At 42.4% G+C, this 72,089-nt stretch overlaps 1 protein-coding gene and 1 long non-coding RNA gene across 10 annotated transcripts; one reads left to right on the top strand and one right to left on the bottom strand.

Moving 5' to 3' along the window:
• Nucleotides 1-38,100: 38,100 nt before the first annotated feature.
• Nucleotides 38,101-62,512, bottom strand: INSIG2 (insulin induced gene 2). 9 transcript variants are annotated; one of them, XM_039495506.1, is made up of 7 exons: nt 62,378-62,452; nt 50,825-51,105; nt 45,280-45,635; nt 42,029-42,153; nt 39,382-39,548; nt 38,799-38,898; nt 38,101-38,195 (listed from the first exon to the last, which is right to left on the bottom strand). In XM_039495506.1, exons 3-7 carry the CDS (start codon nt 45,521-45,523, stop codon nt 38,154-38,156), a joined length of 678 nt encoding a protein of 225 aa, XP_039351440.1. In that variant the 5' UTR covers nt 45,524-45,635; nt 50,825-51,105; nt 62,378-62,452; the 3' UTR covers nt 38,101-38,153. The 9 variants fall into 9 exon arrangements, with proteins under 9 accessions (XP_039351440.1, XP_039351437.1, XP_039351438.1 ...); XM_039495503.1 differs by having other exon boundaries at nt 45,280-45,614; nt 62,378-62,446; XM_039495504.1 differs by lacking the exon at nt 62,378-62,452 and adding an exon at nt 48,023-48,044 and having other exon boundaries at nt 45,280-45,614; nt 50,825-50,845.
• Nucleotides 62,513-62,571: 59 nt separating this feature from the next.
• LOC120374931 lies at nt 62,572-69,830 on the top strand. The gene is made up of 3 exons (XR_005586347.1): nt 62,572-63,006; nt 64,993-65,098; nt 69,364-69,830. It is a non-coding gene; the product is annotated as an uncharacterized LOC120374931 (long non-coding RNA).
• The last annotated feature ends 2,259 nt before the right edge of the window (nt 69,831-72,089 follow it).

Below are 72,089 nucleotides of genomic sequence, written 5' to 3'. Positions count from 1 at the left end.
AGGAAGAATGATATTCCTCAATCCTTGGAGCATGTCAGTAAGAGAGTCTGATTCACTTGCTGCTAAGAGGTGAATTTTACATCATTATTTGAAGAGAACTAGGTGATCTGCTGTTTTAAATAGATAGATATTTTTATGACAGTAGCCCCTAGAGGTCCCAACCAAGGTCAGGGCTCCATTGTGCTAGGTGCTGTACACACATATAGTAACAGAACTCCCACCCAGAATAGCACACAGTCTAAACAGACCAGATAGAGGGGGAACAGAGGCACAGAAATGTGAAGGGACTTGTCTTAGGTCACACAGTAAGTCATCAGCAAAGCTGTAAAATCAAGCTCTCCTGACACCCCCTACACAGGATATTGCACCGCACCGCTGGTTTTGCTTGAGGGCTATGTAGTTTTTGGCAACCGGGCTATACCCAGTAGCAAATTACATCAGCTGCCCCCTCCCCAGTACCAGCTCCGTGACACTGCCCAGCAGATTGGAGTGGGGGACTGGAATCAAAGCTCCCCTGCCCACCAACTCTGCAGGGACTTGAGGATGCAGAGTGCCTGCTTCTTACTTGCCCCAAAGTAAGGCTCAGGTTGCCCACACAGATGTGCAAGAGAGATTGGCACTCTTCCTTACTGCCTGAACAGGCATCTACTCTGCATCAAATCCCTTGTTCATCACTGTCCTCCCCCAGCCCAGCCTGAGCATCCCCTGCTCCTGTGCAAGCAACATGGGACTGGTGGAGCCACCTGTGTTCTTGGCAGAGGGAACCTCTAGCACCAGAGGTGCTGGAACTAGGGGTGCTGCAGCACCCCCTGGCTTGAAGTGGTTTCCATCAGATACAGGTTTTACAGTTTGGGTAAATGACTCTCAGCACACACACACCCATACAAACTATTTCAGTGCCCGTCTAGCATCATGGGATTTCCTCAAGGGCTACATTTGCCCTATGGTCCCTTTGCATCAGCCTCCCTAGTAGGGCAATGATGAATTGGGGCCATTTGTGCCAGTTCGTCCCCCTATCACTCACACTATTATAGCCCTTTTGTTTCTCTGTTGAGATGGCAAATTAAGAGACCTTTAAAATAAAGGTTTTCTGCCATCTACCATGGCTCAATATAATTATCTAGAGCACACAACCATCAGTTATTTCAGTTAGTGTGGCTATAGAGCCACAAAAATTAACTCAAACTCTCTTCAGGTAGCAACAGGTCAGCTTTGTAGGATTGTGTCTCAGCAATGTTACAATAGATTGAGGGACCTGTGTGGAAAGGACTTTGGAAGCAAAGAACGCTGTGGTTGAAGCCTGAAGCCACACCACCTACCTAGTTTGGTGTCAGGCTAGCTACCTACTGCCTCACTTTCCCCTCACTCCAGTTGGATCTTCCCCCATCCAACCTGGTTTGGTTGCTGCAGTGACTTAGCACTACAACTAAATTTTTTTTTTAAAGTCTACTTTCAGGATAACCAAGCTCAATACAAACACAACCCATCCCCAATCTCAAGCAGCTTACATTCCTTTTTACCTAGGCTCTCTCTTCTCAACCCCTCCCAAGCTCCTTTAGAGCACATCCTAGCCTTATCAAGCAGTAGTAGCTTCCTACCTCTAGTCCCCCTCTTGGTCTGTACAAGCTTCTGGCTTCTCTACCCACCCCACAAGGTTTGAGTCAGCCACATGACCTGCCCTTCAGGTGATTTCACTAATTTCCTCCAACTGGAGATGTGAGTTCAGTATGTCACAGGTGGGGCTGGACCCATCTCCCTTTAATGGGCCAATCACCCTGTGATGGCAAGACCATAATGAACAAATAAGGCATGAGGTTAACAGGCATAGACCCTGTTTATTAGCTCAACCTATTGAAGGACTTCAGCTCACTCTGTTATTCCAAACCTGTGGTAGGGGCTGATCCTGCACTATTGAACTTAATAGAAGATTTGCCATTGATTTAGGGCTTGATCAAAATGCCCACTGAAGTTAATAGAAATCCTTCTATCCTTAAATAAGAGCAGGATCATTCTGGGGATGGTCTGAATATGAGTTTCCTACAATGTGAGCATGGTCAGATAGCTACAGCTGTTTTTTTTTAAGGAGGTGGGCTAAGAGTCCCTTAAAATCTGTGAGTCAATGCATTTTTAAAATGTTGACAATATTTTTTCAGACATTGCTTACCATTTTCCAACCAGCTTTAGTTCAGAGATTTGGGTTTGGTTAAATATCTTAGTCCCAAGCCATCAATTTCAGGTCTGGATCTGATCATTCCCATAGTTTGTGCAAGAGAGGGGATTAGATTCTGTAATGTTTTGTATTCTTATTGTTAATGAAAGCCACCTGCTGATGCAAAGCAAAGTATCGAGCCGCAAGGTAAGGTCTCTAGGCAGTTAGGATATGTAAAGCATAGTGGAGGAGATGAGATATAACCACACAGCAAATTCATGAATGAGTTCATGGGGCAAGTATACAAGTCAGAATACTTTGTCTTGGTGGTATGAGAATGTAGACAAGGAACAGGACAGTAAGAAAAATGAGTTCTACTCCTAGAGAGCAGTGACTGTGGGGCTCAGACATTCATGCATATACAGAAGGTTTCAGCTTAGGCACCAGCCTGAGCAAGGAGTGGTGTGTAAGATGCATCACCCCAGCAGGTCCTGTGCACATTTCTTCCCTTCCTCTGGTATGGGCCTGGAGAATAGGAAGTTACTGTGGCTCTTGTAAGGGTGTAGCATACTTCCCCCTTCTCATTTAGCCATTCACTTTAGCCAGTGAAGGGAACAGAGCCAAGGATCTACCCTGCCTTCTTCTCCTACATTTGTTCACAGCACAGTTTTCCTTTGCATTAGACCAATGATCTGGGTAGATTTCACTCAGCTGTGTAGGTTGGTTGTGGGGGGGCCTTACACCCCTGCTCAGGACAAGGGCAGAACATAGCTTCTAGTTATCTAGCCAAATACAGCTGCTTGAGTAAGCAGCAGTTTGAGAGAGAAAATTTACAAGCGTGTGATGTTGCTAAAAATATCTGCCTATCGGTACATGTTTCAAGTGAGGGGTAGTGCGGAAAGAGAGAAAAAGTGTATGTAGGAGACAAGAAGGGTGGTCCACTGGTTAGGAATTCAGGGACCAGGTTCCAATACTTCCTCTGCCACATATGTTCTGTGTGATCTTTAGCAAGTCACTTAGGGCTAAATTTTCAAAAGTAGGTGCCTCACTCCCATGCCAGGCCTCTGTGCCTCAGGTCCCCATCTGTAAAATGGGGGTAGTCAGAATTCCCTACCTCACAGGGGTGTTGTGAGAATAAATACATTAAAGAATGTGAGGCACTCAGCTACTGTGGTAATGGGCCCCATACAAATACCAGACAGATGAAAGTGTGAGACAGCGAGGGGGAAAATGTTGGACGAATAAAACTGTGGTAAAAGAGGACATTTTGTGTATGAGGGAAAGCCAGTGGGAATTCTTCTCCCCTGCCCCATATTCTTAGTACAGACACGTCCTAATGTCCCAATCGTGAAAATGATCATATAGCAGCACTGCAGTTTGCCCCTCTTCATTCCTCTTCACTCAAGACTGAGGCCTAACAGAGATAAAATGAAAGTGTGCGTGTGTATGTGTGTGTGAGAGAGAGGAAAACCAGAGGATAGGCTGAAAGAGAAACTGTGTCTGCCTGTGTATGAGTCTGGTGGTGTATGTAAACATGTGTGCATGTAAGACACACAGAGAGAGCCAGATGATGAAACTGACAAAGGCAAGTGTGAAGATGAACACCCAGTAGCGACAATGATGTTCTAGCCAATCAATGATGCTTGATGCATGGGGGAAAGAATAGATGTCGTTATTCTACAAAACCATATCCAAGCAAAAACAAAGCCATCTTTTTTTAAATAAAAATGAAACAGAAATGACAGGGAAAAGCAAAATATTTGTGAAATGATTTAAACATAGAGAAGTAAATCCAGGGAATTTCCCCCCCTCCCAGTGAATATGATGTACTGTATAGTTTACGAGGGGAGGAAGAAAAAATCAATCCATGGCAATATCTGACATGCCTCTGTGTAATAAAATGCTCCACAATTACATGAACACAGTGGCGGTGGTGACGAGAGCTAGGGGATTTTGTGTCACCAAATACACTAGATTTGTATCATCCTGTCACCAGTTGTTCAATATGGTGATACTGGACAATCTCCCAGTGTTTCTCCCTGTAGAGCAGTAAACTTGTTTTCTTATCGAGCCCTAAGGCAGGTGCAGACATGAAGAAGGCATTTGCCTTTGTTTTTCTCCTTCAGCCCAGCCTAGCATCTCCTTAGTATGCGGGGCCAGTGATTCAGCCACACAAGTTTCCTCCTCGCCGTATTTTCTTCACAAGGATTGCCGCAAACTGCACAATGGGGAGAAGTTTCAACTACCCCCCCCCCCGTTAATGCAAATGAGAGAAAATGTCTACTACCTGTTATAAAAGATGGCATTTTAATTACTGCTCCACACCACAACAGGCACACGTGCACACACACTGTGAATCTCTGGTTCCCTCGCCCCGGCTTCCTATGGAGAAGGTCTCCCTCCTCCAATCCTTTCTTGGCGTTTATGCAACCCAGAGTAACACAGGTTGATTGGAAAGGTCTCTCTCCTTGATAACAACAATTCAATGTGCCTTGACATTTTAATAGCCTGCCATCCTAGTGAACACAATCGAGCTGAGCAGTGAAGCAAAAATCATTAGGTAAGCAAGATAATCTAAACAAAAAATCAGCCTCAACCAGCTCCCCACATCTGGGAGCACTGCAGGCTGCATGACTGGAGCAGGCTGCACATCTGGGCAGACGTTCCCCACCCCCAACAAGAATGTTCCTTGTGGGGTGAGTGACATTGGAGTCAGTTGATTTATTATGGGGGGAAACCCACATCCCCCAGTCCCCCACACACAGTGTATGTCAATTTCTCTCTCCTCCCCATCGTCCCCCTCCCCCTCACATACACATCCGTTTCCATAGGAGTGAGATGCTGACTTTGCAAGCTATTTTCTGTATGAATATGACCCTCCGCAGAAAGAAACCCTCTCAGGAGCCCAGAACTATGTTATCATCGTTATTAAGGAGCTAAAAAAGGAGCTGGGAAGAGGAGACACTGCTGGAATTGCAGCTTGATTGTGATTGATGTGTTCCTATTAGCTCCTCACTGTTATCTCTCAGGATGGCAAGAACAGCCAGTGGCTTGTAACACAACAGATTACCTGAGTTTTCAGCCCTAGACGGATGTTTAAATAAAATATAGTCCCTTTTAGCGAGAAGCTCATTTTCTCGCTGAGGCTCCCAGACTATTTCATGTCAGCTGTGATTCGCTGTGACTCTTCTCAGTAAACATGTCTTATCATTAATAATTCTTTACAAGCACAATTTCACGGAGCCTTTTTGTGTAGGTGCGTGCGTGCACGCCAGCCTCAGCCTCATCTTGATACAATTTGGGACTCCAAGGTGCTTCTCTTCAGAATTTCACCTGCCTTGCCAAAAATGATTGATTACCCCTAGCAGACTGGGTGTCCAGCTATACCCAACAAATGACTTTGGCCCCTAACAGCAGGCCTTGGCCAGATAGAAATCAATATTTCACCATTAAAATCTATCAAAGAAGAGTTAAGGCACCATCTGTCCCTGCCGCCTTTCCATGGTGTGTGAACATTAAATCCGACACTTGTAGTACATGAGTAATCAATATATAGTAGTTCACAGATCATTTGTGGTCCCCTTTTAGCAGTGATGGATGCTTGGAATAGTTGTGATTCATTTTGTCACACCATTAAACAAGATTCTGTCCAGTTCCTTCCTGATTTCATTTAGAGGATCATTCTTCACAGTTCATAAGAGAGAAACGGTTTTACCAATCTGCTTCTATTTCAATAAGTCACTTTATAGAGATTTTGTGTCCTGCAGACTGTAAAAATTCTGGCTAGATAGTACAAACATACCTCTAAAACTATTCACTGCATGACATATGCATGAAGTGTGAAAAACTGAATGTAAATATGTTTACCTCTTTATCTACAAATATTGGTTTTAACCCTCTCCTTGCTAGGGTAGACCAAAGGCAAAGGACTCGTAAGCAGAGCCTAGGACAAGAGGAATATTTTGGAGTTAGAAAATGTGGTGTGATCAAAATGACGATTAAAATAACCACAAACCCAGTTAAAGGATTTATTGATGTATCTCTGTTTTATTTTTAGGAGCAAGAAATATTGTTCTTAATTACTTCTCTTAATAGTCACTTTTTTTTTGCTACATATCACACATATAATTACAATAAATGTATAATTACTAAACAGTTTAAAATGAGTAACCTACAAGGAATAGGTAATATTTTTATTACTTTTGTTATACTTGCCGTTATTATGCACACTTGTAATTTGGGGATAGGAGAAGGAATATTACACATTAATGTTTGAGAGATTTTTGATCTCATAAAATGACCAATTCTTCAATCTCACTCTGAGAAAACGCACAATGGCATCAATCAGTTGGCTCCTTGGAGGTGGGTGTAAATTGGATCAATGGTGTTATGTTGATTTGCACCAGCTGAGGATCTGGCCCAGTATGGGTTTTGACTGACTGCAAGGAGAGACCTGAGTACTTTAAGCAGCATGCATGGATATTGAAATACAATTAAAGATAGCAATATAGCTCTATCACTATATGTCCTTCAAAATCCACATTGTATAGTGGAATATTGCCCAAAGAAATAAATAGCAGAGATTCATGGAACTAGAAGTGCTGACCCTACTATGGGGCATTTTATCATGTACTTTTATCACGCATGTAGATCATTTAAAAATGATACATTTTTAGGACTCTGCTTTGGTTGTTAGCACATTAAAATCATTAAGCACAGTGATACCACAGGCTCAACTGCAATCTGGCTAAAGGTAGCTTTGTCTCGCACAGCTACAAAACCCTCCTTGACGAAAGGGCCTGGTCTTTGCACTTGAGTGCAAAAGTCACATTCGATATGGGAGCACATGTGTGGAGGATTAGGCCCCCTGGCATCCAGTCACATCCCCCCGATATAAGTGCGAAGCATCCCCTCCACATGTAGCTGTTCCCCTTCTCGTGTGGGCTTGGTGGGGACTGAGAGGGCTGGCATAGGAAGTAGCCTCACTTTGTGTGGATGTGAGGCCAGGGACACATATGTTTCCCCCCTCATCAGCCTAGGGTTAATTACTGTGGACTAGCAGCACAGCTTCCTCTGTGGTGATCTCATCCTCCTTTTAACAAGGGTTCCGGGGGAAGCCGCAGCCTAAGAGAAAGCATTGGAAGAGGTATGCTGCCGGTGGCACAGAGCCGGTGCATGGGAGCCCAAAGCCTCTCCACAGCTAGCCTTCTGCCAATCTCCTGAAAACTGCAGGCTTTGGAAGGGGCAGCATCTGTGCCTCATTCCGCAGAGAGATGGAGCCAAACATGTGCCTATTTCCGGTGCCCACAGTTCAAGAAGGATGTTGAAATATTGGACAGGGTTCAGAGAAGTGCCACAATAATAATTATTATTTATTATTTGTAATAGGAGCCCTATTAATGGACCAGGACCCCACTGTGCAAGGTGCTGCACAAACACAGAACAAAAAGACAGTCCCTGCCCCCAGGGGCTTTTAAAGGGTTTGAAAATATGCCTTATAGTGAAAGACTCAAGTGACTTAATCGATTTAGCGAATCAAAGTTAGGGGGTGACTTGATCACACAGTCTATAAATACCTACCTGGGGGACAGAAATGTGATAACTCTTCAGACTAGTGAACAAAGGTATAACAAGATCCAAAAGCAAAAAGTTGAAGCTAGTCAAATGTAGACTAGAAATAGGCGTACATTTTTAACAGTGAGGGTAATTAACCAGTGGAACAATTTACCAAGGTCTGTGGTGGATTCTCCATTACTGGACATTTTTTTAATCAAGATTGGATTTTTAAAAAAGAGACGCTCTAGTTCAAAGAGGAATTAATTTGGGGAAATCCAATGGCCTGTGTTATACAGATCAGACTAGATGGTCACAGTGGTCCCCTCCAGGTTTGTAATCTATGAAACCTCCTCCTTCAGCTGTACTGATTGGGGACAAACTCTCCTGGCATTTGCAACTCCTTTAATTACTGTCCACGGATTTTACGACAGTCGGGAGCAAGGCATGCAAAAGTAAGGGCCAAATCAAGGCTTGACTAAACTGAAGACACGTCTATGCTTACAGTGATGTGTAGAGCCTGTGGAAGCAGAGAAAAGGATAAAGGGGATTTGAACGCAGATATCTTAACTTTTAGGAATAAAGTAAGAGTCAGGCGAACACTAGCTCTAATAATGCGAGATTTCAGGTAGGGCCTGGGCAAGTGGAAAGTGAGTGGAACAAACAAAATACTGGTTTTTGACCCTTGTGTTAGATAAGAATGGAACACAGACTGTAGCAGGAACTGCTCAGAAAATTAAGATATCAGAAGGAATATGTATAAACAAGATGTGGTTGTTGATCATTATTGTCTGTAACAAAAGGTATAAACGCTTGCCCTAACTGTTTATCTAATGGAGACCTGCCTGTCCGGGTGTAACCCCCTCCCCCCGTTGCAAGTGTCAGGAAAATAAACTGTCTCTGACTTGTTGCAACCAACCTGAGAGTGAAGACTCTGTTTTCTTCCACAAGCACAAACACTGCATGCTCAGCTAGCATGGGTATAAATAGCAGTGTAGACGGTGTGGCATGGCTTAAACAAGTAGAGTGCCCACATGCCTGAACCCTATGGTATTGAGCCTACATGGCTCTCTATAGACCCAAGCTGGGCCTCCCACATTGTTACTATTTTTAGCAGAATAGTGCCCCACTGCTGGAGCCTTTCACCACTGCCAGAGCCTTTCACTGCCAGGTGTAGCTGCATACCTCTGTGTCAAGCCTGGATGTAGTGTGCTTTTCACTGTGGCATGTAGCTACACGTGTAATGCCCATATTCTACATGCAGCCATAAGTGCAGACGTAGCCTGAATGTCCAGGAGTGCATAGAATAGCACCACTTACCCCAAATCTTAATTTGTTAACCCCAAAGTCTGTGTATTGCTCCCTGTAACCCTATGGCATGGTAGTTATTCCTTAATCACCAAAAAGGAAGGCATCAGGCCAGCGTATTAATAATATGACAATACAGAGGATTTGTGTTAGGGTGGGAAAGTTGCTAGAGCAGCAAACTGTAATGGAAGAATCCTGGGGTTCAGGCCTAATTATTTAAAAGTGCACACAAATGTTCCAGGCACACAATGCCCAATGCACACATACAAGCTGCAGTTGGACATTTACCCTGAGTGTTTTGCATGTGCAATTCAAGCATGAAAAAAACATGCATGCAAATTTTTACACACACATACACATCTAAAAATGGCTGACATTTTCAAACTTGGGGGCTTAAAGTTAGGTTCCTGAATCCATACTTAGGCAACAAAATAATTTGCCTGATTTCCTGAGCTGCTGACCTCCTGCATCTGTTACTGCCTTCAGGAGCTCAGCACCACTGAAAATCTATAGAAGCCACTTAATTAGATGCCCTGTATTTAGGCACCAAAATTTGAAACAGGGCCGCCCAGAGGATTCAGGGGGCCTGGGGCAAAGCGGAGCAGCTGTGGCGCTTGTACTCACCCGGCAGCGGTCCAGGTCTTCAGCGGCGGGGGGGCCTTCAGTCACTCCGTGTCTTTGGCAGCACTGAAGGGCCCCCTGATGCTGAAATGCCACCAAAGACCCGGACCGCCGCCAGGCCAGGGCTCACGGGCCCCCCGCTCTGGGCGACCCTGATTTGAAAGGGTTGGCCTTAGACATTAGCTTCTATGTGACTTTACCCATCAGTAATTAACATTTGTAAAAAAATATTATTATAAAAACAAAAGAAACCTAGGGCCAAATCCTCAGCTGATGTAAATCAGAATAGTGCCACAGATGTCAATGAAGCTACATTGGCTAGTACCAGAAGAGATTCTGGCCCTTAGTGCCTAGGATTGCAGTAGGTCAAAGAATGGAGATGGCAAAAAAAAAAAAAAATGACTGAATCTTTTCCAGAAAAAAATATCTGGGACCAGCCAATAAAAGAGATTGTTCACTTCAGTCTTGCATCTTACAGCTTGGCACGGGTAAACTCTCAGTGTACGGTGTTGTTACCACTGAGTAATCCTGAGGTTCCTATCCCATGCAGAAGCCAAAGGAAGAAAACAAAGATGTAAAAGGAAATCCAGCAAAAACTGTGAATTGTTCCTTGTGAAAGTTCTATATGAGGGAAGGAGGATGGGGGATAAAGCAATGGAAACATGTCCCATGTCTTTCCTTTTAACACTATGCAGAGTCACTATGTTTTGTAGAACCTTTTATATGGGTAGGAGGAAAGGACACATGTATTGATTTTTTGCTAATAAACTGCATAGCTGTGACTCTCTTCTTGTAAATCTTTCCCTAAGCACAAAAGTAGGCTAAGGGAGGGGGACAGGGACTGTAGGGTAACAAGACTAATCAGGACTTTACCATCAAAGCAAATACATCCAATTAACAGCTATTAAAGAAGAATTTTATGGCACCGTGCACAGTGAGAGCCATTATATCTAGTGGAAATTAATCTTAATTATTTGTACCTGTGTACATACATGCAAAGGGAAGCAACTCACATTAATCTACATTAAACATAATACACAGTTGGTGTATTATCTACTCTGAATCAAAATTGACTGCTAGTCCCTGCATATGTATCTTCGGTGCTAACTCAAGTCATTATAGTAGAGCATGTTTCAAAGACACAATTTGTTCCATACATAATAAATCAACAGTTAGAATCTTTTATATAATAAAATAAAAAAATAGAACTGGATAGGCAAATATCACCTTCTCAGAAATCTGTGAAAAAAAAATAGAAGCAACTATGCAGATCCATTTTAAAGGAAACTGAACAAATATAAATCTGTGGGTTTCAGAGATTTCACTAAAAGCAATTACCAACTCCAAAATGTTGTATTTCATATGCTTTAGACAACAATGTTAAAGCCACCCACGATATTTTGGATTTGGGGATTTTCTGGTTCCAAATATGTTGTTTGTTTGCTTGGTTTGCAGTAGACGCACGGGTAATTTTTAAAGGCCTGCACTGTGCTAAAAATAGTGAATGGTGTATTTGCTTTAAATTCCCATCTAGTGATCAGACACATTCACAAACAGATGTTTAGAATCCTAAAAAGGTGAAAAAATAAGAAGCAACAGGCTCCAGCTGGTTTTCTCTGCTGTTCAATTGTTCAAGGACATTTCTCGTTTCAGGAGGTAGCCTTGGGATCCTGAGAAACAAATGAAGAAATTGATGTTTATCAATTATTTCTTTGTAGCAAAGGTACTTCTGATTTAATGGAGATCATATATACATGATTGCCTAAGGCAGTCCTATATACAGTAGGATCACATTTTATAGTATAGTGTTTTTACTGTGTGATGACACAAACTGCAATCAAACAAAATATCACTGCAGAAGAGGCTTCAGTTGGAGCTCGGGCTCTGAAGCCCACCACCATCCCTAGGCTTTGGAGCATGAGCTCCAGCCCAAGCCGCAACTTCCACGTGTTGTCTATGCAGCTATTTTTAGAGTGCTAGTGCAAGCCCTGCTAATCAAGTTTGTTGACCCAGACTGGGAGGATCACTCCAAAATGCTGTGTAGACATACTCATTGAGACTCCAGTTCAAGAAAGTGCTTAAAATTAAGCATTTCCTTACATGTTTTGTTGAACTGGAGTCAGAGGAGAGAACTCCTTGCTACTATTTTGGAAGCTTTGAGTGGTGGCATAACAGAGGCCTGTCACTGAGGTATATTTAGCTAACGACTTTGTTCTGATTGTCTGTTTGTCTTTCTGTCTAAACCTAAAGCATTTCTGTTGTGTCTATCACCCTAGTATCTACAGACTGGATCTACAAAGGTACTTAGGCTCTTAATCCCCAGATCTAGGCACCATTGAAGTTCATAACCATGGCCAGCAATAATAACTCTCATTAGTGAGATAACCCCCATAAATTGCATAGGTGGATCAAGGAAAAGTCCCCAATTGTATATTTCTATATTTTTGCTCAGGTATTTTAAGAAAAAGGAAAAGAAAGAAAGAGGTTAAATTCTGGCCCCACTGAAGTCAGTGGGGTCAGTTTTTAGACTAGTATCTCAAAGCTTAAACAGAGCAGCTGTTACCCAGTCCCAGGGTACACGACAGGGTTAGGTCAATGTAAGCTGCCTTGTGTCAACCTAGCTGTGGAAGTATCTTCACTTGAATTTGGCTCCCACCAACAGAAGTCCCTCTCTATGCCAATTTAGGCTACTCTAGCACTTTTGTCAGTAAAACTTTTGTCAGTCAGGGGTGAGAAAAAAACACATCCTGACTAACATGTTTCACCGACAAAAGCACCGGTGTGGACAGTTCTCCTGCAGACATGGCTACCGCCATTCATTATGGGTGGATTCATTATGTCAACAGGAGAGCTCTCTCATTGGCACAGAGCTGCTACACATGAGACCTTACTGCAGTGCAGCTGCAGCAGTACAGCCGTGCTACTGTAAGATCTGTAGTGCAGACATAGTAACATCACCTCCCCAGGCAGCGTAAAGTCACAATCGATGTAATTAGGCGACACAGTGTCAGTATAGACACTGTGTTGCTTATGTTGACTGTTACTGGCTTTCAGGAGCTGTCTCACAATGCTCCACACTGACAATACAATCGATACAAGTGCTCCTGGTGAGGATGCGCACTGCTGACACAAGGATCCAAGTGTGCACACACACTAGTGATTTAATAACTGCAGTGGCTGTAAGCCAATGTAAATTAGGTCAACGTAATTTTGTAGTGTAGACATGGACTGCGGGAAGGGCGGCCAATACATCCCTCAGCCTGTGCCGCTTCCAGCAGCCCCCATTGGCCTGGAGCAGCAAACCACAGCCAGTGGGAGCCGCAATCGGTTGAACCTGCGGACATGGCAGGTAAACAAACTGGCCCAGCCTGCCAGGGGCTTTCCCTGAACAAGCGGTGGACCGGCTCTGAGAACCACTGCTATAGAAGAGTGTGAATCTTTGTTCCCCGATAGTGGCTAGTTCACATAAGGTTTGTGATTTTAGCTCTGTGGTTGATGTATGTGGCCTGATATCAGGAAAATATATCTGTTTTATATTTAGGAATGATCATTATTTCAAAAATAACAAGTTCATTTAACGAGGATGATGGCAGCAATGGTAAGAATTTGTTGAAATTTCAATGACATTTTGAATTTCAAAATTCAGAAATAAAATGGCAAGACATTTTCATTAGAGTCTTTCATAATTCATTCTATTGTATGGACAAGGTGTGTGAGTGGAACAATATTTCAGTTTTTAAATGATGTAGAACTGTGAGAGTCACCCAAACCTTGTGAAATCCTGGCAAAACTCCTATTGACCTCAAGCACCATGATTTTCCCCCTAAAAAGTCTTCACCGGAGTAAGCGATGTTAAGATAAGTGAATAATGAACATTGCAAAGACCTATTCTATTTGTATAGGCTCCTATACTGCCTTCCTCACTGTGGTATATAAACACCTTCCAGGAATGAATTAAGCCACATGACTAATATCTGTCTTGTGTGGTTCATTCTTTCTCTCACTCTCTCCCCAGGGAAAGAATTGTGGATTTGAAATTTGGATTCTTTTAAAAAATGTACATGCTGCTCTGTGTTTATGCTAGAAAATGCAGGATGAAGTCATTTGCCTTGCACTTGGTATAGAAGATAGTGAGATTTGTGGTGGTTCTTTGTTCCTATGGCAGTTCATGCCACAGACCGGACCCTGAAAAGCTTTTTCTCCTCCTGCATAGACAAGCTTTAGTCTTATGGTATAAAGTTCCATTGTGCCTGAGGAGTGGAGCTGTTGACCACAGCCCTCACCCCAGAGCTTTAGATGGTCTTTTAATTACCCTGCGACCAGGGCATTAAGTACCTTGAAATCAAGGACCTGTATATAAAAACATCAGTGAATTGAGTGAAATCTTTTTTGCAATCCTGTAGAAAAATTGAACTCCCATTTTTCTTGCTGGCCTTACCAATATGACAATAATAGATTTTGTGTGTGCAGGGGTGCGGGTGAGTGTGCACACACACACACACACACACTACAGTTTCCACTAACAGCCAAATGTAATTTGAACTCCTCAGTTCATTCCAACTATTTACAAGTATTATACATCATAAACAGACCACCTCTTCAGTAACATTTTTTAGGAAAGCTGTATAATATATTGGCATAATGGTCTTTTTCAGGGAAAGCATTTCATTTTAATAAAATGTGTGCCACCATATTTAATCAATCATATTGATTGACAACAGCAATAGTTGGTATTCCAGCAGATGCTGCTACTACCTCATTCTTATTCCAGTTTCATTTCTCAATCAAATCCATGTGTAAAAAAATATAATGTGCTGCCAAGATAATGTAATAAAACTTCAACTGAAATGCATACCACCAAGACCAAAACTGATAAGTCAAAGTATGGGAAAAGTTAACTTTAGAAAAATCATTTATGACATGCAAATATTAAAGTTTTATAGACTAGATATGCAAAGAGTAGCCCTAATAAAAATGGGGAAGTTTCAGATATCAGTGCTGAATAATCATTGGGAGATTAGCTCTGAGCATATTTAAAATATTTTGCAATAAACCTTAAATTTTGTTAGCAGTATCTGAGTTGGATTCAACTGTTCATTACACAAGTGAGATGAATTATAACTTTTATCTGAACAGCTGTGTTGTTTCTGTTGTGGCGAACACCAGTTAGCAGTGATGCATTGCTCTATGCCAGAGGCTGAACTAGCAGCTTTTGAAGTTAATGATTCATATAAGCATACAGTGAGCCCTAATTGTTAGTATGTCAAGTACAGTATAAAATTACTGTATTCCAACTCCCAACTCCATTAAAGTTCTTTCTAAGCAACCTGCGTACCTCACTTTACCAAAATAAGTTTTGATGACCAACCGAGACCACCCTCATAGTGGATTTGCTTTATCATATATTTAGGCCCAGATCCTCAGAGGTATATGGGCACCTAAGTCCCATTAATTGGGGTTTCAATATGTTGGCTTTTCATGCCTATAGTATTATAAATCCATTAACTGTTAGATCACTATGATCATGGGCCAGGTCCTCAGCTAGTGTAATTTGGAGTGTAAGCTGGAGCACCACTAACGCAGCAATGCTGTGGTGCTCCAGCTGAGGATCTGACCCAACAAGTCTGTCTCTCTCTAGGAATAGATCTTTTCTGAAGTTTCTATGTTTTATGCCATTCAAGTACAATAGCACATTATGTTTTTAAAACAGTCAGTATATTTAAAAAAAAAACAGAAAAGATAAGTCTCCAAATAAGTCTCCTTTTATGCCTCAGAATAACTGAGTAGGTTTCTGGGTATCTTGAAATAAACTAGAAGATGCAGCCAATGACTATTGTGACGGACGCAGGCCAGTGGGGTAGAGGAGTCTGGTCGAGGGCAAATATACTGGTCACTGGATGAGTAGTTTTCTGTTCCCTGAATGACCAGAGCAGGGGCTGCACTAGAGTAATCAGGAACCTGCTAGAACCAATTAAGGCAGACAGGCTGATTAGAACACCTGCAGCCAATCAAGGCAGGCTAATCAGGGCACCTGGGTTTAAAAAGGAGCTTACTCCAGTCAGGTGAGGAGGAGCCAGAGGAGAGGAAGTGTGTGTGAGGAGTTGGGAGCAAGAGGCATAAGGAGCTGAGAGTGAGAGCGTGTGCTGCTGGAGGACTAAGGAGTACAAGTGTTATCAGACACCAGGAGGAAGGTCCTGTGGTGAGGATAAAGAAAGTATTTGGAGGAGGCCATGGGGAAGTAGCCCAGGGAGTTGTAGCTGTCATGCAGCTGTTACAAGAGGCACTATAGACAGCTGCAATCCACAGGTCCCTGGGCTGGAACCCGGAGTAGAGGGTGGGCCTGGGTTCCCCCCAAACCTCCCAACTCCTGATCAGACACAGGAGGAGTTGATCCAGACTGTGGGGAAGATCACTGAGGTGAGCAGATCTGCCAATAAGCGCAGGACCCACCAAGGTAGAGGAGGAACTTTGTCACACTATATAATTAGGCTATGGATGCCAGTATTGTCTGGCATCCTTCAAGCTAACCTCACACCCAGAACTGAGTTTAGCAGGAATGATGTTGACAGCAAGTAGAAGAACACACAGTTCCTCAGAGTAGCAATCACCCTGATGGAATTTCTTATTCTAAAACAATGGAAAGTGAACTGGGAAACAGGCCAAACAGACCTCAGGAAATTTTTCCCAGAATCATTTTCTCACTGAGATGCCATCTTTTCTTGTCTTTTTAAATGACTGTATTGTTCATGACATGAAAGGTGCCAGATTCACAGTTCTCCAGACTAAAATCCAAATTGGAAAGGGTTCAGAAAAGAAATACAAGAATGTTTCGACTGGAAAACATGAGAGATTAAAGCAGCTCAGTCTATTTAGTTTAACAAAAAGAAGGATAAGAGGTGATTTAATCACGGTCTACGAGTACCTATATGAGGAGATGGTTTTTGGTGGTAGAGGGCTCTTTAATCTGTCAGACAAAGGCTAGAAGCTGAAGCTAGACAAGGCTTAAATTTTTGACAGTGAGGGTAAATAACTATTGGAACAACTTTCTTAGGCATGTGGTGGATTCTCCATCACTTGAAGTCTTTAGATCAAAGTTGAATGTCTTTTAAAAATATGCTTTAGCTCCACCATAGGCTTGATACAGGAACCATGTGCTGGAATTCTATGGCCTATGTTATACAGAAGATCAGACAAGAGGATTGTAATGGTCTCTTTTGGCCTTAAAAATCTATGAAAATCCTGTAGTTACACATGAGGTATAACTGTGAAATTTTGGGGGGACATGGGGCTTAAACCTGTGAGGTGATGAGTATCCTCAACTCCCAACTAAATCAAAATAAAATGCTCTATAATATAGTTCACCTGGCAGTCAAAGAGTCTTGACTTGACTGGGAGTCTAAAGTATTCAGGACTTCACTGGAGGTACTCACAGACTGAAAACCATGGACCCCTTTCCTCTAGAAAATGTAGTGAGCGGAAAACAGGTTGAAACTTTTGGGTGAATAGTAAATTTGCTGAAAAATGTATTTTTGGTGGTACAAAATTTTTGGTGGTATTAAATTCATTTAATAGCTTTGGCCAACCCTCACCCTACCCTCATTCCCCCAAAAACCCCTGAAAACAAAAATTTTGAAAGTGTCAACATTGTTTTGCAAATATCAATTCAAATCACCATTTTGTTTCAAAATGTCATTTTCAATCCATATCCAAAATGTTTCATTTTTGACCCAAACAATTTTTTCTGTCCTTCATTTTGTTGAGAAAAACTGGAAAAAATGCAAGTTTCAATTTGAAAGTAACCAAATATTTTTTTTTAGATTTTTTGGTTTGGCCACTAAATGGAAAAGACAATTACTCACTTGGCTCTAAACGAAACTAACAACTCATTTCACATAGACCGCTAACCAATCATATTGTTATATGAAAGGTTTTGCAGCCCCATACCAGCCTGCTTAGCCATCCATTCCCATTATTTCTGGCTATTTTTAATATACCATAGCAGTGACTAATGTTCAGTTTGTGAACAAACACAATGGACCAACTTTCCCTTTAGTGTTTTAGTCAGGAATACAAAAGCTCTTGGAACATACATGAATAAAATTTTATTGGCCTATGCATCATGTCTGTCTTTCTAGATTTGTATAATGGCACTCATCATTGTAGTAACTGAGTGTCTTCCATGCTAAGCAAACACAGTTATTATAATGCAATGTATTGGGCTGGGATGGTGCACAATGTGCAAGGAGACTTTTGGGTCTGCTTTGATGATGATGATGAATTTATTGAGCTTCAGTTTCTCTCACAAGTTCATAGCGTACCCATCTACGCATGTGGAATTTTTAAATGTTCTCAGCTTTGCCTGTATGTAACTCTTTGAAAGGAACCTTTATATTTTTACCACATTAAATGTATTTTTCTTCCCCCATATTTTAAAAAAGGATTATAAATATTTGTGAAAGTAACTGGGGTGAATGGTTGGAGACCACTGAAGCCATCCATTTACCCACTGAAGAGATACAACTTTGGCTATGGCCCTGCCCTGCCAATGGGCCTCAGCACCCTGGCTAGATGTGCAAGAGCAGTTCTTTCTCCATGTCTTCACTTCTGAGATGCCAACACAAATGCTGATTGGTGCCAGTTAATGAATTGGTGCAGTGGGTTTTCCAATGGGAGGGCCCAGGGGGCAGGGCAGGTGGTGCTGTTATACCAGGTCAAGGTTTGGAAGCGGCCTGCATTGGCAGCATCATGAGCAGTGCTTGTGCATAGAGATGCAACATCATGGCCATGTTTTGGTGGAGCAGCAGGCTGCCTGCTGCCACCAACACACAGGGGATCCACCCACGGATAATGTAGCTTGGGTCTCACCAGGCCCAGTGGAGACACAGAGATTCCAGCTGGAGGTGACAGCACATAGCAGAGACCAGACACTGCAGCACTGGAGGTTTCCTCCTTTCAGAAACATAAATTCCCAGCAGCTCCCCCTTCCCTTAGGGCTGGGAAAGGGAGAGTGAGTATCCCCTGGCTGCTGTACCTCAACATCCTCCCATAACCTATTCTAAGGCCCCAAGCCATGCCATTCCTCACCCTGTATCTGATCTAAATCATAAATAACCAAAACATCCCAATATCCCAGTAAGTCATTCTTCTCTTAACTGAAAGGGTACACGCTTCTTCCTGCTCTTTCCTACATGGAAACTTTATACTAGGGAACCAAACTTAGACTCTCTCTTCATGTCCTCACCTATGGCCACTTTACCACATGCTTCCCTCAAGAGCTTATGCATTTAAGCCTGTTACGTCAGGACATGCTTGGCTCTGGATGCATAATTGCTAATTGGCAGATCCAGGTGGACATTCCAGCCAGGAAAAGTAAATTAAAAAAACAACCCCCTTGAACAAGACACCCTGACAGTGTGTGATGTATCGTACACGAGAAGAAAGGAACAGCACTAGAGCAGAGCTTTTGGAGGTGATGCTGTGAAAAACCTGCCCACAGTTAGAATGGAGAAACATTGTGTGAAGTTTTTAGTCTCTGCTTGCCTAAAGAAGCCTTGTTACTATTATATTACAACTACTGGAGTAGTGTTGATCCTGACACTTCAAATGTGCTGTAAGCATGCCTTGGCTCTCAAAGTGGCTCCAAAGAAAGAACGCGATGAAACAGTAAGTGCTATATAAAAAGGTAGATAAGATAGATAGATCTGCTGGAAATTTGTTGTGATTTGTCCCCTTGCAATCGCCCACACTATGCCCAGTATTCAGAAGTACTAGAGACAGTGGTTCTCAACTGACTTACCATTGTGGGACACACATGCAGCTCTATGTTTTTATGTGGGCTGCAGCCACACAATTGATATATTACCTGTATGGCCCTGAGGATGTCACATGGGCCACAGCTGTGTGCTGATTGGTCCGCAGTCCACAGGTGGAGAACCCCTGTATAGAGGAACATGACTTACTTCAAAACTCATCACTGCTGCCATGCCTTAATCAGCCAGAGGGGTCACTGTTGAGGCATTCATTCCCTGCCTCCAAGAGATGAACCAGCCTGCTGCCTTCTTCCTGCTGCCAGCCCCCTGGGAGTAAGAAGCTGACAGTCAAGTCTGTGTTTCCATCGTGGCCATTCAGAGCAGAGTTTCATTTCCAAAGAAAGCCATTTAGACGTGAGAATAACAATATTTTGAATTAAGAATATTAAAGCCCCTCCCCAATACTACTTAATTAAACCTCCCAACAGTCTTCTGAGGTGGATAAGTGTTGTTATCCCCATTGTGTAGCTGGACAAACTGAGGCATGGAGAGGTTAAGAATTGCCCAAGATCACACATTGAGGTTTCTGGGACAGGAGCTGGTTATCTGGCCTTAATGTGTCTCTGTGTTCTACAAAACATACCTGCTCCTGACTGATTCACTGTTCCAGGCGATGCATTATAATTTGGTTGAAGACCTTCAGAATGGAGGACAAGGATCAGCCTCTTCTCCATTAAAGACATAGATGAGCACACTATATCAGTCTGGTCCTGACAAGAGGGAGTCTGGGTTACCTCTTTAGAAGGGATATTGGCCTGACCACTGTGTTTCTCTTGGGCTGCTTAACCCCCACTTTTCTTTATTGTGGTTCCAATGCTTCAAAGAAACCTGCAGATCTCTGCATACATGCTTACTCTTCACAGCATCACGGCCTCTACATATGTATTACATACAAAAAACCAACATTAAAAGAATGCTGAGGATGCGGTTGGGACACAAGGGAAGGCTAGTCTGGCCCCTCTCTCTCTCTTCTCTCCCAGGAGTTAGGGCAGTTCCTGCCCCATGTGGTGCTGCCAGAGGAGACAATGAGCCTCCGGGGCCATGTGCTGGCCTCTTGGGGGAAGCCCAATCTGGCTCTCTCTCTCACCACACCTTCGGTTGGTGGACCTCTGGTCCCATGTGTTGTCCCCCCAGGGAGTGTGGAGAAGAATGAGGCACAGGGGCCTGATACTAAGAGGCGGGAGGGAGGGAGGGAGGGAAAGGGAAGCCTGTCCTGGTTCTCTTCTCCCTCCAACCTCTGTTACACCTGGTCTGGCTCTTAGGTATTCTCACTGCAAAGTGGTTGTAAATATGTTGCACCCCAAAAGTTTGGCTTCAGGATTATTTGCCCTCCTCCACTCCTTCTCATCTAAGGCAGGGTGACAGGTGACAGCTGTGGTGGTGGCGGCTTTGTGATGAGGAGAATGGAATGCTACATACTTGGCCCAAACCACCTAGTTCATTTGACATAAGAAACTGAACAACATCAGATATGATGTTTCTTTTTCAATACTCCGCAGTGTGGAACAAATGTCTTCCTCCTCAGCGTGAAGAACTCACTTCACACCCTGAGTTTTTGGATTTTATCTATGTTGCAGCTGTCATTCTGGAAGGTTGCTAGTTTGGAGGCTAATTTTAAAAAGACATGTAGCCTATGGGTTGGGGTGGGAGCCAGGAAACCTTGTATGAGTCAGTCTTGACTGTGTGTCGTCCAATATCCCATTGCAAAAATGCATCTAAAGCCATGCCAAATCTTCATGAAATGATGTATCAATATTTAACTAATTTTACCCTATGCAGGTTTAAACTGCCCAGTATAATCCAGAATATTCCAGTGGTATGAATAAAGGACTGAGAGGCAGGAATTAGGCAGGCAGGCAAATTGTGAATACTGTGATTACTGATGCTGATTGGCTGTGAATTGTGCAGTCAGTTACGCTAAAACATCGAATTTTCCTTCCTCACCTCAAACTCTCTCCCTCTAGTCTCTTATTTGTTTCCTTTAGCTGCTCTGGTTTGTTGTTCACACTGCAAATTCTCTGGGGTAGGAACTACAGCGGATAGCACAACGGGACTCTGACTTGAATGAAGCTTGTAGGCATTGCCACAATATACAGGGTAGGAAATACTTCATTCTAGGTCTGGTTCAGACATTGACTTAGTGGGTAACTTCAGTAGCAAATGTTTCAAGCAAAAATAAATAGTTATTGTCCTAATTTATAATCTACACAATATCCTGATTGACTTGACTTCTTCCCTCAAGTAAAGGTTTGATAAGCTGGAGTTTGATTGGAGCTGCTAAAAGGGACAAGTGCAACTACATTAGCTTGACTTTTGAATAACACTTCCAAGAGAACTTAAGGCAGAAGCACCAACCTTTAATTGAATCTAAGATTCCATTTGCCTTGAACTAATAGCTGAGGAATTCAGTATAATTTCTTCCCCGAGAAAAGTGAGATAAATGATGTGTACACGTCTATCAGGTACGATATTTGATCACTTACCTTCTTGGTCATCATTGATCTTTAATCATTTATTATGTAATGTTACACCCAATACAGATTGCAATGGAGGAAAAAACATAACAGTCATGCAGCCTGCAGAAGCAAGAAGGTAATTTGTCTCCAGCAAGAAGGTTGCTCTTTTCTGCACACTTCGTTTACAGCATCATCTATCATCTGTGAAAATCGCCAAGAGGCAGCGAGAACAAAGCTTAGCTGAAGTCACATGAGGCAAACTATCTTATTAGAGTCTCATGCTGATAGTAGCCAAATCCTAAAAATTTCCCAGGGCAAAGACACATGTAAAGCAATGCCAAGTCAGTCAGTCTAAAAGGGTTTTTAAACTCTCACCCACTGCTATAGAGCAGAATGATATTGCTCATGCTACCTCTTTGAACACTACGGTGCTGGGATACCAGTTACATTTGCAGATTATAAATGGGTAACAACATGGTCCTTGTAAGGAAAAGCTAAGCAATTTTTATTCGAGAATCAGTATGTTCCCTTATTCCTGTCAGTGTATCCTGAACTGCTGATGACTTTTTCTAGGCTGTGAACCGTCCATTTATTGGGGGGGGGGGGAGAAGAAAGAAGTAGAAGAAGAAAAATTATTTCTTCACTAGGAAACTTTCAGATCCCATGAAACCCGACTACAGCTTGGCATGTTCTTCCAAGCACAGCATGCAAAAGTAATAAGATTTCATGATGTGATTATTGGACATTGTGGGCCACAGCCATCTGCTAAGAGGGGGACGTTCTGCTCTCGGAACATCCTGGTTGTAATTTGCACGGTCCTTGAATTCTTGAAAGTTACCAGGAGTTCTAACTTAGTGTGGATATCAACTGGCAATTACAGCATGGAAAAACAACATGACTCAGCAATTTGGTCTTCTTAGGCAAACTGATTCCAGAGCAGGGATAGTCATGGTTTGCATTTAGCTTTCTCACCATCTGTAACAGGGATACTGAATTTTCCAATCTGCTGAAGACCTAAAACATAATTATTCCTCCCCAAAGTGAATGCTGCCTATCTGTCAAAACACAAAGCCCAGTGATAGCAGACAGGATATAATCTTCTTGAGTCACAGTTACGGTTGTGTTCAGCTTTCCATTAATAAAAATCTCTAAGGGCTACACTATTAATGTGTGACGTCAGGGCTGGCTCTAGGCACCAGCGTCCCAAGCATGTGCTTGGGGTGGCACTTTTCAAGGGGCGGCACTTCGTCCCCCCCCTTTTTTTTTTTTTGCTTGGGGCGGCAGAACACCTGGAACCGGCCCTGTGTGCCGTAGGCAGAGTTCAGTCCCCTACCAAAGCCCATGGAGGTTCCCCGTGCAATGACAATCTAGTCAGATTTCATGCAGGGATTGTGAATGACTAAATACGAGGAATGGGATTTTCAAAAGCGTGCAGCACTGGCCTACCTCTTCTCTCATTGAAATCAATGGGGTGGGCGTGGTTTATCACTGACTTTACTATAGCTCTTGGGCTGTGATAGCTTCTGAGGAATTTTCATCCATGTAGTCAGCTTCATTTGATTGGCTTCAGTTGGAACATTATATGCAGAGGGCTGGTAGGACTGGCCCTATGGTATCTATTTGGATTATAAAATTTTAGGTCCTATGAGCAATTAAGCACAACCAACATTTTCAAACTTTGGGGCTGTGGAAATGCTGCACCTCTGCAAACCAGGCTAATTATTTTGGTGCTCACAATATTGATATAGGTGCTGGACTTTAGTTCCCAAATTTGGAAACTTTGGCCTAATTTAACATTTTTCAAATATTAGTAACATTTCATTAGCAACAAAGTATGTTGCGGAGGGCCCATTAGAATGACAACAAGGACTCATTGTGGGTCTGAAGTGGCTGTCACAACAGCAAATGTATTGTAATATACATGAAGGACGTCTATAAATTGCAGATGAGAAGTCATGGCAGGGGTAAAATGGACAGCACTTTGCTGTACCAGCCAGGTCCCCTCATTTCTTGAATGGATACCTCTGGTGATCTATCTGATCTCACTCCACCATCAAGCAGTGTATGGATACAAAGACCTACTGCACCTATGCCCACCATGAAATCCTACACTAAACTAAGGATTGGGCTCTGGGATGAACTATGCATCTGCAAAATGGGGGAGTAAGAAATCCTCTTCTGCCTCTATCTTGCCTACCAGGCCCTGGGACAGGGAATGGACAGGTAGAGATGGGGGGGCTGAACAGGGCTTTGACTCCTCCAGCCAGCGAAGCTGAGCCAGTAATGGGTAAGGGAATCATAATTTGTCACTGATATAAGCCAGCAGAAAATTACTAACGCCCCCACCTCCACACTAAGGGGAGAGAAGGGAGGGAGTTGTGACTCCCTGAGCCACAGTTCCTTCCCTGGGAAGCTCCTGGGGCAACTCTGCCCTTCGTATGGGCTGAGTCCTTGTGGCACAATCTCACTGTAAAGGAGAAGCTTACTGTGGAAAAAAACGGACTTGATCCACAGCTGGTGTAAATGGACCATGTTGATTTACAACAGCTGAGAATCTGATTCATTATCTTTAGGAGCAGGGAAGTTGGGCAATTTTTTTCTTAATGACTAGGGCTATGTCTTCATTACACAGCTTACAGAAGTGCAGCTGTACCGAGGCAGCTGCGCCATTGCATGGTCCCTAGTGTAGCTGCTCTATGCCAACGAGAGAGAGAGCTGTCCTGTCGACATAATTAATCCACCCCCAAAGAGCAGTAGTTGGTACGTAGGCAGGAGAAGCAAGTTCTCCCAATGACATAAAGCACTGTCCACACTGGTGCTTACGTCGGTGTAATTTATGTTGCTGACGGGAGTGGTTCATTCACACACATTCAACGTAAGTTATACCTGACATAAGTGGTAGTGTAGACATAGACATGACTAAGGTGCAGAGTGCTTTCTGCAGGCAGCTCTGTATGTGTTGCATTCATCTAAGAAGTAAGAAAAGAGATCACCACCACTGGATGTGTCTGCTCTGGTAGCAATCAATGCACAGTGGCACAGTGTATGCCACTGATGAGGACAAACAACAAGCATCACATGGGGAGAAGAGCACCATGCAGCAATACCCTTCTGAGTATATGTCAAGCAACAAAATGAGAGCTACAAAAGTCAGCCGTATCAGGTCACTCTAGGACATCTCATGCGTTTGGAGTTTATCTATGCAATATGAGCCTAAAATCTCTAATCTGAAACCAAAAAAACACATGCTGTTCTGAGGCATTGGTACTAAAATATATATTTTTCCATGGAAGTATTTCTGATATCAAAAAGTAGTAATTCTTTCATGTTACAGTAATATATATAACCCACCTACAATTTCATTATTACCATTGACAGAAGGACACGTGTTAACAGCTGGGGGGGGAGAAACAGGTGTGGGGAACTGTGGCAAAATTTGAAGGGGAAACATGTGAGTGACTTAGCCTTTGTTCTTTATTGTAATAGTAACGTAATTATCAACTGCATCCTACACCATTGCATCAAATTATTTCACTCCCCCATGTCTTCTCCTCACTGCCGCCTCTTACTATCATCAGACGTATCGGTTAATCCCCAGGGCAATAGCATTTCCCCTAATATAAAATGGATTTAGGTTTTTAGCAATCGGTGTTCTAGACTATTGACATCAAAGGGTATGTTAATTCAGGAGACAAGACAACAGGACATGGATGAGAGAAATACAGATTCGTCAGCAAAGAAAAGGAAGATCTCTGCTATTCAATTAACCTACACTGGACCCAACACTGTGAGAAAGTATTGTGCATAAAGGGACAAAATTCTCTATGACAGATGGCACTCGGCCTCGTGCTATTACTGGGTTACTGCTCACAAGCTTGTTTACCTCCCATACAGAAACAATAAAATTGCTTATTTATTTTAAAGAGAGAAGTGGAAATGCTTATTTACCAAATCAATCAAGGCTTACTAAGGCAGAACAGCCACAATCCTCACTCCCCTAGAACATTAGATACTTCATTGATTTCAAGTGGCAATTATCCAGTGCATTTTTTGCAGCCCACTCTGACTAAAGGCATTTAATTTGCAGATTTTGATGAAAATTGTCGTATTTTTTTAATTGCCTATTTCACCAAACTGAATTTTGAAGCAAGTGATTAACTGGAAGCTGCTTTTTTTTTCTCAGAGTTGCCTTGGGCAAGCAAGAAAAATATTTGTCAAGACCCATGTCTGGCTATTTCACGTTTGAGCTGAGAAATGCACAACTGCCTTCAAGTCAACATTAGGTATAACAGAAACATGACTATTATTTAACCATAGCTGAAAATGTCAAAAACAAGCGGTGCCTGGCATTTTGACAAGACAGTGTTGAAAAGGAACCACTTTTCAACACTTGGGAAACTGTAGAGCAAAACTGTGCAGTTATGACTTGGCTCTGGGTAGGACTGTAGAGGTTTAAGTTTAAATTCTCAGGATTGTGTTATTAGGGAGTATTAAATTATCATTTGTATTCCAGTAGCACCTAGGAGTCCGAGCCACGGACCAGGACTCATTGTGTTAGGCACTATACATACTGAGAACAAAACCCTGCCCCAAAGCTAGATAAAACAAAGCCTGAAGTCCCAATCCTACAAATGCTTACAGGTATGCTTGGCTTTATGCACATGAGGTCAATGTAACTGTCACATGCCTGACAGTAAGAATGTGTGTGACTTTTTCTGGATTGGGACCTTAATTATGACTCAGTGAGTGTTTGTTAGAAATAAACCAAAAATATTTTAAAGTAGACATCCTCGCTGGAAGTTTATCAAGTATAATCAAAATTTGATTTGGCACATTTTTATTAAAAATAGCATTGTGAAGGGGAAAAAACCTTTGATACTGGAAAAGCGTAGAAAAATTAAAATCAAATATATGTTCTTCCAAACAGAAGAGCAACTTGAGGGAGATCGTTTTAACCATAGGGTTAAGAAGTGGCAGTTCTTGTGATCCAGAATATTGGGTGGGCCAGTACTAGAAGCAGATAGTACTCTCTCTATATGTTGATGATAGTTTTAAATAATTCTAATTAGCAGTATGGACAAGGTGTTATGCAATTAAAACACTCAAAAGCGTCAAATATATGTTCTGCACTGTACAAGCAACTGTTGACCAGCTTCATGTAGGTTAACTGGCTGCATCTCTCTGTGCTTCACCAAGCTTCAGGTAAACAATTTCTAACATGTTCATTTCACCCCACTAGGCACCTTTGGTATCAACCAGTTTTAGATCATGTATCCTATCTCACATAGATTTGTCTGTACAAACATATTTGAACTGAATTTCAGAGTTGTCAGTTGTTGGCTTCCTGAGCAAAAGCTATAGTCCAACAATTCACATCCATTGATCCTCAGGTGAAGGATTATGATTTCTTCTCTCTCCAAACTCCTGCCTATAAACCTTTAACTTTGTACCAAATAAAAGGACAGTTGCACAACAGATCTCTGCTTGTTCTACTAGCTATTTTCTACTTTAGAGTTTAAGTCAAACCCTACTGAGAGTTATGAAGGCTGAACTAAATGAACCACTACTCCAATCCAGTGTGAAAATTCTTATGTACTAGGAGTCCTGAAGACTTCCACACTACTTCTGGAGCTTCAGGGAATCATCCATACAAAGAGAATAGGCATCCTCAGAGCAGAGAGATTCCACATACAAAGAAGCATTTGTTTATTTTTCTGTTGATTTCAGGAAATATATTTCAGTTTCTAATGCCCAGGAGAAATTTCCCTTCACTGACCCACAGTTTAGCTCACTGGATCAGTGCAATGATCACACTCTGTAGACATAACGAAGAAAAAACTTTACCGTGAGCAGATACCCACCTCAGAGAGTTCATTTATAGATTTCACCAACGCTCACTCAGGCCACCTCTAACCGTCTGTGCTTGTTACACTGCTTTTGGGAAGCCAGTGGCTAAATGTGGGTCTGAAATCACATGGAACATTATTATTGTTTAACCAGAAGAGACACCGACCCAAATCAATCTTGAGCTGAATTTCCTACCAGTGAAATATCAAACAAAAATGCATTAATATGGCAATCTATTATGACAACAAGCTCATCAATAGCCAACACTTTGCACTCACATCATCATTACGCCGATCTGCCACATCTGATGCTAACAACTTCGTCCCTCTGAACAGCTGACATACCCTATAAAAAGTGCACCTTATAAATCACAGAAAAAGATGATAGCTTCCATCTATGATGAAAGAGAAGGAGGGAAAGGCAAATTTCACAGTTTGTTCTTGTCTATCTAGGTACATTTCTGACTCCTTATTACCTTAGGAAAAGGACTGAACAATTATCGTCATATTCTTGAGCATTCTCAACCATGGTGGGCTAAATTCTTTGCGGTGAAACTGCTGCAAATCCACTGAGGTCAATGGAGCTGTGCCAGGTTAGCGGAGGACTTGGCCTGTCTCAGTTCATTCAACAATGATTGTACTCAACATGCAGTACAGAACACGCATTTGTTTTTAAAAGGAAAACAGTGGGTTCTTTCAATGCTAACCCACCCTATAAATAGTCCCAGTTTTCCAAGAACTAAAGTGTCTTTAAATCAAACTCATATGTGTAAACTAGTTTGAAGGGGGGGCAGAGGAAGAGAAAGGAGAGGAGGATATCACTTTTACTTCTTTGGTATTTTTGAGTGATAGGGGATCTCAGCAGTGGAGGATGAGCAAGTGACTGCTTGAAAAGCAAGGCAACCTGTGTTTCAATTGTACATCATTAAAACATACACCCATTACAATCAAAGTTATTTTTGCCCCACATAAACCTGATGTACTCTCACATTACCAACAAAATTACTGGGGATCAGATCCTCCCAAGACTGCTTTTCACTGCTTCAGCGGGTACTTAAGTTGCCTAAAACTGCAGCTAAAGAATGGCCTATGCTAAGGGACTGCTGACCTCTGTTATAAGGTGGTATTCCAGGTTGGATTGGGAATGGGGGTGGGGTGGGGATGGGATGGGGCTGATGCACAACATACTCTGCCAATTCTAGGCAGCAAAGCTACTCCTTAGGAGCAGTTACCCACTGTCATAATTTGAAGCAGGCCCAAGGATCAGAGAGCGTGTCTGTATGAACACTGGATCTGTGGATCTGGCTTCCAATCTTGAAATTCAGGCTGTGAAAAAAAGCCATTTATCATTTCAAGCTTTTTGTCTCTTACTGTTCGTTGTGTAGTCCTGTGCAAAGTTTTGTGGTTTCCCTTCCCCAGAGATGGATAAATAATTTGTAACAATTCCTTTGCTAAATTTTGTCTCCATTTCTGTTCACGAATTTTCACTGAATAATTCTTGCTTCAGAACCTAGTCACAGCAAATATTCAAAAATCTGAAATTCAAGCTGTTTTTACCACAAGGCATATTCCCGTTCCCTGAGTTGCTGAGCGTAACTTCAAGTGAAGTGTACAGACACTCACATTTACAAACTCAATATTCCCTTTCTGAATATATTTTGCAACCTTCGCTTAAATTGCACTATTTCAGCAAACATCCCCCTCAGTAAACTTATTTACTAGCATATTCATAGAAAGCGAACGCAACAGGGGCATGGGCATAGCCAGCGAGAATCTCTTTTAACGTTTGGATGAATTCTATTTATCTGGGATTTGGAATGTCGTGAGTTCTGTCTGGGAGCCTAAAACGTAGGATTTTCTGAACTCTCAGCTAGTAGACCTGTAATGTGCTTACTAGTCTCTCTCTCTCCCATCTTCTCTTTCTTACTATTGTATTTGATTCCTTGAAATTATGGTACACTGGGTGCATTAGAAAATACCTAGAGCAAAAGTATTAACAGGACAGTTAATCTTTTGTACCTCACACCTCAGACAGCAGAGTTCTAGTGACTGCTAGGAAAGAAAAGAAATCCCTTTCTAAAAAAAATGCAATGCTGCCCTTTGGCCTGGATTTAAGCCTGCTGAGGGAGGTCAGGAGAGGACTACTGCTTCTCCCTCGGAACTAACTGCCTTTCAGGAGTCAACACACTAACTGCCAGGATGCTGCCTGCAAATCTGTGCATAAAGTTTATACTTTCATTTGAGGCTGCTACTTGCCTGCTGAAGAAAATTCAGGACAAAGCAGTAGGTCCTTTTGCTCAAAACATGATCATGTACATAGTGAAAATGCAGTGTGACTGCATGAAACAATTAAACTAAGTAATGTTTACTATTCCACTGTCATTAAGTAGTTGGATTTACCTTTCATTTAAGATTTAGAGTTGGACATTAAATTCCAGCATGCCTCCTGCTTTGCATTTAGTGCTGGCATCAGAACTAACAGCACTAGATGATTACTCCCACTGTGAGGCACACACTCCCTCCTTCCCAGCCATGGTTGTACTTTTACAAGCACTATATCTCACATTTAACACCACTTAAGTGTGTGATGTTTATCCATTAATGTTATAAATGGGCATTACTAGCAACAATGATTCCAAATGTAAAAAACACGCAAGACGGGCAGGGTGATGCATCTGTTATGACAACACTTTTTCCTTAGGAGCTGGGGGAGGGAAGGGGCTGCTGCAGAATCCAGCCAAACGCAGAGATGGAAAGACTAGATGTGACAGAGTGCTAGGAGCCTACAGCTGACCCAGCACTCTGGTCACTAAGATTATGTCTACACTGGGATAAAAAACCCATGGCTAGCCCGGGTCAGCTGACTTGGGCTCACAGGGCTTGGGATGCAAGGATGAAAATTGCTGTGTAGACATTTGAGCTCAGGCTGGAGCCCGAGCTCTGGAACACTGCAAGTGGGGAGGGTCCCAGAGCTTGGGTTCCAGTCTAAGCCCAAATGTCTCCACGGCGATTTTTAGCCCTGTGACTCTGAGCCAGGTGACCCATGCCAGCTGCGGCCATGTTGCAGGTCTTTTATCCCTGAGTAGATGGACCCTGAGGTACTAGCTATTTCTCCCATGGAGTAGAGTTAATTGGGAGATGGGTGCTCGATGGCTTAATTAGGGGGGAGGCTGACAAGCTAATGAGAGCAATCAGGTTGTCAGCTGGGAAGTTACAGGACAGGAAGGAAGTGCTGGGAAGGCTGCCAGGGGATACAGGATCTCAGGATGGTGAGATCTTGCCTGCTCCCTTGCCCAGTGAGCGGGGAAGGAGGTTGTTTACTTCCAATGGTATGGTGCTGCACAAGACTGTACTGGTAAGCTGGTGCCGTGGACCTAATAAATAACACACGGGTGTTCATGAACTTGAGAGCATCTAGTCTGTTTGTGGTGGCCCAAGGTGTGGAGAAGGTGGCCCTGTCACGCTGGCTTAGATGGGGGACATAGAGAGAGGAAAGTTGGAAAAGGGTGGCGAGGACACAGAGTAGCTTAGGATGAACACTTGGATGGACACTCCATGGTAAAACCCCTGCACCTAACTTTTGGCCCATACGGGACAGGCCTGCCTCCGGGACCTGTCAGGAGGAGGATCACCAGCTTCCTCATTGCTGCATTCCTGCAGGGCAGGGTGGGAACAGGTGACCCCATCAATTACTCAGAGCCATTAATGGCTCAGATCCCACAGACTGCATTTCCACAGACAAACCACTGGCAACTGCAATCCCCAGGACATCATAGATCACAAAGCTCAGAACAAAGCCTGTGAGGACAAGGCATTCTTGAGGTGAGGTGGAGGGAGCGGATCCAGTGGTCCAGGACAGATTAGATGAGGCCAGAGTCCTCTAGGTTTCTCAACCTTTTTGATACCAGGCACCAGTGTGCTGCCTTCCTAAACTGTCAGAGAAATCTCAGGGACCAGAGCCGATACAGACTAGTCATTGAGCAACTCTGCTCTAAGAGATGCTGCCAAGCTTCCTATTTGATAAAGCTTTTCCACAGCAACAGAAAGACATTCCCAGCCAGCTGTTTCGCTTTACTCTTCCTCCCTCCTCAAGAAAAGAAAAAAGACTCTACCCCAGGCAGAGCTGTCTATAATCTAAGGAGGAAAACTAGAAACTCCATGAAGCCTGGGACTTCTCTATTGCCAATCTCAATCTATTGTGTATGGAAGATGCTATGGCAATGGGCAGCACAGAATGGAGACGTCATTTATGTCTATACAGTGTTTAGAACAATGGGGTCCTGGTCTCAGATACATATACAACCTACCCACTAAAGCACCCAATGCACCAGCTAAGAAAAAGCTGCAGGTCAAAACAGCGACAAAATGGGGACTGCAGCCTACAAAAGCCTTTCTCCAAAAGGTCTTCACTTTTTGATGGGCTAAAAAAAAAAAAAGAAAAGAAAAAAGACAGATCTAAGCCACGAAGCATACGGCAGAAGTTCCATCCAACTTCCAGACACAGAACTCTGGGTCACCACCAAACCGGTAAATTGATAAGTGACATCATTGAAAGCTCTGTGTTTTCCTTGTCCATGGGAGAGGACATCAGCATCGGGTTTGGGCTGGCAAGACCAGACCTAAAACCAATCCCTGTTAGATCCCAATAGACAATCTCCAGCTCCTACTATTGTGGTTTATCATTCCTATTTGTTTACAGTTCCTTCAACCAGTTTTCATGTGTGTATGACAGTGCCTGTATTTAAGACCATTTGAAATTAAACTTTCACACTCAACTGTGAGCCACTGCATTAAAATGCTTTCATAAAATCCATTTATTACACCTACTCCCTTTATGCAAACAACATCAAAAGAACAATCACATTCATGTGGCTTGCTTTGTTCTTTGTAAACTCATGCTGTCTGTTGTCACCCTCTATTAAGAAAATGAGTTCTCTCTTTCTATATTTGTTTCATTATTTTATTAGGGACTCAAGTGAGATTTCTACATACTTAATGAAGCACCAATCATCGCAGAGTCATAGTACGGTACTCTTTATCCGACTGAACCTGCCAGGGTTTCTTTTATATTAATATTTAAAGGACTGGCATCGGGTTTGCTTTCTTCACAGTTGCCAATCCCTGCCTCCCCAAATCAGAGGGTAGCTTGCAGCTTTCCATGGCTTTTTTTTTTTAATTGCAAAGGTCACTAAATTCATTAGCTAAAGACTTTGAGAACCTGCAGGAGTGCACATAAGATCTGTCACACTGCATTGGACCAATGATTTGTCTAGTGCAATATCCAATCTCAAACAATGGACAGTACTAGATATTTCTAGGAAATGTGTAAATCTCCCTGTTAAGGACAATTATGCAATAACTTTCCTATGGGAGTGGGGTGGAGTTTTTTCCTAACCCCATGCAACTGTTTGGCATGACCTAGCATGAGGTAGAGTTGCCAAGTTTAGTTGGATGTATTCCTGGAGGTTTCATCACATAACAATCTTCAATTATAGATTAACCTTTAAGTCCTGGAGACTCCAGAACACTCCTGGAGGGTTAGCATGAGGGCTCTATTCATTGTACATTTCTACCCTGTGCAGCATAACTATGGATATTCATATTATTCATCTAATCTTTAATTTAATTTTACATGCTCTTTTCCTCAAGACTACCTTCTGCCAATGAGTTACAAAGCAGTAACTCAAAGCAGAGTTACAGTAGCAGCCAGAAGCTTCAATTTGGGATTTGGGACCCATTTAGCTAGACACTATAATACAAAGGCTCCCTTTCTCCAAAGAGTATACAATCTATACACCTGTTGAGACAATACGTGTATAAAACAAATAAATGGGCCTGGAAAAAGACAAGATAGACAATGAAACAATCCAGTTTATATTAATAAATAAAAGTGTCAGTATGCCAACAGCCTAGCCATTGTGCAGTGATTTATAGGCATCAAGGCAGAGGTGAGTTTTAAGGAGGAAACTGAAAGAGGAAATGTATTGCCTGCCTATTTCATTGGTTTAAATTCCTTCCTATAGCACAGAGAAGAGGTAAAGAAATGCCCAATTTATGTTCTTTATAATGTTCATTATTGTAAAAATAGTTCCATCGTACATCTTACCTGTGTCCTCTCTAATCTAAATAATCCTAACCCTTTTAGTATCCCTCACTTTAGATGTTTATACGGATAACATCATCCAGAGGTGTGTGAGATCTCATTAGACACAATGGGGGATGTAAACCCTCAATCTTCAGTCCATAAATTAACCACTAACTCACAGGTGTTAGGAAAAAAGCTTTGAGCTATTCCATAACAGTCCATGGAAACATAGGAATTGTCATACTGGATCAGACCCAAGGTCCATCTAGTCCTGTACTCTGTCTCTGACAGTGGCCAACACCAGGTGCTTCAGAGGAAGCTGTAAGAAGGCTGGAGCAAGCAGATATGAGAAAATCTCCCCCCACATCATCTCTCAGCCTAATATCTAATACTTAAAAGATTGATTTAAACCATGCAGCATGAGGCTTCATATCCATTCCAAAAATTTTTTAGCATTAACTATTATGACAACAGGGAAATGTGTGTAGTAATTCCTATGTTCAGATGTGAAGTCATTTAATACTGCTATTGGTTTTCATTGGTTGCAATGCTCTTGACCTCTTCTATTTCTGTTATATTACTTTTGAGATGTCGTGTCCAAACAGAACACAGACACTATTATGTTTCAGCCTGAATATTTATCTGCCTTAATACACCTATGACTGATTGCTTTTTTCCCCTCAGGGTTGTTGGGTTTTTTTTAGACTAGTACACCATATAAACCAGAAATTTTTATCTGGGCTGCCCACAATGACACCTAGCTCTCTTTCCTCCCTTTTCCGCTAATGTATGATCCATCAATGTATATGAATAATTTACATTGAACCTTCCAATGTGAATTAGATAAATATAGAAATATAGGGCTAACAAGGACCTCAAGAAGTCATCAAGTCCAGGCCCCTCCACATCTGTTTACAATGAAAGTTATATATGTACTATAGAATTGCTAAGGGGGTAGCTTTGAAGCAACTCAAAATTTTAGACTTGATTAACCTAACTAATGCTGCATTACCTAACGTTGCCACCTCACTGTTAACCCCACCCAGTTCAGACCACTGATAAATAAAGTTATACAACACAGGTCCTGTTATGGATTCTTGGGACACCCCACAATTAACCTCTTTTCCATGTTTAAATGACCATTTATTCCAAAATCTTTATTTTCTGTCTCTTAAGCAGTTCAAGATAAAATTGGTCTTTTGTATATATTCTCCCAGCCAGCTTTCAGATTAAAAATGTCAGAATTTTAAAGGCAGTTCAGTACCAAAGTTTTGTTGGAATCACTGTTGATTTAAGTCTCACTTCTTATTTAGTAATCCTGTTTTTAATTTTGTAGTTTTAAACAGGGGGTTTGTGAAACCATCATGCCAGCTCTGCAGCTAAAATTAGCATGTGAAACAGTTGTGGAGATGTTCAGTATAACTATGAATGATTACTACTTAAAAAAATAAGCCTGTCACAAAATATTGTAACTATATTTAATACATATTTTGCTTTTAACAGCAGAAGTAAACAGCATAGACCTTACAACTCATAGTTAGTGAAGAGTTTATAGTGCTTATAAAGTTGTATCTAAAATATACCTTATTCATTCTATACTGAACATTTTGAAGACAGTCTAATATTATAATTACACACTATACAATAGCAGCATGTTCACACCACTATAGTTAAGGCTGTGTCAGCATTCCCATTATGTACCTCTTTTTTCAGGTTCTGAGTATTCTAGCCATAAAATTATAATGCAGTTTGAAAATTTGGCATACAAGATTTTAGTCCGGCAGCAATTTATTTTAGTCAAATAAGAATTAAAAAAATAACATCTCTATAATAAAGGAGACGACTCAAGTGCATTTTGCACAATCAGCTTAAAGTTTCAAAACTGAAATTTGGAAAGAAGTTAGCTGACAGTATAGTCCAATCATTTTTAAATGAATGTGATTTTAAAATGTTGCAAAGTGGGTGCCACAAATGAACAATAACCACTTTTCACAAGGATTTTTACTGTACATTTGAATACACATGTCCTGTTTTCTATAGGTATGTAAACCAATAGACAGAAGAACTTATTACTAAGCAAATAAGAAATTACTTACCTCCAGTTTTAAACACACACAGTGGTCAACATTAAAGCCGTGGAATGAGGTATCACATTATTTCCCTACAGCTATTGTAAAAAATTATGATCAATATCTCAGCTTTTATGCCAATCATTGGCTTTTTATGAAGACAACCATGCTGAGGATCTGATCAGGCAGTCCAACTGAAATCACTTGCCTGAGTATGGAATGCAGATCAGGCCAAATGTTATGGAAAAAAAAATAAATTTAAAATATAGCAGCAGGTTCCTTGTGAAATGCCAGAACCTGAAGATGGAATTACAACCTTCATTTATGTAACATCCAAGGTTGCATTATTTATTATGGCCCTGATGGAGGAGAAACATCCCTAAACAGAAGTGCACTTAAGCATATGCTTAAGGTTAACTTAAAGGAAAGAGCCTGCTTAAGTGCTTTCCTGAATTGTGACCAATATTCAGGGGCGGCTCTATGTATTTTACCACCTCAGGCACTGCAGTCAGGCGGCTTTTGGTGGCATGCCTGCGGGAGGTCTGCCGGTAACGCGGATTCAGCATACCCGTCGCCGAATTGCCGCCAAAGCCGGGGGACTGGCAGACCTCCCACAGGCATGCCGCTGAAGGCAGCCTGACTGCCGCTCTCACGGCAACTGGAAGGCCGCCCCAGGCACACGCTTGGTGCCCTGGTGCCTGGAGCCACCCCTGCCAATATGTGAAAATGTGCATGAGGCACTGAAATGTCATGGAGCTGTAATAAGCCAATGAAAAACCGTGGAGCTGCTGAACTGAGATCTCCAAATATCATTTGCTTATTTAAAAAATTTAAAAGCTTTGTCCATGCAAAAGTTTTTCCTTCTGGTGACTCTTATTGTTGTTACATGCTATTGGAGGCATTTCACTGCATATGTTATAGACTTCAGATATAAGCACACAAGTCTGGAAAAAAAATTGCCTATATCAGGCTTCATGTACAATACATACATAGACATTATTATTTATTAAAACTTATCTAAACATGTATTTGTTCTTTGGACCAACTTCAGTCTCCTTATGTGACTGTAACGTGTTTTAAAAATCTTTCATGGAAGATTAAAAATAATAATAATTAAAATGCAATAAAAGAGCTTGCTTAAACAACATCAAGACAGTGAAGTCAAGAAACAAGAGGTGGGGACGTTCCAGGCCTAATTCATTGCTGGCATAATCAGGCAGACGTCAATTTAAATCAATCGGGGGGGGGGGGGGTGTCTATTTGAAGCAAAGGTGAGTTTGTCCTATAATCTCAAGGGGGAATTGCAAAGCAAAAAAAGGGAAACTGGGGGTAAGCCCCAAAATATAAGCCAGATTCCAACACACACACACACTGACAGAAAGAGAAGTGGTTAGTGTAATAACCTCCATCTTGGAAGACCTGGGATCAAGTCCCTGCTCTGCCACAGATTTCCTGTGTGACCTTGGGCAAGAAATTTGGCCTCTCTGTGTCTCAGTTCCCCATCTATAAAATGAGGATTACAGTACTTCCCTATCTCACAGTGGGGGTAGTGAGGATAAATACATTATAGAGTTTGAGACACTTAGATATTACAAAATGGGGCCATACACGTACCTAAGATAGAACCTTCCCCCACCCACTAGTCCCACAGACTTCAGCTAGACTACTTGTCGAGTAAAGTATTACTCAGCATGACTAGTAGTGTCAGAATCTGGCCCTAGGTGATGCGTGTCTTCGTTAATCAGTAGCAAGGCTGTGATTCTGTTCAGGGGAAAAGACATGTTTCTGACTAGCTACCAGCACGAGTTGCAATATCTTCAGCCTTAATTCTGAGTTCTCTGGCTTTTGCTAAACTAAACTATCAAAAACTTAAATTCCTCAAATTTCCTAGAAAAAATGAAGCAGAATTTTCACTACAGTACAGTAACTCAAAGGTCTGTTTGGCACTGTAACATTGTGGAAAAAGATGGTAAACCTAGTTTAGACTGGCAAAAAACCAATCTTGTCTATGAACAAATATTGTCAAATGTATTGCATACGAGTGTTACTTCACAGTAATCAGACACCAAGGTTTCTAACTGACTTGCAGAAGCAGCAATCACAGATTGCAATAACATGTACCATTCAAGGGGGGCGGGGGGGGTGGGTGAGGGACTGCATTTTGGCAATTTTATAGTCAAAATGTTCCTTATAGCATGTTCTTCTGACAGTTGTTTGTCATATATTTTCCTGTATAAAAGATGTATTTTGCCTTTCCTCAGTCCTGGTGAGATTTTTCTGCAATGACTTTGCATTCATACTGCAAAACAACCAAAGAAAGTGAAAATTATTTGAGAACAAGGATTTATACAATGAAGTTCTGAGTTAGACAGCTGTGAAAGGGAGGGATCTACCTAGCAACTGACACAACAGCTCTAGTCACACTTTCCCCAGATCAGTTCAGGCCCCCAAACTCCCAGGCTTTTCAGGATACCCTCACCAACTACAGTTCATTTTGTACACAATCTATGCACAGAGTGCTGGCATTCTATGCTTCCTTGCATAGCAAAAGAGAACCTAAGTACATTAGCTATTAACTTAGGGCTTATGCAGCTTTTTCCCCCCCAAACATGGTGTTCTTATTTTGGCCTTAATCCTGCAAAGGCTTGTGCACGTACAGAATGGAATGAACACAATGAAATGGGGAACCCTTTAGGATATGTGGGGCACTCAGCAGCGGACAGAACTTCTGCTGGTGGCAGGGACATGTTGACCAAACTGAAAAGCACTGTCTCTGGATTCCCATCTTAGTCCACATTTGCAATTTGAATAACTGGTTGGTGTTTATTAGGAAAGAATTTTTTAAAACCAGACAATACTAGCTCAGTACCCTCCCGCGCAAATAAAATAAACCCTCACTTACCATTGCCAGCTGCCTACCAATGTTCCCCACAGTAATGCCACCAGCAAAAAATATACATGGTAACCAGGAACGAACATAAAGGAAATCTGGAGATGTGTACCTAGAAAGGAATACAAGTTTGCATTGTTATCTGTTTACTGCCAACATTGAACTTAACCCTGTGCACAATCCTTTCGTAAAAAAAACCGTATCCTTTTAAAGTTAGGCACAGAGATAGACATACTGAGAAATCTGGATATGGGAATAGATTAGCCTAAAGATACACACACTTGTAGTAGAAAGTTTGATTTCTTACTGCAAATATCAAATTTACTACCCATCCATTCATTCATTCATTCTAATATCCTTTCTCTGTTTGATCCAGGTTGTTTTGCTGTTGGTAATGTAGCAGTTTTACAACTCCAAACCAAAATCTCGGTCTTACACACACATAAGCACTCATATGAATAGTCCAATTACAGTAAAGTAAAGTGTTTAAGTCTTAGCAAGTTTGGGGCTCAAGTTAAGTTGGATCTACCTTCAATGTTCTTGTTTACTAATCTAACATGAACACCACTTAACCAGAAGAAAAATAAAGACTCACTGGTAAACCCCATTGTAGACCAGAAGCTGTGATACCAAGGTGGCCAGAAAAGCAATTCCTATTCCAAGACCAAAGCCACTTCGTGATCTATCAAAGGTCCACCATAGTCCAATTGAAAGCGCCGCTAGCGTAAGAGACAACTGTATGTTGTTGGCAAAATCCACTTTCTGTGGTCATTTGTTAAGGATCACTTTTAAAGTGCCAACTTCAGGTGAAGATCAATATTTACTTTGTTAACTAACTTTTGACCTGAAAAATAACACAGTTCTACATAATAACAACACCTAGCTCTTGCATAAACACGGCTCTCTTCACTTAATACAACTAAATGGTATACGAATACTATAATAATAATTTTAAAGTATTTTATCTGAGTTAAGAAAAATATTTACTTAAAATGTTATTTTATGTTTACAATATTTTTTAAACCCATAATGTTGAATCAGGACTTTGCTACAAACTGTACAAGTGTTTTAAAGTATAAGGAGACTAGCCAGAAATTAAGTGGAATACCAGATTTTTTGACAGATTTACTGTAAAAATATTACTGTTCAGATGAAGAAGTACCAATGACAGTCCAGCCTCACCTGTTGCTCCTTTAATATCCTAAGGTTAAAGCCTTAATTCTACCATTAAATTGCCAAAATGCCATATATCTTATGTCGTTGCCTACCGAAATACGGTCATTTGGAAAAACAAAATCTATTTAATTTCAATAACTATTACATGTTTTTAATTAGAATAGTATTTTTATCTAGTAAAACATTTATTCAGAATCTTGTTTGCTTTTAAATAAGCTACAGCTATGCAAATATGATAAATTAATAATCCTAGACACTTTTGTAGCACTTTGTCCTCTTCAAAACACTTTGCAAATATCAACTAATTCATTTTCTCAAAATCTCTATAAGAAAGTACCGTTAAAGAGAGATTGTTAACATTTATAAGCCTAAACTTAGATTTAGGAGGTGACAAATGTACAGGTAAATAGGTTGTCCTGGTCTCAACCACGGGAATCCACCGGCCTGGAGAAAGATCTAGTGCAGTAGTCTACAAGAAATGGGGTAAACTGGATGGTAACAGAGAGAGAATGGCAGACACAAGGACACAATGACCAAAAGTCAGATCAAATGCTGTTATTTTAAAGTGAGATGAACTGAAGCTCAGGCTTTTCAGGAAGCCACTTAGAAGAAAGTAGAGTTGCTACACTAATAATTGTTATGGAAGAGGCACTGCTTCCTTAAAAATGTGGAATGGCTGAAAACAAACTGCAGAGGTGTTTGCTGAAAGTAATCTGACTCATGAGGAGTTCACCACTCAATTTTCAAGAAACATGTCAGAATTTCTTAGGGTACTGTATCTGAATGTGCCCACAGTCAAGTGATGGTCAGAAGTTGGTGGCATCCATGAGATCATATGGACACGTCTTCAAATATGGGAGAACTGAGGCCCGCAAGAGGATATTAGCAGACCCTAGCTTTGATAGCTCCAACTTTTCTGGCCACACTAGATAGGATGGGGTATTGTGGGAAAAGAACAACATCCATCCAAAGGTAAGGCCACTTGAATGGGAACGCAGCCCATTTTCCATGCCTTCCTTTGGCATCTCATTTCATCCATTCTCTCTCTTCTGGTTCTCTTTCATCTGGAAAGAAGAAAGAGAGCCAGCACCACATGGCCAGGGAGTTTTCACCACACCAGCAATTCTCTGCAGACCATAGTCTGGGACCTGATGCTAAAGATGAAAGAATGAGCCTTCTAGAGAGTCTTAATTGTCTTTTTAATTACTTATCTTTGAGTCTGGGTTTGGTAGACTAGTTAATTGCCTTAACTTGGAGAGGGAGACCCTATACATGCTGACACAAAGCACAACTGCTCATGGGTTGCCAGTGAGGCATCACAGTCCATTCTGAGGATGTTTTTGTCCAATGGGCTTCTGGGAATCATGACTCCTTCATCCAGGGCTAGTATTAATCTAATGTAAAGGTGTACATGGATTTTTGAGAATTCAGCAGAAAAACGATGGATTTCACATCATGCCACATTGACTCACTTGTAACTTCTCTCCTTTCCGCATATTCTAAGGCAAGTCACTTAGCCTATCTGCATCTCAGTCCCCCGTCTGTAAAACAGGGATAATAACGCTTATTCGCTTTTGTAAAATGCTTTGAGATCCATGAATAACCAATGTCAAGTATTTTTTTCCTACCAATTTTTTTCCCATGCTTAGCAAAGTGCACACTCTTCACTGATGCTGCTACACATGTGAAGTTTGGTCTTTAAAACTGTAACTGTACTGAGTTTACAATAAGTGCAAGAAGAGCATCCTTAAAAATTTCTCAGAGCATAAACTCCTTTCCCATATGTATTTTAATAACTCTAAAAAAGACAAATATATATTTAAAAAAAACAGGGTGAGAGATTTCAGTTTAAATGGTATTTCCAGAAACTTATATGCATGACCTTCATTAACTAGTGCAGCTACTGACATTCTATAACAGTTTTAACTCTAAGCTACACTCTGTATGTTCTTTTAAAACTTTATACATCATATTTTAGAAACAGTTACATTGTGAGCAGCTATTTAACCTTTGGTTCACCAGAAACTATTTGTTACTGCAAACTTCATTACCACATAGAAGGATACAGCACTAGCATGATTGATACCCACGAAGACTGCTACACATCGCATTACACTGGACCATTCTCTCTTAAATTTATGTGGCTCTCCCAGATGTCTGTCCATGCAGGGATACAATAACCCAATCACAGCTGTGGAAATATGAAAGAAAAAATTAACAATTAAAACATCTGCAATATTTAGCTGCACTAGAGACAATCTAGACCAAGATGGTTCTGCAACCATAAAAAAAATATTTTTCAAACACTGTCAAGATTTAAAAATAAAAATAAAGGCATTTCAGATAGTTTAGGCCCAAAACATAAGTTATTATTAAAAGGCTGCCTTAAAATGCAATGAAAACAGCTATATGTTTGTAATTTAAAATTCTCCTGCTGCATCTTCAGCCACAGCAGCTTTGCACTGGTGCATAATACCAGGAAGGGGTGAAAATAAACTAAAAGTGGGATTTTCTAAACATTGTCAATACTTTTTCTTAAACACTCACTATACGTAGTTCCACCTATAAAGACAGTTGCCACCCCAGCTGGGAGGCACACTTGGAAGTGCTGTTTAATGTTACACTGTTTTAGTATGTAAGAAGCAGGGGCTCAGGAGGTAGCTTTGAATTCTAACACCTATTATGGTGGTAGGTTGGATGCATCTCACAGGAGATGTTTTCCATGTGCCAGAGAGGAACCTGATCTACAGGGTTTAAGAAATAAATGAAAAATCATCAGTGAAGCAGCATCAGAAATTGCCACGTAACCAGCATTCTAGCCGAGGACCTGGGGCCGAACTGATAGGTTACAGTGGCAGATGAAAAAAGTCTCTGCAAATAGCACTGATGGATGGCTATGAAAAATCTCTCTTCATTTGTGTCTTTGGGATGAATAAATTAGGCCTAATACCTAGGGGGTTGTTCAAAGAATTACATATTTTGTGGTTTTGCATATCTGCTTACTGGGGGTGATGGAGAGGGAGAAGTCATACCCCAGAGACATATTAATATAAATCAGGTTGTGTAGGTAGGGGTAGCAGAACAATACACGAGTTATCCCGCAGATTGCCTTGAGTAGGTTGCAAACACTAATCCCTCAGGTAGCACTTGTGTGCTAGACAGACAAGAGCAGGCGAGGAAGAATTGTGAAACATTCCTACAAAGAGATATTGTAGTATTTAAAACTGGAAGAAATCGACTAAAGAACATGCAACCTTGTAAGTCAATTTCAGCATAGAAGCTCAGCTTGTCACCTCAAGACGGTGACAAAGCCTGAACCTTAGAGTTTCCTGGTAAAGAGTTTGTAGGTATGTAATGGTCTCAATTGCTTGCCAAGAGAGTGACACTATTGCAAATGGGACACTGTCATTTCAACCCCCAGAACAAATCCTTTAGGTAGAAACAACTAGAGTAGACTGTGCACTGAAAATAGTGTGAGAGCATGGTGTGTAACTAAATGAGCACAGTAGGCATACCGCTGACCCTTTAAATCTTTTCAGAGCCTGTCTCCCCTCTCTCTTGTAAGCCCCATGGACACAAAAGGCGCATCTTACTAACAGATAATTTTACAGAGCTACATCCATGTATTCTCTTTTACAAAACAAACCTGAGATCATTCTTACTGTAAAAAGACATAATAGATATGTTGTTGGATAGCTGAGCCCTGGTACAAATAGGAAAGAAAAAATCCTTCGAGATGGCCAAATCAAACTGCTCTATCAGTAAATCAAACCTCTCATGAGCTTTATGTCAAGACAACCAATTTAAGCATAAAAAAAATATGCAGCAAATACAGGGCACCATAGCAGCAAGATTAGAGAATAAGAGCTATGTTAGACAGGCAACTTACAGATACAAGTATATAACTATGACCAAAATATTCCAAATACAGAGAGAACAAAACTGACATATTGAGACAGCTATTTGGATAGTTTCCTCTCAGATCAGGCTCTTCTATGAAATCTGTGGTGAAATGATTCAACACCATACCATAAGAAAAGTAAATAGATAAAATATTTGACTTAAAAATTGCCTTTAGCAAAACCCTGCTGCCAGATGTGCCCAGTAGACCAAAGGTAAGTTTACTGATTTGTATTACCACCCACAGAGGCAAATGGACTCCTCACTCTTATTAAAATCAAGTTCAAGGAAGACACTGTCTTTAAAATAAAGGTCTACTTATAATCGAATTCCCCCATCCAGCTGCTCAGAATAATCCACTGGTGAAGTGTTATATTGACCCATGGGAAAAGTCTTACACCGTGTTCTGAAGCCCAAACTCTGTCAGACTTTTAAAGGGAGCAGATTTCAGAGAACATCCATTGTTAACAGTGTGCCACTGACAAGAGCAAAGCAGCACCTTGTGCCTATATCTCCAGAGGCTATGGCTACACTGGCACTTTACAGAGCTGCAACTTTCTCGCTCAGGAGTGTGAAAAAACACCCTCCTGAGCACAGCAAGTTACAGCGCTGTAAAGCGCCAGTGTAAACAGTGCCCCAGCTAATCCCCTCGTGAAGTTGGAGTACCTGCAGTGCTGGGAGAGCTCTCTCCCAGCGCTGGCGCCACGACCACACTCGCACTTCAAAGCGCTGCTGCGGGAGCAGTCCCATGGCAGTGTTTTGAAGTTTTGAATGTAGCCACGGCCTTACGATATAGGGGGACAGCTGCGTTCCAGACTATGTGGATCTTTACAGATCTAAACCTGCACCTTGACCCGCACTCAGAAGCAAACAGGAAGCTGGGGCAAAAATAGCATACTCTCATTACGGCTTACAGCAGACAAGGCAAACTACTGCATGCTGCAAAATCTGGGATCTCCAGGTTCCTTTCCAGAGTTGCTCACAAAGAGCATGGCAGTAATCTAGCCTCAAGGTTACAATCGTATGGATTTCAGTGGATTGCCAAATTCTGTTTTCCTAATCCTGAAAACGGAGCATAATCTTCTGACTCAAGAATTCAGCACAGCAGGGCTCAAACTAGCTAATATTTAGTCCTGCCTCAGTACAGGGGACTGGACTAGATAACCTATCAAGGTCCTTTCCAGTCCTACATTTCTACGATTTTATGATTCACCCTACAACTTCTGTAAAATGTACACCAATCTTTTGGAGAGGAAACAGATAGATGGGAAAGGGGGCAGGACTAGATCCAAAATTTTAAATCTTCCATATTTAAATCTTCCATAATGAAGGATTTTTAATTTCCTCACTACCACGCCCCCCCTTTATACACACACACACACAAAACATACAGACAGTTGGCACCTTCTGACATTACCTGAGGCTGTGCCACAGCAAGGTGGTACCCACCAAGCTGAAGAGAAGATGCTTGTGATCACATCTGGTGGAAAGAGCGTGACATTTCTCTGAATCTGTAGCAAGTTTAATACTAATGCAAGAAACACGCCAATAAAAAACAGCACTAATCCACGTATCACCAAGTTTATGCCATGACTGGTTACAGACGAAATATATGGACCACACTTTTTTGATATGGTTGGTGCTGCATCGCTTTCTGCCATGACGCACTAGGCGATATCCACCAGTGTGACTGGGGAGGATCCACTTGCAGTCAGTATTTTAACTTTCTCAATTTAGGACGTACCCCAAACCCTGTGAAAACAACAGACAAGGCTGAAAAAAAGAAGACATTTTTACAAAAATGTATTTTAATCTGTTAAAAATATATTTAAAAATAAGTCAAGCTTTTCTGAATTTGCAGAAAATATAATTTACCTTCGGAAGAAGGCAAACCTCAACAGAACTAGCTCTTTGTGCAACAATGCTATTGCAGTTCTGTCTGCAATCATGCGTTAAGCTGATGAATATGCTGCTAAAAATAAAGTTTTAGCAACAGCTTTACATACTTTGGAGGGGGGAGAAAAACAAACCCGTGAATGAGTGGGACAGCATGGCTGATGATGTGGGACCATATGGCGCCAGAACAGGAAATAAAAACTACTCAGGAGGAGGTGCTTGCTTCAGAAAAAACTGAGTTTGTGATGACTCTGATGTGGAAGAAGACAATGAAGTGGTACAAGGTGGCTCAGAGGAGAATGAGGCATCTAGTTTCAAGGCAGCTGTGGAGTTACACACTTCTTTGATCTTCAAAAGAACCCAGTAAAAAGATCACAGTGTAGAGTGGGGACATGAAATTTGAGAAAAAATTTGCAGGGTGGAGCCAACAACCTTTGTAATAATTGAGAAGGTGAGTCTTTGGAAGCTAGAAGGGCACACAATCCCATTACACAGAAATTGTCATGAAGGCAGCACAGATTTCATTAGAATATTAACAGCGTGTTAAGAAAAATGATTCTCAGCTACAAAACAAACAGTGCAAAGAGGTAAAGAAACTCCACCTTCCCATCAGCATCAGAGCACTCCATACCTACATGCCCAACTCTGTACACACTAGATATGAATGGCAGAATTTCCTTCCCAACCATCTTTTTTAAAACCATCAATTAAAACTATTGTTTTACGTGGATTCAACATCACATTCATGTAGGACATGGACAGCTTAGCCACCTGGAACGTTAAAGAAAAACGTTTTTAAATTTGAAACTGCCAACTGGTGGCAGCTTTCGGTAACACTTACTCATGGCCACATGGATAGAGACAGAAGCAGAAGACTCCTTGTTTCCCCAGTCCATTCCTAGTGCACACCATACAGTCTTCAATACTGTCTTATGATCCACAGCTAGGCAGAAATCCATACTTTTTGAGAGGGTTACCAAAGAGGCCACATAAAGCGTTGCCTATCCATACGGAACTTCGTTCTTGTGGATTTGGGCATCAATCCACTCATGTGGACAGTCGTAATGACTCCAGTAGGACTATGCTTGTGAGTAGTTAAGTGTGCGACCCAGGTTTGTGAACCTGAAATGCTGCCATTATTGTGGATACAGAGGGCTTACTTTTCTGTCCTCCTGCATCTTGTGTAGTCATTTACACCAGTGCTAAATTTACAGCGCTACCAGATCTGATGCAGCTCTGGCATGATGGCGCAGATGATAAATCTCCATTACATTTTTAGTTATCTAGAATGGAGCAGCAACATCTTAAGCGACTAAGACTTTTAAAAAAAAAATATGAATGTGGCAGCTTATCTCACTGCTGCCACTGCAATGTCATGTACTCTTGCCCCTAAAGAGGGGGAAAGAGGAGAGCAGGGCAAGGTTAATAAGCATCATATAAAATGAGAAGACAGCAAAAGCAGCAGCTAAACATTATAAAATCTGATTAGTGGGATAAGCCATGGACCTCTAGCGCAATCCCTGAAGTTCCAAGTAAGAATATGGCATTGCTTAAAGAAGTAAAATAAAAAGCATGGGATTGAAGGGTCAACACGGGGGAGCAGTGTGGCCTTCTATGTAGAACTCTGGACTGGGCCTCTGGAGACCTGGCTTCTATTCTTGGCTCTGCCATTAGCAGGTGAGGTGATTTTGGGCAAGTCACTTCACCTACCTGTGCCTCGGTTTCCTCATCTGTACAATGGGGATAATGATACTTTGTAAGTGCTTTGAGACCTACTGCTGAAAAATGTTATATACAGCTTGGTATTATTATTATTATTATTAGTTACTAGAGAAAACATATTGGCAGTAGTATGGATGGAGTTTAATGATGTCAGCATACACAATATTAAAAGAATTCAGCAGACAATGATTTATGAAACAACTGGCAACATTCATCAACCAATCTCAGGCCTTGCCCATGGCAGGAAATTACTTGTTTTATAGCAACAGTGCAGCTGCAGTGATGCTATTAACCGGGCAAACTCTGCTGTGGCCCAAACATTTTTACCAGTGTCACTTTGACCGCTCAGAGCAAGGAAAGGAATTCCCTAGTGCAGAGGCACTTATACAGAGTATGAACATGTTTACAGCAGCGAGTGCTTTCCCTTGAATTAGCAGCATGGTGTATTGGTTAAGAGCAGGCAACGAGGACACAGGACTCCTAGGTTTTACTCCGGGTTCTGCCATTGATTTGCTGTGTGATTTTAAGGGAAATCAACTTACCTCTGTTCCTCAGTTTCCCCACCTATAAATAAGGGACAACAACAGACCAATCTTTAAAAAGCACCAAGATCCGATGTTTTTGCAATGTATTATTAATGTGCCTCCTGTATTAATTGCAGAAATTAAGATTTCTGAGGGAAGTTACAGCTGTGTGTGTGGTAAGGGTGTGCGCCTATATATACACATTAATCGAAATCAGTTACATTTTATCCAAAGCTTCCATCCAGGTCTGAATAATGCCACCACAGTTTACAATTTGACTCTACAACTTTGCTGTGCCATCACCTCTTGAAAAGCTGTAACAACGCCGGAAAGCTACGGAGCTGGCATCTTTACAAGACAGGCTCGGCTCCAGTTTATCCCTTCTGTGGCACACCACTTCTTAGTGAAGGGAAACTGTGCCACGTGAAGGCTTTGGGAGTCATGTACAATAATGAAATTATCACCTGAGATTTTTTTTTTCCAGTCACTGCAATGTCTCTAATAAGAAAAGCATCCTGAAACTGCTCCAAAGTTTACCAGTTGAGCTAATCAATAAGGCTCATTTGTGTGAATCCCACAAATAAACTATTCTTATGCAATATATAGATGTTATGCAAAACATGGTGGAGTGGAAAAGAAGACTGAGTTTCTTAAACTAAAAATCTAGCACTAGGTGATGAGAACTGGGAAATGAAAAGCTACCATTATGACACCGAGGGAGTTTTCTAATGTAGACAAGGACTAAGTTTCCCTCTTGACATTAAAATCCAGGAACTTCACCTCAAAGCCAAGTCAAAGTTCCCCCAAACCAATAGCTTCTCAGGCTGAGGTGGTTAAGGCATGTCAGTTTCCTGGCCAACAGTACATAAGGGAGTGATGTGACCAGCATCACGTCGGACTGACTTTGACTGCGTAACCCAATGGATCAGGTACCCAGTTTGCAACTGAGTGAACTGCAAGTGGCCTTTCAGTGTGAGATCAAGTTAGACTTGAACCCAAGACAAGCTTCGGGATTGCAGTCAAGCACCTTAACCACTCAGGTACTACACCAATAATTATGCAGCTTTCCCTGTCCTGCCCTGCCCCTGACTGATTCTTGGCCTTGCAAGTCCCATTCATTTGGAAGGAGACTCTGTGAATCATTTTGGATTAATTTGAAGGCTTTTTTTTTTTTTTATTTTAAAGTCAATGTAGTGCTTATGAGAACTACCAGCCTGACAGCCCTGGAAAGCAAAAGCATAGAACAGAACAGGTTCAGGACAGACAATAGCAGTGCACGTTTCTCCACTACAGCCTGCCACTGTGGCTCTGGCTCACGTTCAGAGATAAGAGAGTAGCTAGATGGCAAGGTGAATTCAGACCTTCATTAGTCTGCCAACTAGAGCATCTGCTGCGGGTGGTGGATTTTTCAGAGAGATGCCTGTTGTCCAGGATCACATACGCCCAGGGCCAGATTAACGCAGGGACTTTAGGGACTGCAGCCCAAGGCCCCAGGCTAAGGGGGGCCCTGGTGCAGTAGGGCTCAGGCAGGTTGCCTGCATGCTGTGGCCTCACACTGCTCCCGGAAGCGGCCGGCTGGCGGCATGTCCTTGCGGCCCCACGTTGCGGGGGAAGAGTAGATGGCTCTGCGTGCTGCCCATGCCCCCAGCACCATCCCTGCAGCTCCCATTGGCCGGTTCCAGTCAATGGGGGCTGCGGGGTGGCATGGGCACCGCACAGAGACATGCAGGCCCCCTCCCCCCAGGGTACGCAGAGACATGCCATCAGCCGGCCGCTTCTGGGAGCGGCGTGGGGCCATGGCATCCAGCCTGCCTTAGCCCTGCTGCGCCAACAGCTGGGAGCCCCCTGTGGTAAGTGCCTCCCGGCAGTAGCTTGCACCTCACACCACTTGCCCCAAGTCAGAATCCCGTCCTGCACCCAAATTCCCTCCCAGACCCTGCATCCCCCACCCCAGGTCAGAATCTTCGCCTGCAGCAAAGTCCCTCCCGGAGCTCACACCCCTCACCCTCTCCTGCACCCAAGCCCCCTGCCCCAGCCTGGAGCCCCCTCCCGCACCCAAACTCCCTCCCAGAAAGAAACTCATATAACAGCTCTTCTAAGGTAAGAAGTCGGCTATTTTGAATTAACTTAACTATATTCTACGTGTTTTAAGACTGAAATGTAACCACAGAAGGGCTTTATGTTAATTAAAAGGCGAGTTTAGTGTAGCGTTAATAACCTCGGTGCCATAACTGTGATCATTTGTTTTAAATTAGGAAAAAGACTTGCATACAGGAGCCCCGCAAAATGTAATAGCCCCGGGCCCACAGGAGAGTTAATCCGGCCCTGCATATGCCAACAGTCGGCTGGCAACAACTCTCCGTGACTGGGCCCGGGCCCGATGTGAAGCAGCACATTGTTATTAATCATTTAGGGCCAAATTCGGCCCTTGGACCGACGTATAAAATTCCTGCTGCAGTCAAGACGGGGCTTGTGCGCCCAGAGGGCAGCATCCCTTACCCAGGGCCGGATGTGGACGTGGCACCTTCTGACACATAATCCAGGGCTGACTCCCGCCTGGGGGGAGGTCACTACCTAGGCTCCCAAAGAGGGAACCCCGGAGCACCCCACTGAACACGGCATCTGAAGTCCCTCCCTCCAGGGGGGAAAGGTTTTAGCAGCGGGACATCCCCAGCCTAGTCAGGGGTGCAGCGGCTCTGCCCCATGCCAGCTGCATCCCCCAGAAGGCACAGCCCGTATCTCCCCCACCCCGACCTACCGCCCCCGCTGCAAGCCAGTGCCCAGCCCCAGCGGGAGTGTCTCCACAGCCCGCTTACTTACTCTGCCTCCGCCATCTTCTCCCTCCCCTGCCTCAGGCTCCGCCTTGCGCAGGCTCCGCGGCGCTCAGCTGGACCGGGGCGAACAGCTGACTCGGGGCACGAGGGATTCCGCGGGGCCCGGCCGCTGCAGGCGAGCTCGGGGCAGTCGGGCTTCCGCGGGGCCGGTCAGGGCGCTTGCAAAGCACGGACCGGAGCGGAGGTTCCCCTTTGCTCCTGTAGTGATGAAGCAGGAGGCGAGCAGCCTTCGCTTCCAGAGGTGCTGGGAAAAGGGGAGGTGGGGACCTGCCAGAAACGAGGGAGAGACGTCAACAGAGAGAAATTCCCGGAAAAAGTGCAAGAAGAATGTAGTATAGTCCGTAATATACAGAGAGGTAGGAAATGCACCCATCAAGCAACGGCTAAAATAAAGAGGTAGTGAAGAAGGCGGTAAAAGTGCAAAAAGAGACAGTAATTCAAAGAAATAACCAGTGCTAAGAAATGGGAGGGATGCAAGCTAAAAAAGGCACAGTGGTGAAAAAACGGAAGTCAGATAGTGCTAAAACAGGGGAAGGGACAGGAATTGTTCAAAGAAAAAGAACTGCAACGTCAAAAAAGTCTTTTTAAAAGACTGACAAAACGAGAGAGAGAGAGAGAGAATGAGAAACTGCAATAAGAAATAATCTGTAACAATTAAAAAATACTATAGCTCCGATCCTGCAAACAGCTATCCAAATGCTTAACTGTACTCCCATTAGGGTGACCAGATGTCCCGATTTTATAGGGACAGTCCCGATTTTTGGGTCTTTTTCTTATAGGCTCCTATTACACCCCGCCCCCCCCTTCTGATTTTTCACACTTGCTGTCTGGTCACCCTAACTCCCATTGATTTATTTTAAACCTAGCCGTAGTGACTTCGGTGCAACTGGTTTTAAAAGAATTCAGTGTTTTATGCTTGAAAAAGAAACTTCAGTTGCAGTCTCTGAATTCTTTTTTCTCCATTATATTTCCTTTTATAAAATTATTCTTTACATGTCACCTTCAACTGCATTTTTTTAGATTTTTTTTTCTGTTAACGCATTAGCTCATCGATTTCAGTGAGATTACTCCGGAATAACATTAAGGATGTGTGTAAAGCGTAAGATTGGGGCCTATGAAATGAAAAAAATGGGGGCTGGGAAGAAATACTAGAAAATAAAAAAAGAGAATCCGTGCATTAATACTTAAAATGCAGAAAGAATGTGTAAAAGAGAAGCGTATTAAAAATGCATTTTTAGAAGTCTATTTTTTATATTTTGTATTTTTGCAATTTAAAAGTATAACAAATGAATAAAAGAGCAATTAATATATAAAAAAGTAAAATTCAATGAATGCAACTGCAGTTCTTTTTAAAATGCAAAACATTGGCCTTTGTTATGAATCCAGTTCATTACTAAAACAGGAAGCACAAAGCTGAGTCACTGTGTAAAATCCTTTTGCTTTCAACTTTGTTATTTTGGCACAGTATAGTTGTGCTTAATAAATATCACTAACAGGGATAAAGATTTAATCATCTGAGATTAATTTCAAAGAGGGTTTAAAAATTGTTGGCCTGAATTGGGCCCTTTCTGATATGAAGATTTGCGCACATACTTAATGTTGTTTAACAGTGTTGGTTCGCTGACGAGGGCCTGGGAGAGGGACCTCTCACCCGGCCCTGAGCTGCTGCGGCAAGAGAGGGCTGAAAGGAGTTGTCTCGCACTCCCAGAGCAGCCTGCACCCCAAACCCTTCATCCAAGGCCCAACCCCAGAGCCCGCACCCCCCACAATCCACCCCATAGGCATGCTTACCACAGGGAACCTTAGCAGTAGGGCGGGGAGCCCTCCCCAAAGCAACACTAATCCTAGCTCCAAATACCCTATTTATAGGATCCCTAACCCTGACTCCAAGTACCCTACCCATAAGAACCCTAATCCTAAGGTGCGGAGCCTTACCCGTACGACTCTAACCCTAGTGAGGTTGTCAATTGTTCACCTTAGCGGGTGATATTGACAATAGGCTGGCTACCAGAACATGTGCCTTGAAAGCAGTATAAATGAAGAAGAGGAGGACAATGAATTGATGGATGAGAAAGAATCAGACAGGAAGAGACTCAATAATCTACATTGGTCTGTAGGTCACAATGTGGCCATGTGTGACATAAATGGCCAAGTTGCTCCTGGATCTGTGTGTGTGTGTGTGTGTGTGTGTATTGGGTAGGAAGACAACGCTCCTTTGCTTCTGCTCAGCACAGTGCTGTTGGGGAGAGCAGGAATTGGTTCCTACTAATGCTCCCATGTGTTAACTGAATGGAGGGGGGCATAATGAAACTAGGGCTATATTACTGCCTCCTTTCTACACCAGTTAGTGTGTGTGTTGGTGGGGAGGAGTGCACAGTGCACCAAGTGTAAGAGTGCAGAGATGCCAGGCAGCAGAATGTACTGCTCTGAGACACAATTCTCCCTAGGGTCTCCCTCTCCATTGCAGCTCTGATGTATCCCCTCCAGCCTGCCTCTGGCTGTCAAATCCAGAAACAAGTTCAAAGGGTTTGGTAATCAAACTCTTGGTGGGGCAGAAACAGCTCCCGAGGTACCAGATGGAGAATTCAGGAGGTTGAGCCTGAATGGCAAAGAAAGACATTGGGAAAGAAATTAAATGAGCTGAATTTAAACAAGATTATAGCAAACAACTAAATCAAAATTCAGAGGCAGCCATTTAAAAGAGTCAGAGGAACTGCTGAGGGAGAAGCTTACAAAAATCCAAAGGCAAAGCAAATTTAAAGAAACAGACATCAGGTGTGATACATATGTGTGGTTGTCATCATGGCCCACACTGGGGATTGGAGCATGGACAAATAGGAGTAAGAGTGTAGGTTGCTATAGCTTGGGGCTGTGATAGGCTCACATTCTTTGTGGATTAGGCAAAGACGGGAAACACTCCCTGTGACTAGTGGAGACTATACTCAGAAGAAAACCCCTCCTACTGTTGCCTGTATTTTTCAGAGGGCTACAGATATCCAGACAGAGGCCTCTGTAAACTGCTTCTTCTCATGTATGAGGCCAAATTTGCTTTCACTTACATGCATGCAGCTCCATGGAAATCAATAGGGTTCTACAAGTGTAATGGAGAATAGAGTTTGACCCAAGGGGTCTGTAGTGTGTGAATGTGAGTGTGTCACACACACACAGTCCTGCAAGGAGCCTCTCACATAGATTATGTTGGAGTCTGACTAAGAGCGAGTAGTCAGCAGTGTCTGCCTCTTCTTTATTGCAAAATCCAGACAACTACATCAGGTACAACTGTGCATCTGAGACATCATCTATAACAGTAAAAAAGGTCTTTATTTTATAAACAGTATATAGCAAATATATCTGTACAAAATACCCTACAAATCTCCTGGAAAGCCTTCTTGAAAGTTCTCCATCCATACAGAAGGCTTCTGGAAGGTCTTCAGACATGTGGAAAAGTAAGCACATTTTCCACAGATTTCCTTTATTCTGGCAGCTAAGGCTGCTATGTTGTTTCTTCTTCAAAAAAGGAGGCAGACTAGGCATTCTGGTTAGCATGCAGCTGGGACACGTGCAAAAATCAGAACTGCTGATGTGTTTTGCAACATACGGGACGCTTGTTATGCACAAAGGGGCAGCACACTGTGAATGTTTCCAATATCTTGGCAAGAGTACAACCTGCTATAGATAAGTTGTATAAAATTGGCTTTTCAACAAGGTTGGCATTTCCGAGACTGAAGCATAACAAAGCAGTAGCGATGTTAAACTATCAGCTCACATCTGTTCTTACGTCTGAAAAGGGTTATTACTTATCTCACATTATGGATGGAATATAAAATCCTAGGGACGATATCAGTGGCAGGTTTTGTTTGCTTTATTTGTTTATTTTACTGCTTGCAGAAGGTGCTGGATCACCAGCTCCAGAGACTCAAGCCCTTTATTTATCTACCGAACAGGTGCAGCGTGGACAGTCACAGCACAAGTTTCCCCACACCGGCCTGCCAACATGTCTCAGCAGTGATCTAGTCTCCATACACATTCAGTCCCTGGCATCCCTGCTGAGGCTGCTACCTAGGGAGTGGTGTTGTGCCAACGACGCTGGTGGTTTCTGTGATATGGAGACCTGCCCACTAGGATCATGACCAAGACAACCACATTACATCATACACCAAGCAGCCACAGACAGCCATCATATTGTAGGATTTAGGTTTTAAATAATGCCACTGACATTATAGGTTTGATCACTACCAAATTAGGCCAGATTCAGAAGACCTAGACGTGAAGGGCCTCCTACTGCATTATTAATTCCATTGGCCATCCAGATTCTAACAGGAGTTAAACGAAACTAAAATACAGGAAAATCAATGCAGGAACGTAGAACTTCAGCCGCATACATTTTTTTTTAAAGAAAAGGAAGGTTTGTGTGAATTTAAATGTGCGAAAACAATGAAGAGAAAGGTCACAGAAAGGAAATGGAAAATGTATCGACATAAAGTCATGCATTTCCCAAGCATTGTGTGTGTGTCATTTGGCAATAAATACAATAGAAATCAAAACAAGGTCAAGACAAATGTATAAGCCAGTGGAAAGAAAGAAGCACATGTCAGCCTAAGCAAATGACTGGAAGGATTGGAGAATTAAATAAGAAAAATGAGGAGGGAAAAAAGGTAGTGGGGGCAAATATGCTTGCCCACCCTGGGCACTAAAATGCCTCTTTACTGCACTGCCCTCATCCCCAAGGGGAAGCCAGCAACCTCACAGGCCTTGGCCCTCTCTGACCTGCCCCGCTCCTCGCTTTTTAAACTCTTTCGTCACCATGGTCGTTTTTTGGAAGGGTGGGAGGACCTCAGTTTCATTATTTGTCCTAGGACCCCAAAACAGGGTTGCCACCCGTCTGGTTTTACCTGGACAGCCCAGTTTTTGGCTTCTGTGTCCAGGTGCCATTTAGAGTTCCCAGGTGCCTGGTTTATTACCAGAAAGTCAAGTCAAAAGGGGGACCTGGCAGCATGCCAAAAGTCCGGCTACTGCCGGGCGGGGGAGGTGCTAGGTCATTAACCTGTGCCAGCCCCTGCTCAACCACGGCTGCCTCTTACTTGCTGGCAGGCTGCTTGTCAGGCTGCAGCAGCTCCTGTCCCAGCCCCGGAACAGAGGGAGCCCAGCGGGAGTGGGGTGGAGGTGGAGACAATCCAGCGAGCAACAGGGGGAGGGTGCAGTGGGTGGGACCTTAGGGAGGAAGAGGCAGGGGCGGGGCCTTGGCGAAGAGATGAGGCCTCAAGGGACCAGTTACCAGCAATTAGAAAGGTGGCAACCCTACCTCAAAAACCTCTGTGCAGCCATGCTTTAGGAGTCTTAGCCAATAGCCTCGGTTTTAAGCCTCCTGTCATTATATCATGTTTAACAAACATGCATAAGTGTGATGGGATCCCTGGGGTACAGCCTGGGATTGTGGGACCACTGTGCCCCCTTAACTCTCTCCAGCCTGGGCTGTGTCTCACATTGCCTTGCTAGTGACAAGCAGCAAACCACTCCAGGTGCTGTTAGCACTCAGCACAACTGCATGTGGAGGCCCACACCCAGCTAGGCTGCAGGAATGCTCCCAGAGCCACACATAAATCACACAGCGAAAGGCACCAGCCAAATCCCCCCAGCTCACTGCTCAAGACGAGCAGTGCAAATTTATTAATTGGTTCACCACTTCATCGATGGAAAGTGGATATACACCAGCCTTTGTAAACCTGAGCAAACACCCTTGCCAAACACTTCAGGCAAACTCACTGGTGAAGATAAACAGTTAAACAAATTTATTAACTACAAATTTATTAACTACAAAAATATAGATTTTAAGTGATTATAAGTGATAGGCAAAAAGTCAGAGTTAGGGCTAGGCTACACTGGCTTGTGTAGTTGTGGCAGAGTGCTGGGAGAGCTCTCTCCCAGCGCTCTAGAAAAACCACCTCCATGAGGGGCGTAGCTCCCAGTGCTGGTGCACTGTCTACGCTGGCACTTTAAAGCGCTGAAACTTGCTGCACTCAGGGGGGTGTTTTTTCACACCCGAGTGAGAAAGTTGCACTGCTGTAAAGTGCCAGTGTAGACAAGCCCTATGTTACCAAAAGAAAATAAAATATAAGCACGCAGTCTAAACTCTCAACCCTATTAGACTGGGTAACATCTAGATTAAGTAGTTTTTCCTCTTCTCACTGAATATTGCAGTTCATAGTACACGGTTTTCACCCTTGAAACCTGGGCCAGTCCCCTCTGTTGGGGACTTCAGTCCTCTGAGGGTACGTCTACGCTACGGGACTATTCCGAATTTGCATAAACCGCTTTTGTAAAACAGATTGTATAAAATCGAGTGCTCGCGGCCACACTAAACACATTAAATCGGTGGTGTGCGTCCACGGTCCGAGGCTAGCATCGACTTCTGGAGCGTTGCACTGTGGGTAGCTATTCCGTAGCTATCCCATAGTTCCCGCAGCCTCCCCCGCCCCTTGGAATTTCCGGGTTGAGATCCCAGTGCCTGATGGGGCAAAAATCATTGTCGTGGGTGGTTCTGGGTAAATGTCGTCAGTCACTCCTTCCTCTGGGAAAGCAACGGCAGACAAATATTTCGCGCCTTTTTTCCCTGGATTGCCCTGGCAGATGCCATAGCATGGCAATCATGGAGCCTGTTTTGCCTTTTGTGACTGTCACCGTATGTGTACTAGATGCCGCTCACAGAGGCGATTCAGCAGCGCTACACATCAGCATGCCTTTGCTTTTGCATGACAGCAGAGATGGTTACCAGCCATACTGCACCATCTACCAATCCATAAATTGGTAAAAGATGAGCATGGCTACCAGTCCTTTGCACTGCACCATTTGCTGCTGTCATAAGTGCCCTGGCTGCTCTTAGCCAGGGCGCAAAGCTAAAATTGGGAATGACTCCCAGAGTCAATCCCTCCTTTTTGGTATCTAAAAATAGAATCAGTCCTGCCTAGAATATGGGCAAGTGTACTAGAGAACCACTGTATCAGAGAGCACAGCTGCTCTGTGTCAGATCCTGCAGAAATTATGAGCTGTATGCTATTCACAGGGGGTGCTCCTGCAACAACCCCACCTGTTGATTCCATTCTTCCCCCAGCCTTCCTGGGCTACTGTAGCATTGTCCCCCCACTTGTGTGATGAAGTAATAAAGAATGCAGGAATAAGACACACTGACTTGTTAGTGAGAAATGAGTGGAAGGCAGCCTCCAGCTGCTATGATAGTCTAGACAGGACAGTAAGGAGTGTGGAGGAGAGGAGCCCAGCATCCCTCTGCTAGTCCAGGGGCAATTGAATCTTTTTTTTACACATGAAGGGTGGGGGCTGACAGAGCTCAGCCCCCTGTTGCTATGACGACGATGGTTATCAGCCATACTGCACCATCTACCAGGAAAAATTAGGGCCAGGCACCCTTGATAGACCTCACCGATGCTAGTCTGCATGGTTACCAGTCCTTTTGCACTGCCCCATGTGCCAATAGGCTGATGACGAGGACGGATACCAGTCATATTGCACCATCAGCCACCCATGGCAGGGGGGAGCAAGGATGTTGGTGTTGAGTGCTGCAGCATCGGGTCTATCTGCAGCATTCAGTAAAGATAGGGTGACATGTAAAAGAGTCAAGAGAGGATTGTTTTCCCTTTCACTTCGGGGGGGGGGGGGGGCCCCCCGCGTAAATTGCCGAGCTATGCCCTGACCCACCGCGGACACTGTGTTTGACCCTAGAAGCATTTGGAGCTCAGCCAAGAATGCAAATACTTTTCGGAGACTGCAGGAACTGTGGGATAGCTTGAGTCCTCCAGTCCATGAGCGTCCATTTGATTCTTTGGCTTTCCGTTATGTTTGTCATGCAGTAGTGCGCTGAGCCCCTGCTATGGCGTCTGTCTGGAGATTTTTTAAAAATGATTTTGAATTTCGTCTTCTGTAACGGAGCGCTGATAGAACAGATTTGCCTGCCTTTACAGCGATCACATCCGCATGGTCCATGCGGGAGCTCTTTCTTTATTTTGATTTTTAACTGCATCGCCACATGTGTTGATCTGAGCTCCACGCTAGGCAAACAGGAAATATTCAAAAGTTCGCGGGGCTTTTCCTGTCTACCTGGCCACTGCATCCGAGTTCAGATTGCTGTCCAGAGCGGTCAGAGGTGCACTGTGGGATACCGCCCGGAGGTCAATACCGTCGATCTGCGGCCACACTAACCCTAATCCGATATGGTAATTCCGATACTAGCGCTACTCCTCTCGTTAGGGAGGAGTACAGAAACCGGTTTAAAGAGCCCTTTATACCGATATAAAGGGCCTCTCAGTGTGGATGGGTGTGGCGTTAAATCGGTTTTACGCTCCTAAAACCGGTTTAAACGCCTAGTGTAGACCAGGCCTGAGTGTCCTTGTTGCTTGCAGTGTGTCCTTTTTTATACCCTTAGTCCATGTGTTTGGAGAACACAAGTCCAGGCGTGCCTGGTGGGCATTGCTGAATCACCAGGCAAGGTTGAGCAATTCCCCTGGCATGGCCTTATGCAGGCGAGTCACTGAATTGTAACTTGCTTGCTGGACAATGGTTGTTGATGGTTGTTTGACACCTGCCTGGGCGTTAGTTACTTTCCTTGCTGTTGTCTCTGGGGAGCTAATATCTGGCTGATTCCCCAATTTACAGCATGTTTTACTGACAACCATACAACACACTCTCATAAGTTCATATGCACTAATGATGTACATATTTAGATAGAACAGTGACTTTCACCAGATCATAACCTTTCCCCTGATGCCTTATATGGCATGCTTTATATGCAAGATCACAATTATATATACACATGAGGAATATGGGGGTTACAGGATGCTCTCCCAAGGTATAGAATGTCACAATAAGCATACGTAAGAGATGTTTATCTGAACCAGTTTATATCTTGCTTTGGCTCTTCATGTAGCTTTTCAGTTTGGTTATAACAAAGTTCAGAACTCATCCTCACTGACTGGTCAAACCATGTTATAACTAGTCATGGTCAGAAAGTTTGAAAATAGTCAAATTTTTGAAGCAAAATGGACAAAGTATTTTCCAATAAATTATTTTCCATGGAGATTGATTTCACTTTTAAAGTCAGTTTTACTTATAACTTGTTTTAGCCACAGCTGTATTGAAAAACAGTTGTTAATCGCAGCTGAAAATAATATGCAGCCAGGACTCATTAGTAGAGCTGGTTGGAAACAGTCTTCCGCAGAAAATGTATTTATTTATTTATTTGGTGGACATTCAAATACACAAATAGTTTTCAGATGAAATTCAGGATTTTAATTTAAAAAATTTAAATTTTCCACAGAAATCAGATACTTTTCACACACAAAAAAAATCCTTTAGTTGTAAACCAAATTTTGACCAGCCCTACACATTATAGTGGGTAAATCAGAGGATAAGATTCATAGTCTTAGATTCTAAGACCAGAAGAGACCATTGTGATCACTTAGTCTGACCTCCTGCATAAGACAGGCCATGGGTCTTCCCCAAAATAATTCCTGTTTGAAGAGCAGGATGTAACACATGGCTAAACCAGTTGGATATAGTACCCTACCTAAACTTTGTCTTTTGTTGCTGGATGATGTTAATTATCTGCCATATTCTACCAAACATGTGACTGCATTTCAGTAGTTGGTAATGTGATTATATAAATGCTTCAGGATGAATGGATCCACAGCCCAGAAACCTACTCAACATAGTTTTCACCACAACTTATAAAGGGAGGAATTATTCATCTGTATTTAATGAATTAAACTATTATATTCACAATTGATATGGAGAAACTATGTACTTAACAAATGCAGGTAATGCCTAGAGTGGTTGCATGATATAAATATTAGCAAAAGGGGCCCTTAGATAGTAGGTTTTGTATTGTAGATTGATCTGGCCTAAACATTAAACCGTTTTCTCTTCTCCCTTTTAGTTTTGCTGCTTTTGCTATAATCTTTGTTAGAAACTGATTGGAAAGACTTGTCCGAATCTTCTACAGTCATCCATCAATCAGTATCAGCAATGAGTCCTGAAGCAGTCCTGGTTTTACAATTGTCTACACTGTTGTTTTAGCTCCTCTTTCTGGAAAAAGCATTGATAATAATCCAGATGTATTTTTTCTGAACATTGGAGCGGAACCCTTCAAACCTGGGTGGAGTTTGAATCCAGATCTAATCTTTATGCCTTGGGCCCACCTCCAGATTTTCACAATAATAAAAAATGTTTCTGTTTTCAGCATTAGCTTTATTATGTTTCACCTCCTTTTATTTAAGGTTGCCCCAGGGTTTTTGAGCATACATTCTTTCTGAATTCTGATTCAACAAGATACTTATACATGCATCGCACCATAAACATGTCAGTAGTCCTACTGAAGTCAATGGGAATATAAATGTGCTTAATGACAGGAATGTGCCTCGATACCTTGGTGATATGGAGGCACTGAATTAAAGCATGGTCTAGACAGGATCTCAGGTTTCCCCTTGTCCCTTTGTTCCTGTTTATTATGGCAATGTATTCTGGACACAGTCTCTGCTGGTATAAATTGGCACTACTCCACTGGAGTGGCATTGATTTATATCAGTAAAGAATTTGGGGTGTGTACTCTCAAGGAACCCAAATAATATCTCCATACTTGTGTTTGGATTTTTTTTTTTTTGGATGAGATCTGGGCTTCTGATGGTATTTCCATCATCCAAGTATTGACGTCCTCTGAGCAGGCCAGGTCTTGCATAAACAGAAATCACGAACAAATAGAAATACTGGAAACACAAAGTAGTATTAGAGCTTATGTCTTTTATTACTTACCCACTGGATCCTTTACAGACTGGAAAAGTAGGATGAGAAACCTCTTCCAAGAACAATATTAAGTCATTCCATAGAAGGTGCTAAAATATAATGATTGACCATCTGTTTTCAATGAGCAAGCAGTCTCTTTTTATAGAGTTGTGATCAAATTCCAGTAGGTAACATTCTCTGAGTTATCTGTTATTCACATTGTTTTTATTTCTGTTCCTTAGGTAAGTGTTGAACTCCATGTCCATTGTTCATATAATATAATCACTTTGCAAAACTATACCAGCATTTATTAGTACAATGCGAGAAATTATCACATATTCCTTCTGAAAGTCTTATGAAGATCTTCCATTCCAAATAAATTCAAAGACACCAACAGGGAGTGGCAGTTGTGCATGGGAGAAACAAGACGCATTTCTGGAGTGTGTAGCACCAATCTGTTTCAAGGTAACCTTCTCATACAATTTCTCAATGGAAATTCCCCGCTGCTTAGCACAATCTTGCTGCCGTTCAATGTGCAGTGGAGCAAAGATAATGTTTCATGCTACTAAATGGGATTCCGATTGTGTATGGTCAAAAAGTTTTATGGCATTTTGTTGCTTTCTATTGAAAACTGAAACCTGTTATAATTTAGTGGTTCCCAAACATTTTACTACGATGACCCACCAACTGCATTTGTCTTATTTTTTGCAAATCTCCCCCCCACACACACACACACACTATTACATATATGCACCTTCTGTCCTGGCACTGCAATTCTAATCCCAGGTTGGTGCAGAGGGGAGGCTCCACGGGTGAGGGTTGGAGAGCAATTCCACCCCACTCTCACCCCTCAGTGGCAGCTCCTGTCCCACGGGTCTGGACTCGGCTCCCTGCTCCAGGCATTGTGACCTAGTACATGGGATCACAGTGTCACTTGGGCAGCCAGGCCAAACCTGAGTGACGCTGAAATCCCAGGCACCAGGTCGCAACACCCAGAGCAGGGAGCTAGGCCAAGCCCTGTGGGACAGAAACTGCTGCTGCAGGCTGAGCACAGGGTGGGCTTGCTCTCCAACCCCCTCGTCTAGGCCTCCCATCCATACTGTGCCAAGAGAAATATATGTTTGACTAGGCTGGGGCCCGGTGTTGGGTTAATCCAGCCTTGGATGTGGTGACCCATCTGGAGCCTTCCCACAACCCACTGGTGGGTTGGGACCCACTGTTAGGGAAACACTGCATACGGGGTAAACTGAGAGAGGCTTTGTCTAGAACCTCAGTGATTATCTGCAGTCTCAGAAATAGTGGTCTTATCTTCGCAATCAACTTGATCCTCCATCAAACACCTTCAGACAGGACTTGATCTCCAGTGGGAATATTAGAACATTGGTGAGTGATGCATATTTTATTAGCGTCCTTGTGCTGCTTCACACAATGCACAACCTGTGGAACTCATTGCCTGGTGATGTTGTGATGGCCAAAAGCATAACTGGGTTCAAAAAAGAATTAGATAGGTTCATGTAGGGTAGGTCCATCAATGGCTATTAGCCAAGATTGCTAAGCCTCTGACTGCCAGAAGCTGGGACTGGATGACAGGAGATGGATCATTTGATAATTACATTGTTCCGTTCATTCCCTCTGAAGCATCTGGCATTGGCCACTGTCAGAAGACAGGATACTGGATTAGATGGACCATTGGTCTGACCTAGTATGGCCATTCTTATGATCTTATGCTTCAGCAATACTGCCATTGCTCCTGGCTTTCTCTTTCACTGCATATAAATAAGAAATCTGATTTGTGTTCTATTTAACTTATTCCTAAATAAGAAATCTCATTCATTTGGAGAATATGAGCTTCAAATGCTTTACTGAGATTTTCTTGTCTGCTTTGGTAACAAATATGCTACCTGTGCTCAGGACCATGTCTTCCATCAACCAAATAAAATGTGTTCTGTTCATTTGACTTTTGTGTATAATAAAACACTTCAAATGAAAGTGTCTCACTGGTGACTAAGCATGCCAACCTTTCATTTTTAAAGTCCTCCATTCAAATGCTGGCTCTGGCTCAAAATAAAAATATAACCTGTAGTTTTATACTGCTCCGTGATGGACATATATCCAAATCAGCAAGCCACCCCACTATGTCTGATATCAGAGACTCAGTACTAGATTACTGCATGTCAGGCTTGAAGTTCATTGGTAGAAATGTGTGGGGAAACTTGTACAGGACTGTTCCTGATGATCTGGGGAAAGGGGTAAACAGTGAGGTGGCAAAGTCTGCAGAGGATACAAAATTACTCAAGGTAGTTAAGTCCAAAGCAGACTCCAAAGAGTTACAAAGGGGTCTCAAAACTGGGCAACCAAATGGCAGATGAAATTCAGTGATCATAAACGCGAATTAATGCACTTTGGAAAACATAATCCCAACTGTATATACAAACTGATGGGATTTAAATTAGTGATTACCATTCAAGAAACAAATGTTGGAGTCATTGTGGATAATTCTCTGAAAACATCTGCTCAATGTGCAGCAACAAAGCTAACAAAATGTTAGGAATCATTAGGAATGGGATAGATAATAAGACAGAAAATATCATATTGCCTCTATATAAATCAATGGTACCTCCACACCTTGCGTACTGCATTCAATTCTAGTTGCCTCATCTCAAAAAAGATATATTAGAATTGGAAAATGTACAGAGAAGGACAACACAGATGATTAAGGATATGGAACAGCTTTCACATGAGGAAAGATTAAAAAGATTGGGAGTGTTCATCTTGGAAAAGAGATTGGTTTGGAATTATATAATGCTATAGTGAACAAATCCTTTACATTTTAAGTGGTGTCTTATGTACAACTTTAGAAACCACAGTTCTTCAGTTCAGAAAGGTGATGTGTGCGCTTTTCGGGACAGGGACCATATTTTTGTTGTGTGGGGGTGTATATAGGGTCTATGGGGATCTCTAATTGCTACTACTATTTCTATGGGACCAGATTGTGAACCCTTAGTCACTTTAGTGAGAAGTTACTTACATGAGTAGTCCCAGTGAAGCCAGTGCTCACCAACAGGAGTCAGGGGCTTATCATCTGGCCCCTAATAAATAATAATAATTATTATAGTAATAAATTCTTGCTATATTTAGTTTTTCTAATACTTGTAATGTGCTCAGCTACTATGGTGATCTGTGGTATGAAATACAGATATGTTAGATTTTAAAATTAGATAATAATAGTATCAACTATTTAACTATTAACTATTCCCCAACTATTTTGGGGAATTCATGCTTTGAATGATCCACCTCTCCATCCTTTAAAATTGCATATGCCTTTTACAATCTCTATTGGTCAAGCCATTTCATTTGTTGTATATGCAGCTAAATATTAATGGCGACATCATCCAACATTGCTCCATCACTGGATGAGAACCCAGGCAGAAAGACAGATGAGACTTTCCTTTGTGACATTCCCATCTACAGATAGGTATGAATAGGTAGAACTAACCTTTTGTAATACCCACAATTTTCTGTAGTTCTAATTTTTATTGTGCCTGCTGCATGAAAGATGATAAGACTTATTCATAGAATTCACACTCCAGTGGTTTGATAAATATATAACAGGCTGAAAAGGTGTTTTTGGTGCAGTGCCAGTTATTCATCAGGTCTCAGTTTTCCTTGCATTTGGTTCTGAGGGTTTTTATTATTATTATTATTAGACATTTTTGGCTGACTTCTTTGATCCTTTCCCTACCAATAGCCACAAAGAAAAATAGTGCTTGGGACAAGTAAAACTAAATGTGGCATGACAAAAAATATGTTTATATACTTTTATTATATTATCTCTTATTCCCTATCTGACAAATGAGAAGGAGAGAATATTGTAAAGCGATATTCTATACCAAGCGCAATGCTTATCAGTTATTTTCCTTTGACCTTCTGCCTTAGAAAATTCATTCACTTGAGCTGTTCACACAGAGAACATTAGGGAAAAAATAATGTTAGCACTAGTGAATATAATCTCTGCTGGAAAGCCGGGCAATTATTCAAAGGTCTAATCTCATCTCTTCTTTCATTTTTATATGGCAAGCCTACATTTAAAAGCACTAGATATACCATGCTACTGCCTTGCACCTTCAAGCCACAGTAAATAAATGATGCTAAGTGCCACCAAGAGTGAAAGAGCTTATAATGAGAAGTGTGAGTCGACATGTGCCCCATTCATCATTCTGTTCAGTCCTATATTGGGGCTCTTTTTATCAGCAGTATTCGTAGCAATGTCATCACCTCTGGTATAAATCTTCTGTCAGTGTCTGTCGTCCTGATGCCCTATTAAACTCATGCTCTCACATAATCACTGAATGACCTTTGGATGTCTTTCATTAACCTCTGACCTGAACCCCGCTGGCAGCTTGTTGCCAGGTAAATCTGTAACATGACATTTGCTTATGTATCTACATTTATCCTTGTTTAATATTTGGGCCTTTCAACATTTTTGTTCTGAAGCTAAGATATAGTTGGGACCGCAGAGAACGGTGGGTGTTTTTCTCGGATCTAAAGCTTTGAAACAAAATATGTTCAGTTACAACATGACCTAAGTGTCCACTAATAGCTTTTCTGACATTTTCTACTGGTGGTTACTGAATCCTATTAATCCTATTAATTGTAAATTGAAGCAAGGTTTTAGTCTCACAAATAATATGCTCTTTTCTGACAAAAATTCATTTTCTTTCAAATATTTTTCTCTTGCTGCGTTCTGCTAATGAGACTCGGAACTGATTAATTAAAACTAAATTGTGCAGCTGTGACACAGCTCAGCCTAAAAGTTCTGGCTTTGGAGAGGATGCCATTTGCACAGTTCAGTGATTTTAAAGGAGAAAAGTTTTGATCTACCAAACTCAGCATGGACTTGTAGCCGGGAACTCCTGAGTGCTCCTCTTGACTCTTCCTTTTTTTTCTTTTTTTTCTTTTTCTTCTGCAAAGCCCTGGAAAGTTGTTTGCTTTTTCTGTGTCTCAGTTACCCCATTAGTAACATGGGGTGTTGTAAAAACTAGTTACAGTGAAATTCTGCTTGATAAAGTGACTTCATAAACATGGAATCTACATACTCAGCAGATCTCCTCCCTCTGTGTATTCAGATAAAGCTCATTTTTGTCAGCATGTAACTACTTTTTATTCCTACTAAGCAGGGGTGGCTCTAGCAATTTCGCCGCCCCAAGCACGGCGGCACGCCGCAGGGGGCACTCTGGCGGTCGCCGGTCCCGTGGCTCCGGTGGACCTCCTTTAGACGTGCCTGCGGAGGGTCCGCTGGTCCCGCGGCTCCGGTGGAGCATCCGCAGGGATGCCTGCGGGAGGTCCACCGGAGCCGCGGGACCAGCGGACCCTCCACAGGCACACCTGCGGGAGGTCCACCGGAGCCGCCTGCCGCCCTCCCGGCAACCGGCGGAGCGCCCCCCGCGGCATGCTGCCCCAAGCATGCGCTTGGCATGCTGGGGCCTGGAGCCAGCCCTGCTACTAAGCCCATAGAACTGAGCCAGATAAGAGTGAGGTGGGTTACCTATGCCAATGGGAGAACCCCTCCTGTCAGGGTAGGTAGTATCTACTCTGAAGCGCTACAGTGACATGATTTAAGCGTAGACATACCGTTAGGCCCAGACCCTCAAAAGACATGGGGTAAAAATCTGTCTGGGGATTGGTCCTGCTTTGAGCAGGGGGTTGGACTAGATGATCTCCTGAGGTCCCTTCCAACCCTGATATTCTGTGACTCTGTGACATTTAAGTGTCTCATTGAAAGCAATTAAGTTAGAGTTATGTGTCTAAATACCTTTGAGGATATAGGTCTACGTTCCTAGCAGTTACATCTCTGTGAACCATAGAACAAAGGTACTCCCACCAGCTTGCCTCCTGCAGGGGTGGAGGTGAGTGGCTATACTATGTGACTGTCTGGAAAGCAGGATAATTATAGCCCCATGTGGCTGTGGGTGACTTTGGCACTGGCTAACCGTAACTGAGAGTGGTATTGGGAAACATTTTTTAGCTGTAGTTTCTCTGTGGGGATGTGGAAGAGAGGGACTGGCTATTGCAGCAGAATCAATGGGAATAGAAGACATGGAGTATGGGGAAAGTGAGAGAAGTCATATGTAGGGAAAGGGAGTTTTGCCTGAAGGTCCATCCACAAGTCAATTCTACTCCTGATATACTCTTTTGAAAGTCGATGGAACAAAAACAGGGTTAATAACTGGCCAAAGCAAATTCATTTAAAAATTGGAATGAAATATTCTTAGAATGTCTTTTGTATTTTCTGCTGAGGATAAGGCTGTGAATCATCCTTTGAGGAACACCAGCACAACAAAATAAGGAGACTACCAACACTATAAGGTTATAGTAATTTTCTCCCTCCCCCCACAGCTTTCAAAGGCACCTCTCACTATAAGAGCCTAGCAGGTTTCAATGGTTATAGTTATTTATTATTAATTAGTTTACTGCCAGCAATGTGCCCTAAACTATGAAAAGCAGCAAAGAGTCCTGTGGCACCTTATAGACTAACAGACGTATTGGAGCATGAGCTTTCGTGGGTGAATACCCACTTCGTCGACATGCATGAGCTTTCATGGGTGAATACCCACTTCATCGACATGCATCAGACGAAGTGGGTATTCACCCACGAAAACTCATGCTCCAATACGTCTGTTAGTCTATAAGGTGCCACAGGACTTTTTGCTGCTTTTACAGATCCAGACTAACACGGCTACTCCTCTCATACTGAACTATGTAATGCACACAAAATGAGAAGGTCCATGTTATGAGGGTTTTACAGTCTAGAAGGTTAAAGGGACATAACCATACTTTTTCTGCATTTTTCTCGCTGTTTGTACTACACTCCCATCATGCAAACAATTTATGTTGTTTTGTATTTTAGTGTGAGGATCTCTACTCACAGGTAGAGGGTACGTCTCACTTCAACTCATGACCATGCACCATCAAGATGTTGGAAGAGTCAGGGGTTAGGGTGGGGGAAGATGATTGATGATGGTTTTTCTCTAGTTTATGGTATCAGTAACTAGTATTACACAAGAAATGGTCCTTAAACATTAGAGGCTAATGGGTTCTCTTTTGCCTGGTGGAGCCAAAGGACCTCACTACTGTTGTGGCTTTTTTGTCTGCCCTTCTCTGTGTATTCATCATTTCTATATTCTTTCTCCTTTCCACCCATGCTTGGATATTTTTCATTTCACACAGGGTCAAAAGTCTAGTTATAATATTCTGTACATAATAAAATGTCTGAAACAAATTATTTAGATACAGAGAGCAATTAATGAATTGTGGTTGCAGACAGACAGACTTTTGTCAGCAGACTAACAACAGCAAAAAGCCTAGTTCCCTAACAATCAGCTAAAGGAACAACTCTGTTAATGCTCTGTTATGCAAGAGCCTCTTAATACTAACTGGCAAGAGAGTGAAGCGGGGTTAAAGGAATCTCCTGAGTCTGGCATGTATACTCTAGTTCACCAAAGAATGGTCATGTTAGGTCTCCAGTGAAAGCTGGCATCACACTGGTCATCAATATCATTGTGAAATGTATGCATAGATACAGTGTAAGGAGTTATATACATATTATTGAAAATATGTTCTTCAAGTCTGTGTCTGGGGAGTTCATGACCTGCAAAGGTAAAAAAACAGGTTTTCTGTTAGACAAGAGATGTTTATTCCTCTATCTGTTTACATGTACATTGAATATTGTCTTGTTCACAGTGGGTCACCTATCACCAATCTGAAGTGAATGAAAATGAAGGATTGTGAGAACTTCAAGAAAAAAAATAACAGGAAGAGAAAAGCTGGGGGAATCCTATCTGGCTGTACACATCAAAGGTTTCAATTATCTAATTTGTACATCCCCATCTGAGATCCTAGATAAGTACTCAGGTAGCTAACCTGAGTCAGCGCCCATACCTCCATGGCCACACTAGTTTTAGTGGGCTAGTTCATACACAGTTAGCCTATGTACATTTACCAGAGCTGAGAATTTCAACTCCCAGCTGCAGTGTAGTTGTACCTGGAGTGGAGCAGAAGGGCCTTTTGGAAGAAGCATATTTTAAGGAGGAACTTGAAAGGCGGTGGATGCATGGCTCCGGGGAGGCCTGATCCCTTTGAGGTCAATGGAAAGACACCTATTGACTTTAATGGGCTTTTGATCAAGCTCTGGAGGACTGAACATGTCCCAGTGACTGAGAAGAAGGCTTGAAGAGGAGAGCAGCAGAAAGTCACAAATGGATGGTTAGTAATGAGGTGCACAGTGAGCAGCTGAGGACATTAATGGGAATAAAGAATTCATATTTCCATACATGACTATTAGTTTTCTGCAAATGTTTTTTGAAATGTAAAGAGTGATTTTCACCCTCCAAAATCATCTTGGAAATCCTCCTGTGTGTAATCTTGCAAATGCTGGAGACAACCCACTGTCAGCAAATGTTGTTAGATGGTCAAAGTGGCAGAGAAACATGCTGTCTCAAATTATTTTGGGGGCACCAACCAGAGGGCAAGCCAAGAACACTGCACCAACATTGTAGCTTTTCTAGGAGAGGCATTGCCAGCCTCAATAGGGAGAGCTGGATAATTTATAGGTTAACATTTTCTTTTTATGTGAATAGCATTTTTTCTCATTTATAGTTAATTACATTAAGCATGCATTGGGAGCAAGGGAGGAAAGTCTTTCAAAGACAATCTAAATGATTACTAATTTGAATAAAGCAAAAGAAAATTCTAAAAGATGTAGCTCTGTCATATAGTAAATATGTGCTTGTGTCACCGGGCACATCACTCACCACTGGACTGGTGCCTCCTCCTGGTTACTCTGAGGATTAGCTCAAGCCAACACCCCCTGTCCACAGCTTGCACACCACCTCTCCATCTCTGCATCTGCCTGCTGCCTCAGGTACAGCCACACCCTCTTCATGACTCAGGCCTCAGACTGTGTCATCATCCGTGTTCCCCCCCTTCTGGGAGATTAGCATCTCAGTCCAATAATCTTGCCACTTCCTCAGTGGTGCATGGGACCTGGGCCTGCCCACTACTCCAGGTCCCAACCCAGAGACCCTACAGTTAGCAACCTCTTGCTGCAACTCTTTAACTTCTCCCAATGCTGCTATATTTTCCTGGGCCACTTCCCTATGGCTCCAGCACCTTTTTCAAAGCATGCAACTACCCAATCCCAGCAGCCAGCCATAAGCTCCCTCTTGCTTCCTCTGTCCCTGTGAACAATTTCTCTGTCTAAGGTGCCACAAGACTATCAGCCTGCTAGAAACACAGTCTCCAAGCAACAATTGACTCTGTGCTGCCCTGCAGCTCCTTTTATGTGAGCCTGCTGGGCCCTGATTGGCTGCTTCTTGCAGCCTCTCTCCTATTAGCTGTGACCCATGAAACCTCTCTAGGCCACTTGGAGGACTCACGTTGACTGCCCCCTGCTGAGGTTAACTCTTTTTACACTTGTTTGGGGCCCAGGCCCCATCACACCCTGTGACAAGTGCATGTATCGACAGGAGTTTTAAAGGATCTTACATTAATTATAGCATGAACACAAAAAGATGTAGAGCATATTTACTGATTTAGACTGTTTGTTCTTTTAACAAGTAGCTAATAGACTTTATAAAACAGTGGAGAGTTTTTTCTCCATTTCTTAGGTTTATGTATTTTGCACATATTTCCAGTCCCAGGCTCACACACAGGATTAGTTAAGGTAAATTGCAAAGCAAAGATGAACAATGAGTAAACTACTAACTTTTTTAATACCTTTTTTTTTTCTCCCTCTTTGAAATCCTCTTGACACTTCCTGGTTTGCTGAACATATTTCAGACTGATTCTGTTGCTCAATCTACACACAAAAGTTGCTCTGGTTTTACTCAACTCAGTTTAAAAACCAATGTATTTAAACAAGAGCATAGTCCTGTGTGGACGCTCTTATGTCAGTTTATACCTGGCTTATAGCAGTTTAGTTTGTGTTGATAAATGTAAATCGATTTGCCTTAAATCAGTATAACTTGAGTGTGCAGTCAAGGCCTATGATATTAAAAATGCCATGGATGGCATGGGTTACAATGAGACGCTGGTGTTTGTGATGGCATATTCTGGGATGTCTGCAGTCAGGTACGAAGCACCAAGAGAACTTCAGAGAGGGAAGTGGGGGACTCTTTTCTAAAAGTTAGTTAAAACATATTTCTGTGCCAAATGTCCTCCAGAGTCTGATTTGTGGGGACACTCAAAACAGAAATCTAGTTTTTAATTCTATTTTCATTTTACTCTGCAATTCACCTTTAAGCCACAGCAAGAGCGGCAGCCTGAGGAACCTTGGTTCAGGTCTCCTTTCCCAGTAATTAAAGCTGAAATCACCCCATCTGGATCAGGTGGTACAGCCCCCAGAGCCACTCAGGCATCCTGGGCCTTCTCCAGTCCCAGATAGCTAACTGTGAGTTGGTATCTGGGGA

This window comes from Mauremys reevesii, linkage group 11 (genome assembly GCF_016161935.1).
Source record: "Mauremys reevesii isolate NIE-2019 linkage group 11, ASM1616193v1, whole genome shotgun sequence".
NCBI lineage: Eukaryota > Metazoa > Chordata > Testudines > Geoemydidae > Mauremys > Mauremys reevesii.
Note: the sequence above shows the minus strand (reverse complement) of the source record. Positions and strands in the feature narration are given on the sequence as shown.

Bases quoted from the DNA above. Each gene is read 5' to 3' on its own strand.
- INSIG2 (XM_039495507.1), bottom strand. From the start codon at position 45,523: ATGGCAGAAAGCGATGCAGCACCAACCATATCAAAAAAGTGTGGTCCA. The intron at 38,899-39,381 runs GTGAGTCTTTAT...ATTCCTTTCTAG, and splicing joins GTCTACAATGGGGTTTACCA to GTACACATCTCCAGATTTCC. The intron at 38,196-38,798 runs GTAAGTGAGGGT...GTTGTTTTGCAG, and splicing joins TTGGTAGGCAGCTGGCAATG to TATGAATGCAAAGTCATTGC.